The 72,089-nt window shown below is 39.2% G+C and overlaps 1 protein-coding gene across 4 annotated transcripts; it reads right to left on the bottom strand.

Moving 5' to 3' along the window:
• Positions 1–18,439: 18,439 nt before the first annotated feature.
• EPM2A (EPM2A glucan phosphatase, laforin) lies at positions 18,440–58,339 on the bottom strand. Of its 4 annotated transcripts, XM_039385703.1 has the most exons (5): positions 51,216–52,382; positions 46,126–46,242; positions 42,291–42,465; positions 21,800–22,041; positions 18,440–20,362 (listed from the first exon to the last, which is right to left on the bottom strand). In XM_039385703.1, exons 3-5 carry the CDS (start codon positions 42,350–42,352, stop codon positions 20,082–20,084), a joined length of 585 nt encoding a protein of 194 aa, XP_039241637.1. In that variant the 5' UTR covers positions 42,353–42,465; positions 46,126–46,242; positions 51,216–52,382; the 3' UTR covers positions 18,440–20,081. The 4 variants fall into 4 exon arrangements, with proteins under 4 accessions (XP_039241637.1, XP_027595380.1, XP_027595381.1 ...); XM_027739579.2 differs by lacking the exons at positions 46,126–46,242; positions 51,216–52,382 and adding an exon at positions 57,978–58,339; XM_027739580.2 differs by lacking the exons at positions 46,126–46,242; positions 51,216–52,382 and adding an exon at positions 57,607–58,064.
• Between the last annotated feature and the right edge of the window lie 13,750 nt (positions 58,340–72,089).

The following is a 72,089-nucleotide window of genomic DNA, read 5'->3' as shown; positions in this document are numbered from 1 at the left end:
CTCTTTCTAAATTGTCCCTTCTTCACTCAGTATCTCTTCCTAGGTGCCACCTGAATAACATCCTCCATCTTCTTTGGCAAGTTCCTCCATGAAATTAAAATAGCTCATAAATTAAATACTAAAATCAAACAGTGCTTAAAGGATTTTGAGGCCACATGGGACATGAAATTACTCCCCTCTCACTTGTGTGAGTGATGCTTAAGAAATCAGTAGCACTCCGCCAGAGTAAAATAGATACCATGGAAGAAGACATTTACATTAATCTCCCTTATCCCGCTCTTGCTCTTCATCAGCTTGTGACACAATCCCTGGCCCCAATTTGTCTGCATCTTTAGATGCTCTTGAGAGATCTTACTAGCTCTACTTCAAAAGAAATGCAGGAGAGTTGAATATTTTGGGTAGTTCTTGCTTGATTTATTAAATTGTTCAATTTTTTTCTTACATTGAATTTTTGTTGAAGGGTGCAAAAAGCATATGCTCTCATTCACTCCCTATTCCAAGCAGAGCACTGAGTTCATTCATAGTCCACTCACTTGAAGCAAAAAGCCAGGTTCTTTTTGTAGTTCTTTGTCTTGTTTCAAAGCCGATTGTTTGCTTCTGCCAACTTGTAATTGCACAGAAAGCTTGATGTCTGTGAATGTGAAAGGAGGTTTTCTATCATTATATCTAATGGCTGTTCTGCTCTGTTGGTGATTATTCATTTACCTCTGATGTTTGCGTCTCTTGGCAGTGTCTGTTGGAAGACTTGCAGCAGTTTGGTGTTATTTCCTATTTGTTGTTCACAGAATCATTTGTTTTCTCTTCCAGGAAAACATCAACATCTTAATGCAATTTATTATTCTGATTAATGAGAGAAGTAAACCCATACATTTGTCTAGTTTACACTCCTTTTATTCAATAAGCTACAGTTGTAGGTATTCAAGAGTATTTGAAAAGAAAGCACACCATGAAATTTTAATCCTCATGTGGAAAACAAAACATTTTAGCTGATTAGTCTCACTTTATCCTATCACCTGCTAGAGAAAACAGAGGTATTATGGAAAAGAATTTTGCAGTAATCAAGTGAGATTTTGTTTTCGTGTGCTCACTGTGACGCATGAGGAGCCAGCTGGCTTTTGTCTGCCATGAGCAATAGGTCTATTGTTGGGGAATATAAATCATGACACCCTCTTTGTGAATCCCAAGACCATGCCCAAAATACCATCATCCACTTCAGAGAGTAAAATCCACATTTCCTAATTAGCCCATTTTAAAAGTTCATTTAGTCAAATAGCCTTTTTCTATAAAGGCTGTAGAATTAAATTCCTACTTAGTAAGTGTGAAACAGGTCAGAATCAGTCCTGGTATTTACTGGGGCAGTGCCACAGACATCAGTGGAAAGATATGTATTTACAGAATATATGTTTAATCCAATCAGTACTGGTGCAAGGTATGAGAAAGGTATTTTAACTGGTGTCCTGAAATCCTATGAACTTGGATGATGGTCTGAAAGAGGCACCCACCCCCTCACCTTTGGTTTTAGCAGAGAGTTTTTCACTTAAAAGGAATATAATTTCTTTAGGCCTTAAAGACAAAGCTTTTTGCTTGAATTTTTAGCAGGAACAACTTAACTACCTCTCACTGAATAAGTAATGATTCAATACATCTTAATCAGAGTATATGTCCTTCAGAGACTGAAGGTCTTGTGAAATTTCACCTGCAGCCCACTTGTAACATCAGTTTGACAAAGTTCAGCACTTGTTTGATACCATAAAAAAATGCAGATCCATGTCATCATCGTCTCCCTTATGCTTCCTGTGAAGGACATGAAGTTACTAGCCAAAACATCTTTTCTGGTATAAATAGGTATCAAATGTGTAATTTCTCACAGCAGTTATACTCATTATTTACTATCTCCTTTCTTGCATGGTCTGATATGGTACAGGAATGAGAATGAGTTTATACTGTCTTCCTATACAATTTACATAGAGCTTGGCATCTTTGGCCCCATTTTCCCATGACAATGGAAATACCCATTCAAGGGCAAGATCTACTGCAAAGTTTTTTAGAAGAAAGTTGTTGAAAGATAATTCAGTTTTCAATGTTTTGTTTTGCTGGGAGTCTGGTGAGTGGCAGAAGATGTCAAGGTACCATGGATATGGTCACCATCACCTTCTGAATCCAAAGTGCTGCAAAACAAGCTGAGAGTCCAGCAGCCCAAAACCTAACAGACTAACAGATCTGCTTCTAGATGAAAATTCTCATCCTGTAAAATGTCCCCGAGGACTGATTCTGTGGGTATGAATAAGAGGCTCAAAAATTCATATTTGTCCATGCAAATGAGTAATCTGTAACTTGCCTTCCCTTATTTTACTGCTGCTAGTGGGCCTCATCTGGGTCTTGCTGATATTCGATGTAAGGTTCTGGTAACTTTGAGCAGATTTTCCTAAGAGGCTAGATAATTTCATGCAGTCATTAACCACCTCTTGCTGCTTGGCATGCTGAAATAATAAGGGTAATCGAATATCACGCTTCTGGGTATACATTAATTGCCTGCAGGGCTCTGGAAGGATGTTTCCTCCCTGTACACCACATAGCATAATTGGATAGGTAATAGGCATTATGGGAGCCTTCCACCTTACTCAAGAATATCAGTGCAGAAGGCAAAATGTCAAGTTAGATGAACAAATGATTTAATCCAGTATGGCAAGCCCTCTGCTCCTACAGTGCCTTGGTGAGCAACTGGTTGGATCGCAGATAGGCACCTGCCATTGTGTAATGAGGTCCTGAGTATCCTGGGTCATTATTTTTAACCTGAAATGCCAGCAAAAGCCCCAAAGTTCTCAAAATTCTCATTTCTATGGCAACCTCCATATAAAGTATTGCTCAGTTGTGAATTAAAATGTATTTATGCTTAAATGAGATCCAGGAGTGACTGTTCCTGGTTTTATAAGCACACCATCCCCTGAATCCCTTTAATCTTCCCTGTGTGCTGCTGAATGTCAGGTAATGGAGAGGCACAGTGTGAGCTCAATTAGTTTAAAATCTTATCAGTGTAATTGAGCAGGATGAGCTGTATTAGTTTGCCAAATAGGACTCAACACTTTGAAGTTATTTACTCATTTTTATATTCTTCCAAATGCAATTAATTGCATAACCATTAGAAAATATTATTAATTAATTAATGGGGTTCCAACATAATTGTATGTGATAGACATCCCCAAATGAGTCCTTCAAGATGACTGAAAGATAGGGAAGGGGATTGCCACCATGAATACCAAATCTCCTCGGCAGACTGACTCACCTATAAATCATGTTCAGGAATGATTAGGAAAATGGCCCATGCTAAAGATAACTCTAGAGCATGCACTGCCACACACATAGTCTCAGCATGGAGATGCAGCGTGTCATTAAATCAGAATAACCTTGGTGAAAACAGGACTTTCAAAAAGCTACCTACAAAGAATGACCTTAGTACTTTCATCAGCCTGAAACAGCATTTCACCAACTTCAACAAATTTCTGTCCTTCAAACTCTTTTTTATTAGCTAAACATTCTTCAGTATAATGTCAGCTAACTGGGGCCAAAAACTTTCCATGTAACAAGCCATTCCCTCTGGGGTTGTTTACCAAGAACCCCTGCCTGTGCTTGTCAACACACTGCTGCTCTGTTTTCTTCTCTTCACCACCCGAATAGCCTCCTTCCAGGAAAAGTAAGAACATGGAAGGCGTGCTCTGGGCTGCTGTGCTGGCTGTCCTGTTTTCTTGCAGGCAGCAACGTGGAAGCCACACAAAATTATATCGTTTACCATCCATTTTCTGAATTAAAGTCCGAGAGCACAGTTGTTATTCTGCCATTAGAAGTGCCATTGCTTATAGCAGCTGTAAACCCCTGAAAACCTGTGCTTATCTCAGGTCCTGAACTGCCTTACTAGCTAGAGCGGGCTGTTATGACCCTGACCAGTTTCCTGACATGTGCCCATTGCGCATTAGCAGGGTACTGCTGTTGTGATGAACATCATCTGGAGCAAGCATTCATTCGACATTCATGATTGGGCTGTCTAGAGAGCCTGTGTTTCAGCAGCATGAGTACGTGAACTGGACCCCATCAATAGCCATTGTTTTTTTGCAAGGACACTGAGCACACCTGCGACTCAGAAAGTGTATCCTAGCTAGGCAAATCCAGAAGAAATTAGAAATTTGAGAGGTTTGATCAAAATACAAGCTACAGAGTGTGACAGGTAGATCAGATACCTTTCACATGACATCTGTAATACAAATAGGTTTAAACCAGGTAAAGGATGAGATGAAGTGAAATTTATTTTCAGAAAATTATAGTAGTGGAATATTCATTTTAGTTACACTTCTAAGTGAAACTGCTGTTTCTGCTGCATTCTGTCCTTCACTATGGGACAGTGTTGTTATACACAATTAAACACATTTCCAATTTGTGCTCCTGAGACTGTGGCAGCTGTACCTCAACAGAGGGTGAAGACAGACCAGATGGATAGAAGGTGAAGTGCTGTCAGTCCTTTGAGATTAAACGTGCCACAGAAATGCAAACAGAACCTATAGTTTATAAGAGAAAATAATGTCCTGGCAGCCTGATGAAAGACTAACTCAGAAACCCTTCATCTTCCCAAAACTTAAGATTGGCTAAGATTGATATAGCTGCACTGTCAAGTGCTTCATTTTTTTTCCTTTTTTATCTTTTTTTTTTTTTTTTTTTAAATGAGAAACCAGACCAATCTAATCTGAATGAGGAAAGTCACCTTCACTGGTGCTCCATTTCATTTTCCTCAAGCAATAGAAATGAAAATGAAAATTCCATTTTAAAAACATGAAAAGAGGAATATTCTCATGAACGTAGAAAAAAAATCTTCAACAGCCTCACAAGAAAAACTCTTTAAAACTGTCACTCATATCCCTAAAAAATGAAGCCATACAAAGCAGGATGTTCAAAGCCATATGTGGGTGCTGCTTTTTTTTTTTCAGCAAAGACCAGTAGAAACTGCCATGACTTAAAAATTCAAGAAATGCATAGCAAGGGAACTCTTGAGAAGGGAAGGAGAAGGGGGAGAGAGAAATGAAGTCAAGTTAATTTTGAAGAACACTGTTCCTCTGGAACTCCCAGTTCTCCACGTTAGTCAGTAACAAAAGAAGGTGCTGATGTGTGGATCAACATTTAAATCTATAATACTTTTGGCAAAGCACTGCTATTAGCTTTATCCTTTACTTCTCACTTTTTACACTGCACCTATTTCACATGCACGTGTTCCTATTTCTTATAGGCCAGATGTTGCATATTCTAAGCAGTGCAAAGTCCTGAAACTTTTAACATGAACCAAAAAGCAGGATATCAGTATGCTTCCATGTGTTAATCTTTATGATCCTGAGCAAAACAATCACCTGGGGCAGTAGGAATCCCCTGATCCCAGTGGTAAAAAACTCTTCACCTCACCAGTTCTAGCCCAGCCAAAAGCAATGAATTGTGTGCGTATCTGCTCCCCTGTCAGATTTACAGATCTGCCCTTTGTGTGTGTGTTACAGTAAAGATTTTCACTCAACCAATTTGACTTTTTTCTATGAACTGACTATGAAATGAAACAGATAAAGGGCAGTATGCCAAGGAAAGACCAATTCAATTGTAGTAAATATTGACTGAAACAGAATATTTCAGATTATGAGGAGCTTGCTTGGATTTTTCCATAAGCACCTGAGACATACTCAGTATTTGCATTCCCAGCATTCCCACCTGCTTTACAGCCATGCCTCTAGATGCAGTAAGGAAGAGGAGCTTATTGCACTGTCTGCTCTCTAGACAGCTGAAAAAATTGCCGTTGCCCAAAACCATACAAGGAAATTTGTGTTTCTACAGGCTCAGGTTTTTCTCCAGTTACAGAGAAATAAAAGAAAGAATGGAAATAAATCCTGCATTGATGAGGTCAGTGACCTGAAATATCCAGGGAGAGATGATGAGCAAGGACAGAGGAAGCCTGCTCTCAACACCACTAATTGCCATGAGGACGCATTGCACTGGCACTTGTCTGCACTGTCAAGTGAGATCAAGACAAAGGTGTTTTTAGGTGGGGCTCTCAGGAACTTGCCCCTTCCATAACAAAATTTTTTCCCTGCAAAATGTTGTCAGAGCTCCCTGAGGTCTCTTGTCAAGATGTCCCTATTAGAGGGTTAATCACAGAAATTATGTGATTCATGTAGGGGACGTTTGCCATTCCTCCGTTTCACAGTAACTTACAGATATTATAATCTGAAATACTATGATAAGAGAACACATTTTTCCCTTGGGAGTATCTTGTGGGGAAGTAGAAGAGACTATAATTTAAGGAAATTTGCCATTTACAATATGGCTACTTGCAGGGTAAATGTCTGTTCTTCACCAAGTGCAAAAGCATTACGATACAGTATAGAAGTACAGGCACATGGCAAAGGCAAACTGTAATCTCCACAGAAGGTATTCTTAAAAAAAGGATCTTTTGTGGATTTCTGTATTTCCCCTATGTCATGTATGTTTTTCAGTCAGCAAGACACAGAACAACATAAAAACCCAAGAAACAGCAATTTCTGTTTGGGCCTGTATATGGACAGCAGATTTTGATGAGTATGTGGGTGACAGACTTTTTTATTAGGATCCCATAAACATCAGGATCTGTAAATCTAGAACCCTTTTCCCTCCATTTTCTTGGGGATGCTGGGAACATTTTGACAGACTTGGTAAACCACTCGCACACATCTGGGTATTCTCATAGTTTCTTCCCCTGGTATGTTTTGCCTCGCTTTCCAGGTCTCTCATTTACTTTTCAATCTGGTTTCTCGAGCTATCCCATTTTTATACTATTAAATAGCAGTTTTATTTTGCATTTCTCTTTGCCTGCCTGCCCAGACAGGCAATGGCTCAGCATGGCAGGCAGGTAGGAGGCCTTGGCTCTCCACTGCCCTCTGAAACATGATGGCAGGTGGCTGAGCAGGATCTCATCACAATATTCCAGATACATTTTGTGACGACTCTCAAAACCTTGCTCATATAAGGAGACTACTGTGGCTTTTTTTGCAGCATGAGTCTGTCTCCGGTTTTGTGCCTGACTGCAACAGCTGACATTTCTATAAACTCTGCCAAAGGCTAATCTCCACAAGCAGCGACAGGGGCTTCCTGTCGTGAGCCAGGGGCTCCCTACAATGGCTTTGCTCTCGTTCTCTCTCTTCTGCTCTCCTTGAGGGGAAGAGGTGCCCCAAGCAAGGAGTCTGGACTGTTAGTGCCCACATCACTGCTGCAATGAGCTCTCACCAGCTTGGGCCCAAAGTACTTAAAAATCGTCCGTAGCTCTGAGGTGAGAGGCCAGTCACTGCTGTGAGGCTGCCCTCAAATCTTCACCTCTCACACCCAGGAACTACCCAGCATGAGGCCACGGCCTGTCTGTGCACAATGGAGCTCTCCCAGACTACAATGAACTCCCATAGCATCCGAAAAATCATCCCTCAGCTTGACATCCACTTTCAGGTCATGATTTCATATGTCCTGTTTTTCATGAATATATTTCCTGAGGGACTTCAGCCTAGTTCAGAATTCCCCCACAGCAGGACAAGCTGTTTGAGGGTGGCTGGTGAAGAGTGTTGGAACGGCTGCAAAAGCACATGTCCTTTCTCTTTCCCTTTCCCCCCAGTAGCTACCATTGTTAGAAAACCACCAGTAAACAGTTTTCTGTGACTGCTCTTTAACTTAAAATATAGTTTTTCAGTTTAATTTTTTATTTCTCGACAATTTAGTTTGGTCATTGGGGAAAAAAGAAGAAAAAAAACAACAGGAAAATAACATTCTTTACATTATAAACCCATAGAGTTTCTCCATTCTGAATTACAGCTTTTGCTGGCAGTACTTGGGTATCTTATATGGGCTAAGAACAGGAAAAAAGGAAATATTTCTCATGTGATGAGGCAGCACCTAACCTTTCCTCTTCTGTTTTTTCCACTAGCAAATTTTCCCAAGTTGTTGAATAAAACAGAGATTGCACATCACACTTTTTTTTTTTGCCTCTCACAACAGATGACAGCCTCAAAAGGAGCTGAGATCCAAAATCCCCCTTAGGTTCTGGGGTGACAGTGGTGCCAGCATGGAGCACTTTCACACCTTGTATACATCAGTCACCAGGGACGGGATTTACAATGTTGCAGATTCCTTAGAGAGTTTAGGCTTCAGAGGACAAATATCACTTACCGGCTGTGGGTATCTTAAATGCTGATGTGAACTTATGCTAATACTTCTCTTATTTTTTCTGAAATACCAGACATTACTGTGATCTCTTTGGCATAATAACCTTCCTGTAAGAATGTCTGCTTTGGAAGTGAGCATAAAATATGCAAGTTCCTTTACCAAAAAGCTCTAGGTTAGGCTGCAGCATGGTGGGATCGTCACCCAATTTCCTCCCAGCCCCAGCATTATGCCAGAACTGTGCCAGTGTGCTGAACAGAATTCAAGTTTCATTGGGCCAGAGAGAAGGAAAGCACAATACAGATGTTCATGGTAGGAACTGGAGATCACGATACTCATGGTTGACAAGGAGCTTGGTGGTGTCCCTTCTGCTCTCCAGAATGTTTCTGCTTTGTTGAGGCTCTTTAACACAAATTTCCTTCACACGCTATATGGTTCAGTGTCCAGGGCCACATCCTGGGAGAAACAGTCTTGAAACATTTTGGGCAGAAGAGTGACCTAGAATCCTGGGGCCCCATTTTCTAGGCCAGTATTTTAAGCCCTGAAGAATTACAATGAGTATTACAAACTATCACCCCTGCCCCACTATCCTGAAAAACAAGGGTGAGTCAGCAACTTCATTACAAAGGAGAGATGTCTCCTCTAGGGATGATGCTATGCCCTATATCCCAGGCAGGTTGAGGTGTTTGTCTCAAGTAAGTTCTCTAGTAAGGGGGGCAGGCATCACATTTGCCTCTGATCTCTGATTTTCTATTAGGTATCTCCAGGTGACTCCTTAGTCGTTACGAAGGTGGTACGTGGGAGCTGGGACATCCAACAATATAGCCTCATCTGGTCCCTAAAAACCCTAAAACTTACGTAGTTCAATCAAGTTTTTAGCTGCTAATTAAAAAAGCTTATTAAGAAATTTCTTACTGTCTGCTTTGTAGCTGGGCTATTACAACTGCAGGCCACATACTCAGAAATAAAGCTCTGGGGAAAGGGATGGGGACTGGGACAAGGACCTTAGAAGGCATTAGTTATAAACATGACCCTTATTCCTTTAAGTTATCCTCCATTACTTATAGGTCTTTTATCTGTGCATATATGGAGCAGGATTTTTACAAATAAAATAAAATTCAGCAGAATTACATTAGTGCAAGCACCAGAGGAGACATGCAAGCAATGCTAATGTGGTGATTGCTTTCACTCGGTTGCTTAATCACCCAGAAGCAGCATTTGGTGCCTGCAGGATTTTTGCATCTCCAGGCCTCTGTGAGATGGCCAGATGAGTGTAGTTGATCATTCCCCTCTTTGTGCTGGTAGCCTCTGACCACGGGCAGTGAACAAATGGAAATCAAAGGTAAGCAAGAGTTAAAAGAATGAAAGCTATGTGGGAATGACATCCAGGCTTCATTTAATAACTTAATAAACCAGAAGGTTTTTGAGGCAGCAGAGGGATACAGGAAAAAAGTTTGTCTCAAGGAAAGCAGAGGTTTAGAAGTGACATTCTGAACCTCTACACCTAAATGAAGGCTTGGAAAAGGCTTTAAAACAGAACAAAATTTGTTTAGCTCCACAGCAATGCTGTTGAAGCCCTCATGCTCAGCAAAGCATTTGCAGGTGAGCTAGTGTTTAGCTTTGGGCTCAGGTTTTGTTTATTCCCAATGGAGTTCATCAAGTGCTTAATATTCTGTTATGTGTGTGCTTAATAGAGCATGTGTTCTCTAACAGAGAAGGCAGACAACAGATTAATTACACTCTGACTCTTTCAGTACAAAAACTTATGGATATGAAATGCACTGCAAAACAAACAAAATGATGTGGTTATTCCTCCAGCACACAGCAGACTTGTGGAGTTTCTTGCCAGAGGCTACTGTGAATGCTTGAAGCTTACGCCTACATGAGACAGATAGCACAAGCACTTGAATTAGATTACTGAACAGGGAAATTACACCAGCTCTGGAAATCCCTTCAGCTACAAACGGTCAGAGAGTGGGGACAGCACAGTACCCTTGATATTTGCCCTGGTTTCACTCTGCCCTTGGCTTTTGCTGTCATCCACCATCCAAGTGGGGCATTGGGCTGGGGGAACCTCAGTGTGACCTCACGCCACCGCTCTGTTAGTGAACCACTCTGTGCAGCTATGGCCTATGGGAAAACAACATTATTAGCCTCACTTTAGAAGGACTGATGAAAAAATCATGCTCAGCTGTAGAAGATTCCTGTCCATCTATTTGCTATGATTTCTGCACATCTCTTGGAGATGATTCAGAGCCATGCAGAATTGCCACATGGTTTTGTGCTTCTCCCCACTGAGTTAAAGAACTATGAAGAAACAGGTGAAAAGAAGAAGCTCTGGCACTGAATTAGGTAGAGTGTTGATTTTTTTTTGGCAAGTCTAGAATAAGTAGTTACTAAGATAGGGTATAGAAGCCCACAAAGAATAAAAATTCCACAAGTCAAAGAATTTTCCTCAAAATTTCTGTAGTATTTGACTCTGTTCTAAGTAGGAGGAGTAACAGAGACAGAAAGCAAGCAGAAAAGTACAAGAGTCAATGTGTACAGACTGGAGAGAAATCACGCTCATGCATAACACAACAGCAATATTGCTAAAAACTGCAGGCTCTCTCCAAGACACTGCAGAGCTCATTTGCGTTTCCAACCACTACGTATCTGACACATACACCTTCATTCTTTTAGTGTGCAGTCTTGAAAACTCTGATCTTTGATAGGTTTGCTCTTACTTCTATTTGTTTTCCAGGGAGGCATGTGGCACATGAACACAGATGCTCAGACAACTCTGCTGGTGTGCACAACACAGTTGTCAGATATTGTTTGTGTAAAGAAGTTCCAACACCTATTATCATCCAAATGCTTGAAAAACAAAGTGATTTCACTTTACCACCTTGCACATCTTCTTTGAGTCACAGAGTCACGTAACAAGAAAGTGTCCTTATTCTTTTCTAATGGCTCACAATTTGTGGCATTTGCTGGGGACTTTTCAGTTGCAGCAAAGCACCAACTTAGAACTTGTCTCATCAAAAATCATGGTGGAGAATGCAGCCAAGTACTTAGGCATCAAGTGTAAAGTTTTCAACTTGAAATCCCCAGGACTATTCTGGAACTTAAATTTCCAGAAACGGTGTGTGTTTTGTTAGATCCATTTCCGTCTAAAGGAAGTGTGCCCTGAGCAGAGCCTTTCAGAGCACAGGATCAGCCGATCATCTGCCCAAGTCCACTGCTAAAAAAAGGGAGGAAAGGTACACTGATGTGCATAAGCACATTTTCTGTTTGACTTTAACAAGTTTTTCAAAATCATTGTCTCTCCTGCCTTGTTAAATGAAAAGCAGGTAACAGCAGGATAAACCTTCTGGTAACTACTGCATTTCTCATCAATGCCCGTTTTACAGGTGTGGGGGTTTTAACAAAAATTTTAACGTGAAGAACCTTGGATCTTCACAGCAACACAAAAACGTAACAGTTTAAGAAACAGTTTCAAACCTAGCTATTTTTTATATTATCTGTGATATCCAAGAATATATTTTAGTCAGGAATATAAGGCAATAGTTGAGTAAAAAGAAGATAACTGCACATTTTAAGTTTAGTAATACCCCAATAAACCTGACTTAAAAGCACAGAAATTACCCTATATATATCATTTGCATCAATTTCTGATATGATTCTTTGGGGGGTTGTTTTTTTTTTCTTTTTAAATCAGAGTGCCACTGAAAGACACCTTGAAATTACAGCTGTTCAGGAAAGAAAAATAAAACCATGTTTATAGCTAAAATTAAGTTATTGATTTCAGCTCCATAAGCAGAAATACACAAATGGCAGAGCTCAGCATTTTCTAAAGTGTACTCAAGTCATGTTCCCAGCAATCAAGAGAGACCTAATCAAATTTTTTCCTCTCAAAAATAATGATCTTGGCGGATTTTGTTAAATAGCTTGCCAGGTCTTGCTGTTCCCAAGGGTGTTGTGTGCTCTTGGTGATTGCTGGGTGCTGAGATGTATTTGTGCCTCACTGCTGCATTTCCTCAGTCCCTGTGTCTGCTAACTGCTGAATGAGATGTTTCCAAGTGCACTGAAATAACAGCGATGATGTGACTGCGGCTGCTGTTCCACTGCCCCCAGGGAGCAGGCTTTGCTTGCACCTCATCCCTGAGCCTCTGCCCAGATTCGTGGCTATTTCCCACCCATTCTTGGTTCACACAGCTCTCCCTGCACTATCTTTCCTCCCTGTCCTCAGCCTGTGTCACCAGCCCTCACTTTCTCCTCTGCTTATTCTCAGGTAACATGAGAGTTCAGGAAGGCAGGGCACCTGGCCACTTGCTCTGCCTTATCTCAGTAGACCCCTCCTTTCCTCAGTTCACATATTTTCCTACTCCTGTTTCTACATCTTCTGATGGTCCAGTATATCTAGTTATTGCCTTACAAAACATTTTGCAGTCCTTTGCATGAAAATTGCTCCAAAGTAATATGTTTATTTTACCATTTAGGAAGAGTGGAAGACATAAAAAATTTTAGTTGCCTATAGTTGTGTATCTAAATAAAGCTTAAGTAAAAAACAAAAAAAACAAATGAACAAACAAAAACCAAAAACAATAAAAAAACCAAACCCAACCAAAACCCTAAAACCACCTCACAAATGAGATCTTCAGTGATGCTAAGAATACCCTATCATGACTGCTTTCATCATTCTTTTGAAGGGGGTGCTTGGATGGAAAGTGCCACGTAAGGCACCAAGAAAACGACACTAAGTCTGAGTAAAGATGACATGCATCCTTATTCCAAGTGAATAAGATGTCTCAGGTGGGAAGAAGGCATGTGTAGTGGGTTGGCTTTTGGATTTTTTTTTTTAGGCCTTCCTTAGCAACGGGGGTCAGAAACCTAAGGAAGTATTCCATATCATCCTTTAGCGTAACACAACATATAAATAAGGCACAGATAAGAGAGCTCTTCTCTCTTCCGGTGGCTGAAGACGACAGGTCTCTCCGCAGTTTTTGCTTGTATAGGCTGAGGCCTGTCTGCTTGGACCTGTTGTTATCTCCGGTCCCTCCGGGAGGTGTGGGGAGTTGGTTGGTGCTTTGCACAGTTCTGCTGTCTTTTTCAGGGAAGTATTTAATTTTTTTATTTTTTTTTTTTATTTATTCGCTAGCTCTCTATTAACAGTGTATATTTGGAGGATATTTGTTTTGGTTTTCTTTTTATCCCTGTTTCCCCCCTCCCTTTTCCCTTTTTCCCCTTGGGAGCTCTCTACTGTATGTACAATATATTCGAATTGTAAATATAATTGTAAATATATGTAAATATATATTTTTTATATAAAACCGTTTCTTTCAGGTTTCTTTCAATTTTTCTGTGGTTCGTTTTTTTCCTTGCTTGAAAGAGCGGGAGGGAGGAGGGGACAGCTTGGACTTGGCAAGAAAGCCAGGCCAAACTGATACAGCATAATCAGAGTCCTGGTTCTTATTGCTAGACTGTGTGTTGCCCGTGAGTGCCACTGAACTGCAATACTCACATGTGTGCCAGGAAAGTATGTTGGGGGCATGAACAAGTAACTCTCAGTGAAATTTAAGATCATCATTTAGACCATATTAACATGGAATTCCAAAGTACCTGAAACATTGTCTGATCGAGAGCTCTCAGGCACCCCACAGCCACTTTGAGTGGAAGCACTGGGAAAAGCAGTTGGAAAGCAGTTGTCCATTTAGTTACTGTTAGGGGACTGAGGTTAAGCATCCTTTGTGTCATGTTAGGAAAAAGAATAACTCAAGTATAGACATTAACTAATCCATTTCACCTGTAGAGTCTAGCTGGTGTCAGGGCCACTGCTACTGTGTTATGAATTCGCATTCTGGCACCCTGGTTGTAAGCACAGGTGTGGGGGGGTAAAAGACCTCTAACAGGCTTTCCTGTTTCACCAGGACTGATGTGAAGAGAAAGACTCCAACAAGACGTGTGCTTGTTTAGACTTCCATCTGGAGCTATAATTTAAGCATAATTTAAGTGGTACCCTTCCTATTAGCTCTTCTAAAGCATAGCCTTATCGATCCTCTTTCAGAACCACACATCTTTAAGCAAGGGATTTATGTGACTGCCAAACCACAGGGCACCAGCCACCACTTTTGTGCTCATGAAGCTTCAACAAATTAAGTACACTCCATGAGTAAGCCCAAGAGAGGGTTTCCAACTGGTCTGTGTTCTTGAGAGCTTTACCCTTCCACGTCTTTCTTTATGCAGCTAAATGTTGCAACTGCATTTTAAGTCTATATAATTTGGTGGTACCCTTTTAACTGCTAAGGGAACTTTAAATACCAGCTATACTTTTATCTAACACATTGATTATATTTTCAAATGAGTTGTGATATTTGCTATCCCAATACAAAATATTTTTGCCTTTGACATTAGCTAGGATCACGCTTTTTATGTTTTTGCCTTTCTCTGAATATAAACTTCATATTAATTTCTTAACTCTGTGTTTATGTATTTTATTGAATTTTTGAAGATTGGATTAGTTTTCTGCATCTGATTTGTTGCAGTGACTTTGGGCTGGCTGCCCAACTTAACCATGGCTGATACCCTTGGATGATGGCCTGATCGTTAATTATTTCCCTGCTGAAACTGCATTACAACAAAATAAATTTTGTTATAATGGCATTAAGTAAAGACCACAGAAACCTGCCCAGCATTATAAATTTCTTCTTGGCAGCTGTTTTATGCTTTTTCATCACGTCACCTAAATCAAGAATGAGATATTATTTAATATTTTATCAGCTCATGAATAAACAGGCCTTCTATTTTCCTTGATGTAAATTTAACAACATCAGCATTGAAGTAATTATCAAATCACACTCATTATGCTGCAATCTTTATAAATTCAATCTCCCAAAAAAGACAACATATTTAAGCACAAAAAGATTGAATCATACTGGGCTAAGTTAGTTACGAATCCTAGTTTTCTGGGTGTAACAGTTCTTACTTCATAAGACAATGTGTAAAAAGGCTTTAATACAATACTCATTACTCATCCTTACAAATGCAGCAATTTTTAGCCAAAACTGTTTGTAAACCAGTTGAGACTGGAATGAAAGACCTTGAGGTGAAAGGGGGTAGCAAGAGGAAAACATGTCTAATTAAGAATGAACACCTCGTAGGTTCACTGTTAGCACAACTGAAGTGCCAACAACATGTATTTCAGTTGCTTATATCACAACCATACAATTATGCTAATATATGATAATGTCACTGCCCTTAAAAATATTGCTTTCCTCTACTAATTTAGGAAGGAGATCAATTATGAAGTCATGTGGTTCGGTCTTCCTGTTGGTGATGTCACTTTGTTGTTAAGAAATAGAAAAAGGATTCATTCCTTTCTACTTCCACCATTCCAAAAGTCTGCTCCCTCACAGCAGCCCCTTTCCCTTAAAGCTATATTCATGTGGAAAATAAAACACAAATTTTTTCTAGCAGAATGTTTTTAAAGAAATAACTGCAGAGGTGATTTACCACTGAGAATGTAAACAGAGTTGGAGACAGTCAGCTATATCCTATCCTTTGGTACATTAATCCAATTCCATTTTAGCTAAGGGCAGCCTGATGTTCATTATCCTTCAAAAAGGTAGCTCTTGCTTGCCAAATATATGATTTCCAGTAGTTATCATCCTTCTAAATAGTTCTTCATTGTTTTCTGCTGCAGAGTGTATTTTCATAAGAATAATTCTTTTATAACTTCATCATTGGTTTGAAATGCAATTTAATGATGAAGAATAAAAGGAGCAACAGGGTAATACAGTAATGGCACATGTCTTCGGCTATTTAAAATCAATTTTTTTTTCTCAATTACAGACCAGTCAAGTCAGTGGATTTTATAAATTAGAGCTCAAAAAGGCCATCAAGATAGGTAATGGAGTAAATTTGACTTTTTGCATTCTTGTTTTAAGTAAGGATTTTATTACCCATCCTTGCACAACCTACAGCCTATCTTTTTCCTTTGCAATTACCCAAGCAGGCTTGACTGGCACTCTCAAATTTTAATTCCATTCCAGAGCAGAAACACTGTTTTGCACATCGTTTTGTGCAGCACACACAACTGAGTTGCCAGGTGTGAGACTTTCCAGCTACTTTGGAGTATAGCCTGGTATCAAACCTGCAGCCAAAGCTTCATTGTGCTCGATGCTGTACAGAGAGGGAAGACCATAAACTTACAACCAAAGCAAGTGCCAAAGGGACCAAAGTTCAAAGTGTGAAATAGGAAGGAGTGAGGGAGAAAGGAAGGTATTCAACAGTCACACCAGACAGACCAGTTCCCTTTCATCAGGCTGCATTACCTACCTAAAAATGTCATGGAAGATTGTCACTAGTACTTTTCTGATGTCAAAAGGAAAAATATTAAGAATATTATACCACTTAAATCCCAATCCATCCCTCAAGGGGCTGTGCTTGTTACAAAATCACTTGTAAGAGCTAGAATTGCTTAGCTCCTGCATGTACATAGCCCTGGCAAAGAACATATACTACTGTTTGGCCTAATAATGACATTGAGATACTCTAAGTACCTGGAGTTATAAATGTTCCTATTTCATTCAGCAAATTCTACTTTCTTCTTTAATTTAACAGAGGTAAAAATATGGCTTAATGGAGGCAAAAACAGAGCAAAGAATACTGATGCTCATAGCATCAGAGAACCATTTTCCCTGACTGATGCTCTTCAGTGATGAGTTATCAAAATATTTCTACCTGATTTCCATTATTGTTTGTGTATTAGTTTGACTTTGTGGGCCCACTCCAAAATATCCATTCCTGTCTATCTGTTTCTAATTCTTTCTTTAGGAGCTGTTCTTCTCTAAATTTTGTAACACTTTATTACTAAAGTAGCAAGGAAATATACAAGTATATAAACAACAGCCTGTCTTCATCCTTTCATCCAAACTACATCAAGAGGCTAATCTGTGGAAAGAGCTAATGATCCAATCAGCATAAGAATATATTACAAATTGGAATTCTAATAGATAATCTCTAGAAGCAGATTTATTCTGTACTTACACATTTGGAGAAATTGGATATTTTTATATGATTGCTTTTGCTGTTGCTTTAGTCTCTGGTAATGATTCCTTTAGCATTTAAGTTCCTAGTTGCATTCAATAGAAATGGGTTTGAATGAATGTTGCTTGACAGAGTAGCCTTCAATGAGAAAGGCAGGACTGTGGCAGTGAGGAAAAATAGGATGCTACAAATAGATACAAGGGACTGCAAGCCCCTGAGGTCCCCCTGGGATCTTTCTGCATTCTTTGTTAATGTGATGCTATCAAGTTGCTTTTACGCAGTTCACCAGCCAATGCGATGTGTATATGATGTGCTCCCAAGCAGTTCAGCATACAAGCAAACTGAAGTGACAATAAGCAATGAATCAACAACCCTTTGCTGAAATGACAATAAACAATGAATCAGCAGTCCCTTGCTAGGGTTTCCTTGAATCTGTGACTCCTGTATCATTTGAATTCCTGCCCTACAAATGAAGCACCAGTCTGCTTCCATTGTCGATAAAATCAGAACTAGGAAACAGCCAATAGAGAGTGGCTGTACTTACCTAGTCATATACTTACTTGCTTGTGCCATGTTATGTGCTGTTCAGTCGCAAGAGCCCTAAAAAGAAATATAGTTAGCTGTGAAACAAGAACCAAATCCACAAGTACTTGTCCCAACATCTATTACAAGTTGCATCTGGTGGAAGGGTCTGTCTGTCAGAGATGCTTGGAAACACACTTGAAGATTGGGGTTTCAACCATATCTCAACAGAAATGTAAAACTTAAGCAAGTTGTACTCTCTGCTTATGCCATTCTCCTCCTCTCAGTGCTTGATTTTGAGAGGCACATAGTAGCAAAACCTCACCATTTTTGCTTTAAACTTAGTCCAAATGAGGTAGCTCCTGGGCAGGCAGCCGTAGCTCCGCTATTTGCACATGAGCCCAACAGCCAGACAGCATCACTAACACACTTGCTCTGCTCTCTGCATGGGGCTAGGAGAAGAAACATCTTTTTTTGTCTTTGGAGATACCAGAGGTGCCATATCACCCACACACCTTTGCTGTGTTGTCTGTTTGAGATTTCCCACCAAAACTGACACAACACAGCAGACAAGACATTGCTGTGACCCTTAAAGAGGCCGGTCCCAGTTCTATACAGAAATATAAGTCATGAGCCTTTTTGCTACTTGTGAAATTGGGAGACAAAGACATATGACAAAACGGGCTGCTGGAATTGTCATTATGTCTTTATTGAATAGAGAACTTTCTCATCCATTTTCTAAACAGGTAGCATTATTTCAAAAACCCAGACACAAAGTCATGACCAAAACCAAACGTAGAATAACTTAAATAAACATTTTTGTCTTTTGAAGATGATTGAAGTATAGGATAAATAAAATGTATTATATTATTTTGGAGTTTCTCCATAAGCAGTTCATATCTAATAGTTTCTCCATTAAGTATTCAGAAAATCAATATATATCAGCTAAACTACTCTGGCACTGACTGCATCTTTAGAGGAACAAGGCTGGAAAAAATGAGATTTCACTGAAGAATAAACCTATAGAAATTAGGTTTCTCAATGTTTTTGCATCCTTAATCCTCTCCTCCTTAGGAAATACATTCTCTCCCTTCTCTCTTGAACTCAACCTATAGCAAATTGGTTTTACCTGAGCAGGGCTGGAAGCTGTTGGTGCCACTGCTTAGTTTAGCTAAGTGACCAGACAGCACTGGAAAACATTAGGGATCATCCACAAAACAAATATTAGCCTACTGAGGCTAAGCTCCTGAGAAACTCTTCTCAGAGTTGCTCTTTGCTCCTTTAGAGGAATGTATCCACTTTATTTACCCCAGAAGTAGCCCAGCATTAGCTTCAGTCAGCTAAACCTAACATCCATGAACATCCACACACTGCTTGCACAAGGAGAGGCTTTTGCTATAGTGAAGATTCAAATCCAGGTCAACAGTCCAGAGGCTGTGATGTCAATCATGCACAGAGGCTTATCACACAATTCCAATAGGTCCTGTCTTACCCCAGTGCTTAGACTGACTTGGCACCTAGGGAGCCCATTGTACAGCACTGCACGGACCAGAAAAGCAAAATGTAGCTTCAACTCAGAGAACTCACAGCCTAGGATAATATAATAAATAGTGGTCCTTCCCCACAACAGAGCAAGACTGAAGCAGGTGGAGCTGTTTCCTCTCTTTGTGTCACATTCCAGCACAATCCCAACGTCATAAAAGCATAGCTGTAGCTCATAATATTTAATATTAACTAGAAAGAGAAAGAGAGCAAATTTTAGTTCACTGCATTAGACATTAGCTTTTTGTTTAAGAAATTGAGTTGAAAAACCGATTTCCTTATGGTCTTTCTCATTAATACCACTTGTCTACAAAATTACTACAAAACACTGCAACAATCTACACTCTGCCTAAAATAGCTGAGCAGCTTTGACGATGATCTGCTCCACCCAAACCTGAAGATTAATTCAGTCAACCTTTATACTGTTTTTTTTTGAGGACGCCTTTGCTTTCTTGTCACTGAAATATTGTCAACTCTATTTCACCTCACATCTTGTTTAGTGTCTACCCTAAAATCTATAGGCAAGAGGCTAGAAGAAAATCTTAGTTTTGCTTTGTAGAGTTTCTAGGTCTCATACTTGCACCAAAAGGCTTGAAAACATGTATTGTATCAGTTTAAAGAAAGTAAATAAAAAATACTCCAAGGCACTTTTTAAACAAAATTCTCGTGACTTTTATGACAAGCTTATAATCTGAAGAGGTGAAGTTGGTGCCTGAGTCATGATTTCTAAGTCCTTGGGGTTCAAACGTAAGGGTTCCTCTTCACCTTCCTTTTTCTCTTCTGCTTTTCTACTCTTGTATTTGGTACGAGGAACGAAGATGCCCAAATTTCTGGTAGAAATCATCTTCAGCACGATTCAGAGCTTCCTCATCTATGTAGACAGCTGGTCTCCGGGAAGTCAAAAAGTACTGGACTTTCCGCAGGCTCCATCCCATCACGTACTTCAGCCAGCCACTGACAGCAGCTGTAGATCTGCCGACACCAGCATTGCAATGAACATAGACAGTGTGTCCATTCTCCAGTAGCCCGTGCAAGAGGCAGACAGCTTGTGGCAACATCTGTATTCTTCCTAAGGTTAAAAACAAGGCACATTCATTTGCACTGGAGAAAGCTAGGTTCATGGCTGAGATTTTGTCCGTAGAGCCCCATGAACTGTGAATAATAATGGCAAATCTGACGTATTTCAGGTTTTTTCTTTCTTTTCTCAAATGACCTTCTACGCTAACTTGTTTTTTTCTCGCAACATAGAATCAGATAACACAAAACTGTAAAATGCTCCAAGTCTTCTCTAAATACACATTCTGATTAACATTGGATGTGCATGGCATACTCGTTTTCACAGGAACTGAGGCAAGGCAGAAAATTACATAGACCAGGACATCTTACATAGCCTTAAAGTTAGCAAGCCAAAAATGAAATGTTTTTTAGTACCAGAGGTTTGTGAAGCTACCTACATACTGCTGCTTTCCAAAACATTGTAATGAAGGCCATCAAGTCAATAGTGAGGGAGGGAAAGCAGAGGACTTAATACTGTTATGATTTTTTTGCTGTACAACTTAATACTGTTATGATTTAATTGTACACCAAGCATACAGTTAAACAACACAGAACAGCCTTTCTCAGTCTCAAAGGGATGAATATACTATATTTCCAGACACCTTTCTCCCTGCTATCCCGGGAACTGAAGCCGCAAACAGCAGAGCCCAACTTTTCCTCATGGCACAGATGAGCATAGATGTTTAGCTCTTTCAAATCCCAATTTTAAGGTCCCCTGTCTTCCCTGATGTCCTATTACTGATATGAGAGTTCTCTGTTTGAGGCAGCGGTATTTCACCGTGTTGAAAGCAGTCTCTTCTGCTGGTAGGCTGCTCACTCGAAAGCACGCTCACTTTCTAACCTATTGGCTGGAAATAAGATTTTGAACTGAGTATTCCAACCAAGGACTTAAAAATACTAGTAATTTATGTTACAGCTCAGGTGCTATGAACATTCTAAGTTAATTAGAAATTCTTATAAAATGTCTCTATGGAGATAATTGATTAGGCTGGGATACTACAGTTAAAGTAAAAATATTTGCTGGGGAAGGGAACAGCAGAGCACAGCTGTCTGGCAGACAGCACTGTCTCTCCATTTTTAATCAGAAAGGGTGGCAAGCCATCCTGCTGTGCAAGCTTGCAGTCTTCCACCTACACAGTATATTTTCATTATATGGTCTGAATTCAAGCTGAAAGCAAAAAACAGTCAAGCAGTTATTGATGTCGGATGGCTTTAAACTCAAATACATAATAATGCCAGACACAAAGTATTTTAGATGGCCTCTCTGCTTACGAGAAAATATGAATAATTTGTTACAGACGGCACACAAAGAAGTTATAACTTGTGTGCTAAGTATATTTTTATGCAAAATTTACAAAGAATAAAAAAACAAACTGTCATGAAAATGGCAGCTTAGTAACTCAAAGGGTTTGTTGCTACTAATTTACTGCAAGAGTGACCTAAACATTACCTTCAGTGCTCATGTCTGCAGTTGGCAGCCAGACATAGGCAAGACCTTCCTCTTTATACAGTTTCATGAGGATTTCAGGGCTCATGGGTTCTGGGTAGCGGTTGCAGCCCCAGGAATTCTGAACAATATCCCATTCAGTCTGGAAGTTCATCACAGCCGTAACACCCAGCTCGTGCTTCAGCTTGATGGTCACATGCTCCAGCTGCCGAGGGCAACTTCCCAGCCAGATGTTTGGCAGAATCCTGGCATTGAGAAAATACTGCAGTGAGATTGATTAAAATATCTTAAAATGGAAACTGCCAAGTTCAGTGGTGTTCCAGTTCCAAACCTGCTTAACATCATCACACAAACACTGCTAAGCATAGCTTTTTCAGGTCATGCAGTAAGCAACTTCTCATTTCATTACAACTTTTTTTCATTGCTGTTGTTTTGCTAATGTTTGAAGCTGGGGATCAAGTTCCTAACCTACCACAAATGATCAAATGATTTGAGAAAAGAATTCAGAGCATAGTTAGTAGCACAGGTCTCCAAGGCATCCATCATTAAGCTTGCAGTAGAAGCTTAGTAACATCACAGATTAGAATTAGAAAACTCCGAAGATTCATGCAATTTGTACATACACACACACACAAAAAGAGACCTAAAGGTGTCACACGATCCAGATCTGAATTACTTTAGTAATAAATCAAACACATAAAACTCTTCCAACTTTGTAGGTACCACTATAAAAAGGAAAGTAGAAAAATAAAATCAATTTGAACTACCCTTCTGTAATGAAACTCAAAAATTAATCAGTAATTTTCTTCTAATTTTTCTCTGATCTTGTGGAGTCTAGTGGGAATCAAATGCAGAATTACAACATGTGTCTAGCTTCTCTCAAGGCCTGAAGAACCCCAAATTTTTCAAGAAAACTCAAGAGGTTTGTGTAGGATGGATAAACAACCATATTTCTGGTACTTATCTAAAACAAGCTTCAAGACTTCTGTGGTTTTCCCATTGTTAATTATCATAAAACTATTGTATGTCTCAACAGATTTTGACATTATAAACTGAATACTAAGAGCTTTTTAATCTGGTTAATAGGGTTTTAATTTGCACATGCAATTAAATTGATGGTGTCTACAAAAGATTATTTATATGCTCAAACTATTAGTGATCTCCTTTAATTTATTTTGCTTCCATAAACTTTGATTTTGAACATGCAACCCAAGAACTACACAAAATATCCCTGCACTTGAACATGTAACTTTGCAAACATTATTAACTGCAAATCTGCAACAAAAGCAAGATCCTCAAACATAAAATGTCTTTCATGCATTTCTTATGGTCCTTGTCAATTTTAATCTCAGAAACAAATAAGGAAAGTTTTATATTTATTCAGGAACCTATAAACCACCCTTAAATCAACAGGTAGCTATTTCCATTTCACTATCACAGCAATAAGTGCTTACTAGCATTTAATTAAGACCTGTAATTGACTGAAATTATTAAATACTGCTATATTAGTACTGAATATGGTCAAAAGAAAAAATTTAGATCCAGGAAGCACTAATTATTACTGTTTCCTGCATGTCAGCTGCATCCACAGTGAGTTGCATAATAGCCACACTAATGCAGTCTTTGGCCTTAGCCCCTGTTTCAGTGAGACAACACACTTGATCTCAGCATATGGTAACTGAGACCAATTTAAACAAATACATTGCATAGCAAATAACCATTTCAACCCTGTTTCAACAGTGAGACTGTTTGAAGAGATTTGACTTAGTTGTTTCACATACGTGTTCTGGTCTAGGTTGCTTTGAGGGTATTTCCCACTGCTAATAGAAAATGCATTTGTTCGTAAGAAACAATAAATTCAATAAATCTGAAATTTAAAAAATTAAGATTTACATTCTTCATCACTTTTCTCACAGTCCTGAACACTACCTTTATAAAGGAGAGAAGACTTGGAAAGAAAGAAATCTTAATACACAGTCTTTCTTAAGCTACAAATTAAATTCAGATCATCTAATAAGAAATATCAGTACTCAGGCAGCAGTGGACTCCACAGCAGCCTGAAAGAAAGGAAATAAATACACAGATTGTATACTCCCATTATGTTCAAGGCACAATTCCACATACCAGTACAAGAAGGGAGCTTCTCAAAATTGCCCAAAATCCAGCACAACCAGTTCAAGCATTTCCACTAATCAGAGAGGTGAGCAGAGGTCCACTGCAACAACTGCTGCGCTGACCCACTTTCCACATGCCAGCCCCACAGCAAACCCCATCCTAACCTGAATGAGTGATCCCTGTCAGGATTCTGCCGCAGGAATTCACCACAATGATTAGAGCATTTCAAGGTGGTGAATGTAAGTTAAAGTGCCCTAACAGATAGTGACAAATGGTTGGAGATGACCAATGCCCACAATACTCCATCAGTGAGCAAGAAAAATGGCAGTATCATTAACATCTCATGACAATATGAGGATATCATTTCATGAACAAGAACATTAGTATCCTTCCTTCAAAGGCTTTTCTGGAGGCTCATATATATGTAATTCAACTGATATTTTGGGAAACATCTAATATGCTAAATTACCTTGATAGGAGAGTAAAAGTGTGTTTTCTTGGATTTGATTGAATCAGGAGTGACTAAAGCATTTTTGAGATGAATAAAATTCTGGGTAGTACTCTTGCTTCCAGAAAAATCAAAGCTTTATATTTTTTTTCCCCCAATGATTATTTACTGGGTGAACATCACAGCTGTGCTATTTGCAAGACTCCTGGAATATACACTATTTGTTTATTTTGTTCTTGCAGCCTAACAGGTTAAGACTTCTCTATTGCACAACAGTAATTGCATTTACCGAAAAATCTGATGAATTTACCAAGTTTTTATCCCTGTCTTCCCTGTAATTAACTAAACTAGCAGCAGCCTTCAGAGACTGACCAAAAAAAATATTTAGGACAGTTAATTCTTGTGAATTATTGTTATGATCAGGTTCTAGAGTTTAGCCTTTGAGAGGACCAAGATGTAGCCTTGATCTTGGTTTTCAAGGTCCTTATTTACCCACCTACAAATAACTGTAAAGTCTTGGTCTTGCTGAACAAGGCTTAGGCCTGACCATGCAGAAAACAGTAATGAAAAGCTGTCCTATCAGTCCATTTATGTAAAAGTTCTCAGATAATCCTACTGCATGGTACCTATATTTCTATTTGGTTTTATCTGGTTTATACCTTACCCTTTGTCTGACATCAGAAGGAAGGAATAAAAGGGTCAGTGCACATGTGAGTACAGAGATTGATGGAGAGTTTAGCAGCTATATTATATATATATTTCCTAAAGGTGCAGCATGCAACTACAGCAACACATAACTTACAGTAAAATTTATTCTGCATTCCCAGAAGAGTAACATTTATCATTCAGTCAATTTACCCCCAGCATTTTGTGTTGCTTGTAGACATACAGAGTGGTTTTTTTGTACCAATGTAGTGTTATTACCCTGACACCACTACAAGCAAGCAGCCCAAAGGGAATGTAGGCCTGAAGTACAACTCAGAAATGTTTTTTGCAGCACTTGAACTACTAGAGACTCTTTCCAATTACAGCACATTCTTATTTCCTCCCCTGATGGTACTGGAGCAGGAACTCGTTCAGAATGAAAAATTATGACCTGTTTGTACCAAAAGCTTCATAGAAACTTTCAACTTTTAACTGAATTTAAACTAGTTTTTAAGAGCAAATATCTGTTCTCTGTCTCATTTAACACACACACAAAAAGAGATTCCAAAGTATTGCTTTGAGCATATTCAAAATGAGAATACAGGAAATCCTACCAGCTGTAGCTGAGATGCTCTTTCATCTTTTCTCTGCTCTCTGCCTTATGACAAGGCACATCACTTTAAATGGGGATACCACTGGATTATGATGATCCAGAACTATCATCCTGCCTGTTCTCCTTCTTCTGCCAATGGCAAACAACATATAGCAGCTTATTCTTAGGTCTGTGTGTGCCTTCCTTGAAATACCAAAGTAGACATCTCTTTTCTAGGCCTTTCTTGTTCTTTTCTGCTGAATTTGTGACAGTGAAAATGCTAAGAGCACTTGCTAGAAAACAGAGAGGTTCCTGTACTTTTGTCAGAGAAATCTAGAAACATCACTTAGATTGCTGTGTAATGCCCTGAAATTTATTCAGAGAGAAGGATTTTCAAATCACCAAATTCTGCTCTCCAGTGGAAGATCTGAACACTTTCAAATATTGTTTGATATGTAGAAAGCACACTGATTATTATCCTTGCCTTCAGAAATATTTTTCTAATGTCCAATACAAATAGTGCAGGCACAAGTCATAAAGACACCTTCTTTTCTCCATAATGGACACAAAGAATAGATTATTCCCTTCCACTCTGCAAAATCCTTTTACTTCTCTGCAAGTTACTAACACACTCTGACACAGCTTTGTATCCTTCAAACATACACATACACGCACACCCACTTGTTATATATTCAAAGCATCTGATCATTCTTGTTTGCCTTTGGCCTTTCTCTCTTTCTTTTCAGTCCTGAAAAGAGTACATTTCTGAGAAGACCCAAAGATTACTTACTTCTTATGCTTCAAAGGCTTTATCCCTCTTTATACCTCCCCGGCTGTCTTTCTACAGCATGTCATTGCTGACCTATATTCAACACGGAATTCGCTTTTCAAGTTAAGATCTCTCAAAACACATGAACCTACTCAAGGAGAGATCCAAAGTTTGCCCCAAACAGAATTATTTAAGATTTTATCAGTTACAACTGCCAGTGGTGTCAAATAAAGCTAAATGAATATGCAGATGAGATTCACAGTTGACGAATGCATCTTAATAATATGTCTTGAAATAAATAATCTCACGTACACATCGCTGTGTTTTAAGTTAACTGTAATCAAATAGAAAGGGAACCAGTATATGCTTGCACTGGTGCTAGGTGAAAATGTTGATTTATAAAGATTTCGAAGTGGTAATATGAGCCTATACAAAGTAGTGAACTGAAAAGAACAGAACATTTATAGTAACCTTCCAAAAATCAGTGATCCCATTCTGTGCACTCAAACTTTGAACTTTCTACTATTTTACTGCATAAAGATACAGAAAAATGAAAGCATTCAAAATACAGTACATTACAGATATTTTTTGTGAAAATACTTTCATATGAGGGCAGACTAAGAATTTAGCATTTTGAAGAGGGAATTAGACAACTGCTTAAAGATAAAACATGTGGGAGAGGCAAATCAACTTGTTTTAGCTACATAAAAGAGGCAAAGAATATAAAATTGCATGCAGTTTCACCTACAACTACCAAGAGATGAGAAAAATGGCAACATTGTTTTAATAATTTTTTTAGTTCTGCATTTTCCTCCAAAATACTGAAAACACAGGTAGATATCAAAACAGAGGAGTCCCTGGTTTGGTCTTGTACAAGAATTTCCTTGGTTTCCTTACATTCTCTTTAAATAAAGGACAAAGAGATCTCTCAGTAAAATGCTTCCTTATCAATGAAATAATTATGTAGAATAATAACGTAGGGGGGTTATGACACTGACATTTCACTGCACAGAGCACACGAGTAAATGGCTGTGGTCTTAATTCCTTCTCCTCTTGACTTACTGATAAAGTCTCCTTGCAGAAGACAAGCCAGTGGAGGTTTTGTGATGAGAGGCTTGGCTTCAGCAGGATTGACTGAGCACAGTCTGATGCACTCAACTGCCCAGCAAGCAGTCAAGCAGTACTGGCCAGAGTAGGAAAGCAAGGTTTTATGAGGCTATGGTCTAACTGATGGAACACCAAGATGATATAGACAGGCTTAATAAGGTCGCTCTTATCAAGAAAGATGGAATAAATGGCCATAATCTTAGCAGAAGTCATCTGAGAAAAGTGTTGATTAATGATAAAACTATATCTTACTGAAACAACACAGCTGTAGACCTTGTAAAAACTACATATATTCCTGAACAAAAAATTGCTTTTACCTAAACGCCAGATGTAGAAGGAGCACAAGTAATCGCTTATAAATTTGTTCTGCTTTACCACTGAGAGAGTGCAGTTTGTTGTGAAGTTAAGGATTCTACCTCAGGGCTTTAAATGAGGAGAATTAAAAAGACTATAATGTAGTTCCAAGGTGTTTTTTTCCTTATCCTTCTTATTTGGCACTCTGATGAAAAGCAATTAAGGTCTGGCAAATTTTCTTCTTAGGTGTAATTTGAACTACTTATCTAGCCTCTCACATGGGAGCAGTCTTGGAATCTAAAAAGAAACACCTGCTTTTATCACTTTAGAACAACACTTTGTCAGCTTAGCAATACGCAAAGTTTCTCAAGCCCTTGAATTCTGAGTGTTATACTTAACAGTATCTTATTTATTCCATGTTCACAAATTTGTGGCATAAAATTACCTCATTTGCTGATATGCCAAGCAAATAAGCCATTAAGATTTGACCTCAAGCTGACAATGTGCTAAAATGAAAGTAGGTAAGAATAATATTAAACCTGCAACTGAAACACAGGGTTACCCAGACATGTATGAGACACTGAGCAACCATGCTAATGCCTAAGCTCAGCACAGCTATCTTCATTCATAACCTTCTGGTGACTTCTGATTCTGGAGAGGCCTGTATGCTATGTATGCTTTATGGATTGTCCTAGCTTTTAATTCACCAGTGATACAGGATAAGAAGGATCCATGTGAGTAGAATTAAAGTCAGTCCCATATGAGAAGTTTAGTATAGATGGAACCACACAGTTTTCTCTTTATGGCCCATTTTCCCCTTCCACAGCCACCCTAAACGTTCCCTTAACAAGGAGCATAAGAGCTTTATTAGAAGGAAGTCACCTCTCATAAGGACAGCTGCAGAGATCAAGAGCATTTCTAACATCCTATACCCTGCCACAGCAGGTGTATTGGGTCTGGCTGAGATAATTTTCCCATAGCAGCCCTCACAGTGCCATGCTTTGCATTCGTAGCTAGAAAGGAGGAATGGGGGTGGGGAGGGGATGGGGAGGCATTTGTTAGTTAAAGTGGTTGCCTTCTGAGCAACTGCTACACATGCTGAAGCCCTGCTTCCCGGGAAGTGACCAAATATCGCTTGCTAATGGAAAGTAGAGAACAAACATAGGTTTTTTTCTCTTTGCTTGGGTGTGCACAAACTTTCACTTTTGTTTCAGTAAACTGCTTTATCTCAACCTACGAGTCGTTTTCTATCTTATTTTCTCTCCCTTGTCCAGCTGGGAATGGGAAGTGATAGAGCAGCTTGGTGGGCACCTGGTGTCCAGCCAAGGTCAACCCACCACAGCAGGGAAGCTATTTCATGAAAATACCTAAGCAACTGGGAAGTAAACCACATCCCCCACTGCAAAAAATTACAATAATATTTGGATAAATAAGCAGTATCACTACTGTACTCAGTAATCACAGACCACCATTGGGAGAAATGGGAAGAAGGAAGAGAAACACCTGGACAGCCCAGCAGAGAGTGCCAGAATAATCAGAGTTCTAGGAGACAAGTTTTAAGAGAAAAGACTTAAAGGTCCAAGGGTTAATATCAGAATGAACATAACAGAGATATTCCAGCCTCAACCACTCTGTGATTCTGGTAAAAGAACAGGAGTTGCCAAGCAAATATGAAATGGCTATAAAGGGGCAGGATACTAATTTGTTCTTCAAGCCTGCTGTGGAGAGAACAAGAAGAAATGAACTTAAATTGCACTAGGAAGACTTAAACTGAGATTAGTAATGCTTTTTAATGGTAGGAATAGTGAGGTAATTGAATGGAAGAGTAACAGGCCTGTCGAGTCTCATCACTGAGATGAGATCATATTTTAGATCAGGCTGGATAAACCTGGAATGATTTAAATGTAATTGAGATTGAGTTGGGGCAAGGAAATGGACTGGATGCTTTCTGAGGTCTCTCTGAGCCTATGATCTATGATACTATAATCATAAACTTTAATTTCCATTTCTGGAATCACTACTTATATTAATTTATCAAGCTCCATCTTGAAATAATTTAGGTTCCTTGTCCTTTCTGCCCTATTTGAAAGGTCATGCCAGAATTCAGACATCATTCCTTTGATGACAGAAACCTTGTTCTAATTTACACTCTAAATTCATTCAGAGGCAATTAATATCCATTTGATCTTAAGGTTCAATTTCAATAATTCTTCTTTCTCCTTTGTACTAATTCCTGAATGCCTTTTACAAATAGTAATAGATCCCCTTTCTCAGTCTTCATTAAATGTGCTGTCTGTCCCAGGCACCAAAGTAGTCAAAATATGGTAGCACAGAGTTCCTTTCAAGCCAATTTATTTATTTTGAAGGAGCACACTGTATGTAGCAGAAAGCAGGATTTGCCTTTGTAGGGAATGACTCTTCTTGTACTTTCATTGGTATAAACATTCTCTGAAAACAGTATGACAGTTACAAAAATACAGCTTGAGAAGAGAATCAGGTTCCAAGGCTTGTACTGAACAACCCGAAAAGGGCTCCTCAATTGGCTTGTGAGGATCAATGCTGAAATGCTCCAATTATAGAATCTTGTCTCATGCAACCATAGTTGCCAATAGTTACTTCCTACATATGTCTCTGTGAGACTGCCAACATTCCCATTTGTTTTGAATTAGAACAAATACCCGGAAACGCAAGAACAACAGGCTGCTAAACTCAGCCAGATCACAATGAGCCATGAATCTCTTGGCATTAGGAATGAGAATTTCTAACATTAATGCTTAGCAATGGGAATGATGCCACTGCTGGCACCTGTAAGTTAGCTAAAGCATCCTAACAAAATTGACTTACACTGCTACAGATGAACTTTAAGTTAGTGCCTGAGAAATTTCAGGAACCGTTGGTAAAAATATATTCTGACTTCTTTCAGAGTTTACTTTTTAGCAGCTGCTTAGAAATCTAGACTGTGAAAATAATAAAAGATAAAATCACTTTTCCAAATGCAGCATTTCAGATACAATGGAAATGCATTCCAATGCTTCAGAAACAAGAATATATTAATGAAAATTACATAATTTCAAAGCACAGTTTATTGCAAAGTGGCCTTGTGATCCACATGGCAGCATATGCACACATACAAAATAACGGAATCCCCTCAGAACTGCAACAATCAGAGGAAGATGCACATCCATCCCTTGTGGTACCATCCAAATACAGTCCTGATGAGCTCTGTGTCTGTGTTCATTCCAGTTATTTATCCAGAGTTTCTAAATTCACATCAGCTAATTTCTATGAATTTTAAAGAGGACAGACATATTCTAGAGTGTCTAGAATATGTAGGGGGGGAACTCTGTACCCCCACAGGCTGGGGGACAGTGTCTTAGGAATATGGAGAAAAACTGAATCCATACATCACCACAGTCAGATACATAAATATCTAAAATAATGTGTTTCCACAATAAAGTCAAATCAAAGGAACAACAGCTGTATACTGCTATCACAATAAAATTGTCAGAAAGCTTCATTTTAGCTAATGTACTTGGTTAATAGATTATAGACATAAGATTAATAACCCTGGTGGATGAGTTGCCAATATCAAAGGTTGAGGCTGGAATGGTAATGGAGCTATTGAGAGGCCTCAGAACAACCTGTGTATGCCTTTTTGATGCAAAACTGCATAGTGGAATCTCTTGAAGTCTGGGATGACAAAAGGGAAAAAAAGTCATGAGAGTTAAATTTATGAACAAGCAATGCTGCAGGTTTTATTGGAGCCCAAACACTGACAATTATTAGTTTTTTGAACTGCCTCTTTTTTTTTTTTTTTTTTCAGATTTCTTTCTTTTCCTAGCAATATCACTTCACCTGCCTGGAAACTGAAATTGCCAGCATTTGAACAAATATATTAAAGTAGTCTACTGTTACTAAAGTTTATTTAAATGCATTTACATTCTCAGCTGAAGCTTGACTTTGTAAATGTGTAAAATACACCAGATAGCCTTATTACCAAGACTGTAAATACATTTGAGTAGCTTTTTCCTAATTTTACCTTATCAGATTGAAGCAACTCAGTACTACACGGAAGCCAAGACATTCAGTCTTCTGCAGTGAAAGCAGTAGTTAACATTGTTTAGGAATGGTCTGCACACAGCCAACCTTCAAGCTGGCAGCCGGACTGCAGAAAGAAGGAACATTAAAGAAATTATTTTATTAGGGAAGCTGCATATCATTCTTATCAGATCTTCACTTTGGGAAAATGAAGGCCCTGGTTATAACTGTTTTAAAGAGTTTTTAAAAAGCAGTCCTAGAGAAGTTAGTTAAACAAAAAAAATTGAAAAAAAAATTTAAAAAAAGAAAAGAAAAGGCTCTACAAGCCCACAAACATCCACACACACATATTAGTGCCCAGCATCCAGCCCCAGAACTGAGTGACAGTCATGGAGAGTCTTGCTGCTGGCCCACAGCTGATGGATGGTCTTCCAGGAGCAGAGAGGAGGGGAAGGGAGAGAAGTGAGGAGATGGGAGAAAGAAAGGGAGAAAGTAAACAAGCCTCTATTTCATTACTGATTTTATATATATTCTACATTTTCTTGTCTCTGTATTAAAACTGAAATACATATTTCCCCTCTATCCTCTTCTGGTTGCTTAAAATCATATATTTTGTTACTAGGTTTTTCACATCAAAGAAAAAAGACATTTCATTTAAACTTACAAACCATGATGTCTACTGAACCAATAAAGAAGAAATCCATATTTCTTACAACTTGGCAATGTCTATGACATTTGACTCAATTTTTATCATAGTTCACAGGAGGACACACATTAAACTTCTGAATAACAGCAGGGATTATGTACCTGACTCCCTTAAATTAAATTTCTCAAAGTACAAGCATTAAAGGAGGGAACAAGAGATTTTACTTTTGGCCTCTTAATAAGTTCCCTGGGAAGACAAACACAGTTCATTTCTTTGTTGTGTTTTTTTTCTTGCAGAGAGAAAATTATAAATGGGAAAATAAAGCAGCAATTTGATAATCTCTGTTCACTCTTGGGAAATAAAATACTTATGTTTCTGAGACACACTTCAAAGGAACTAGAGCTACATTCAAGTTTCCTTGCTAATAAATATTTTTTTATCCTTTAAATAGAAATCTCCATATTTTTATATGGAGGTGCATTATTTGAATTATCTTGTAACTATCTAAAGCATTTAAGCTTGAAAACTTGCATTTGTATGTCAGCATTTATAAAAATTATTGAAGGTGGAGGTAGAATTTATAACAATAGCTTCAGCTTACTGCTGTTTTAAATGAAGTATCTTTAACACTTTCCCATTTCATTTGAAACAACTTTGTGGCTTTTTATGTCAGATTTTTTTGACTTACAGTTACCTCTTTCAGAAATACAGTATACACTGACCAAGCAAACGCAAAAGCAGCTGTTGGTAAGAAACTATCTGATGGTGTCACCTTTCACATTTGGGGACTGAAAACTCTCTCGTTCTGATGCTTTTTTCCTGTAAGAGTCAGCTTCAGTCTGGCTGGGCTAATCTGCCCTAGGAGCCATGCCTGCAAAAATCACAGGACAGGGAGGCAGAGTGGACTATGCTGCAAACGCACGATCCTGGTTCAACAGGTTCACCAGGTGTAAATGATGGAGTTGTCTTAGTGAAGTTTTTCTGACAACAACCACATATCTGAATTTGCTCCCTCCTGGTATTGCTATTAGCTCCTGGTAATAGCAATAAGAATGACTACACAATCTCTGCTTTTGAAAAAGAGCTTCTGCTATCTTTAGATAAACTGTATTAAGAAATGCCAGCAATTACAGGGCACCTAAAAATACATGTAAAAGCTAAGAGGAAATAAATATCTGCATGACAAGTGGAACATCATCTTCAGGGAGAGAGTGATGCTGCCCCTTCCACATCATCCCAGCTGTGAGTTAAATTGCCCAGGATTTCACAATCTCAGTCAATTTCAGTCACAGCCAGCAACACCAGCAAATTGCTTTCCAATGGCAACAGGACTTGACTACCTCACTCACAGCCTGAATGTTAAAGAGTGAAGAGGCAGGAAAAAGGGCTGAAAACCTCCAGAAGAAATACAGACAAGCGAGAGGGAGACACAGTAAAACACACAGAGAAATTAGAAGCAACAATAGTTTCTGCTCCCTAACGGTGATACTCCACATAAAATTCATACTAACTGGGCTATCAACATTTTTCTGTTATATCCCACAGAGAAAAACAGAAGTATGGTTACTCCTCCAGGTTTCTGGATGGAGGGTTTCCAATCTTCCTTCTGTTTTTATCGCCCAGAATGACAGAGAATTGTAAGTTTTTCTTAAGAAGTAAGGAAATAATTTTGTGCAGAGGCACACCTATGAAAAGATCCATTTTAAAGAGCAACAGTGGTTTTAAGTAAGTTATCCACTACCAGGCAGTTGATGAAATCTTCCCATCAACAGCCAGTCTCTGCCTGCTGCCATTTTATTAAAGAAACACTCATTCCTGAACAATCATCCCTCTAAATAAATAATTCTCAAATACCCATTGCGAAAGCCAGATATGAATCACAGAATGTTAAAAAAAAATACAGAAAAAAAGTCCAGAAAAAACTCACAAGACTAACCAGACACCATGCTAATATCCCCTTTAACTTGTTGGGTTTAGAAATTACTCGGTTAAATTGTGAGTTCCGTAGAGTTGAACCCTTATTTCAGGTTTTCTTCTAAAGTACCTTGCAAGCCTCATGCTTGTGGCATGTGAATAAAAGCAAGTTGCTTACACAAAGCAGCAGCCAATCTTTGCAGCTTTCTCTCCCTCTGCCGTCTCACAACATCGGGCCCAGCTCAGCCATGCACATCCTACCAGTTTTTTTAAATGATTTTCAAAAGTTTTTAACATTTGTCCAATTCACTGAGCTGTCCAGAACTACATGAAGCCATGTACTTTATGTATCATTCATACATAAAAATGATTTGTTTTCCAGAGGAATGGTACATCTAGCAATCGCTGCCTTGTGCTGATGGGGTATTACAAGTCCCTGGGCTCTCGCTGTGGTCCCATTCCTCCTCCTGCTGCCAAGCATGCTGGCAGCCCCACAGTGGCCCTGCACATACCCCATAAAGCCCAGTCCAGCCCTGCCACAGACAAAATGATATTAACTTCTGAAACAAAAGTACATAAAGAGCTTTGTTGTTGCAAAAGTTCTCTTTTGCCTCAGGGGCATTACTGCTCAGGGTTTCTAGCAATACTCTTAGGAAGTATACTCATACCACTTCCTTAGCCATCAGAGAAGCTACCTGGTTCCTCCTCATCTGAGCCACAGGGTAGTTTGAAGGGCCTTGACATTACTTCTCAATGTGGTTCAGAACGTGACTAGGAAGAAAGCAACTTTTTCAGATGTGTAACATCAAAAAGATTTCCTTTATCTTTCTTGGCAGGGATAAGGAATGGAAAGAACTTCGCAACTCTGATCTCCCTCATGAGGAGTGTAACAGAGTTAAGCAAAAGAAGGCAAACAAGATGTAATGAAGGTGCTGTGGAAGCCATTTCTTTCTAGTACATATGAGTACTAGGCATTATGAAGGGATCGAGTGCACCCTCAGCAAATTTGCAGATGACACAGAGCTGAGTGGTCCTGTTGACACACCTGAAGAATGGGATGCCATCCAGAGGGACCTGGACAAGCTCGAGAGTGGGCCCATGGGAACCTCATGAAGTTTAAAAAGACCAAGTGCAAGGTGCTGCCCTGGGTTGGGGCAACCCCCAGTATCCATACAGACTGCCAAGAAGGACTTGTGGGTGCTGGTGGATGAGACACTGGATATGAGCCAGCAATGAGCTCGCAACCCAGAAAGCCACTTGTATCCTGGGCTGCACCAAAAGCAGTGTGGCCAGCATGTTGGGGGAGGTGAGTCTGTCCCTCTACTCTGCTCTTGTGAGACCCCACCAGGAGTCCTGCATCCAGCTCTGGGGCCTCCAACATAAGAAGGATATAGACCTACTGAAACAGGTCCAGAGGAGGGCCACAAAGATAACCCGAGGCTCAAGCCCCTCTCCTATGAAGACAGGGAGAGAGAGTTGGGGTTTTTCAGCCTGAAGAAGTCTCCAGAGAGACCTAATTGCAGCCTTCCAGTACCTGAAGGGAGCCCACAAGAAAGATGGAGACTATTTACAAGGGCATATAGTGATAGGACAAGGAGTAAAGGCTTCAAACTGAAAGAGGGTAGGTTTAAATTAGATATTAGGAAGAAATTCCTGACTGTGAGGGTGGTGAGCTACTGAAACAGGTTGCCCAGAGAAGCTGTGGATGCCCCAACCCTGGCAGTGTTCAAGGCCCAAGTTGATAGAGCTCTGAAAAACCTGACCTAGTGGAAGGTGCCCCTGCCTATGGCAGGGGTGTTGGAACTAGATAATATTTAAGGTCCCTTCAAACCCAAACTAGTCTATGATTCTTTGATTACTTCAGAGGATTCACTGATTTCTGAACCATGAAAACATTCTGTGTTTCATTACAAATACATTGTTTTTCATCAAAAGTGAGATCCCCACATCAGTGTGATGTGCCATTACTGTGCTATTAAGAATTATTCTAATTGTTCTAATAACCTAAAGCAATAAATAAAATACCACACTAAATAATTTATAAATATATATATAAATATATATAAATATAAATAATTTATAAAATTTTATGCTATTTAGACTATATATATGAACTGTTCAAAATTATTAATTTATCAATAATGCTGACAACATACATTGCAGCTTTATAGAAAGAATGGTAAACACTCAGAAAAGATTAATACTAATGATGCCTGCCATTTGAAAAATTGCTGACATAAAAATATTAATAGTTCATAAGTTTGCTAGTCTTCAGACCTGTTTGCTGCCAAAGTCATTCCCTCCCACAATTTTATCATATTCACATAGGTAATGTACTGTTCATCAGACATTACTTCAACAGCGTCATCTGAAAGTCTAGACAATATTTTGTATCCCTCAGCCACTGCAGTAGATAACAATCCTGGCAGCCTGCTGGCTAATAGCCATTCATCAGGTTTAATAGGTTGGTCACTGTAGGTGAAAGTAACACTGGGAATTCACACACTGATGAAAGTCATACAAAAATCTTTAATCTAAAAGCTCTGAGATCTTTTTCTTCTGGCAAAATTTACATCACCCATTCTAAAGCCAGCTTTTGCTTGCTAATACAGCACTTGCAAGAAACACAATTAGAAATTATTAAGAAACATCCAGGATTTCCCATTTCAAGCTCCTTTTGACTGCTCAAGTGGTAGGTCACAGCAAGAGAACCGGAGCTGCACAGGCAACAGCTATTTACTAATACTCAGAAAAACAAAATGACTGAAAAGTGAGTTTCTGCAATCTAGTTCATCCACAGTATTTGACAGGCATCATGGCTTGTGACTGCACTGCTGGCATGCCCTAACTCTATTTCTGTTCACAGGATTGAGACTTGTATCTAAATTGCCAACAGCCTGGTTTAGGCTATCCCAAGGCAGGTGCCATCCTGACCATGCAAAATCGAATCAGTTTTCAAGTTTTTAGCCACTGTTATGGAGGGTACAGTGTGGGAATTTCATGAAAGGAGAAACTTCTTGTTTGCATGAGCAACAAATGTGGAAGAAAAATGCATTTGTTACCCAATACAGAGATCACCCAAATTAAATTAATGGAAACAAATAAGGACTTTAAAAACTGATCAAATTCTAGCCTCATAATTTGTCTTCTCATTCTTGCTCCTATTTCTTCACACTCCCTCTTAATTTTCAAGAACTTAAATAAAAAATTGCTTAAATGTCACTTCTTATACTAATTTGAAACCCATTTTCTTCAAAGCAGAGACTAGTGAAAGCCTTTCACAGCTGTAGTTGAGGGTGATGTAGAAAAAACTGAAGATATACAAGAAACAAAAAATAGAATTACCCTTTAAGCTGTTCTATAAAAGGTGTTTCCCATTGGTAAGTAAAAAATGGCTCTAATTTAGACTAGTTTCAGACTATATCTCAGTATAATAAAAAATATTCAAAGAGTAGTCAGATATCCTAGTTCATGGGATAAACATATCACAAAATGTGCCTCGGAATATTTTCATTATTTAGTGTATAATACGGCCAGATAACTTTACAGTTAGAGCCCCAAGTACTGAAATCAAAGGCTGAACTCCTATTGATGTTAAGTCTTTTTGATCAGGACTATTTTACCAGAATAAAATCGACAACTTTTGTTCCAGAGCTCATTATTTCTTAGTCTTTTCTCTAATATCATAAACATTCTTTAGGCACAGGGGACAACTAGCTCTCACCTTTTAATGTTAATTACGGTAATCTCTGTAGACATCATCACCTCTTCTCTTAATTCATAATGTAGGCATAAAATATCAGTGCAGCTTTCTGTTACAGTAGCATAGGTCACAGCACTCCAGGGTTTTTTGTGACAGCTTACTCTTTAAAGCCTTTTTTATAATTCAGTAATAAAAAAAATACTTCAAAATTACATTTAAAACAGAAGGATATTTTATTTTGTGAATGAATTAAAACCAGTAAGAAGAAAAATTAAAGAGTAAAAACAAATAAAAGAACTGTTGCTTGTATTTTTTTTCAGTTGCACAATTCAAAGGTAATTCTGATTTCATACTGAACCAAATATACTCAGCCAGATTCTTGTCTTCCACCCCAGTTAAAGATACTCTGTGCTCTATCAGCAGAATACTGCTCTAGTACCTTTAAAAGGTAAATAAGAAGCATCTGCATTTTGCCCTGGATCATTCTTCATTCACTCACCTATATACATTAACACTTAGCACAAATCAGGAACACACATTTTATGTGATGCTCCTGATCATTCCCACTTAACACTTAGCTCAGGTTATAACCTCCATTACTATTACTACAGCAGTGTTGAAGGAAACTTATCTTACCAACAAGGGGCAAAGCATTTGTAAAGACTACATCATAAATTAAGTTTCATTTGCAACCATCAAGAAACAAAAACAGTATTTCCAGGCATGAGAGTCAATTTTCTTCTATCTTTAGCTTTGTTTTGTCTTAGGGGAAAAAAATTAGGGACACAAACACTGATGATAGCAACACATTTGCCAGCTTCGTGGTTTCTTGGATTATATCCAGTTACAGGAACCAAATAACTCCATAAACATGAAATATTAGTATTTGGTAGCCTTAATATTTAAATGCAAAAAAACTATAAAAAATGTACCTCCAAAAATTGTTGTCAGGACCCATGGCTACTCATGCACTGACTCCCCTGTTACAGATTGTGTATTTTCCTCTAAAACGTTTAGCAGCCATATAATGCTTCAGTTACAGGTTAGCTATCATTGCTGTCCGAGGAATTCACTTATAGAATCCAGGTTAGCTGCATTTTACATGCAAAGCATGTAAAAATTATTTTTCTTCCTCAGATTTGAGAAATATGACTCACAAAAAGCACATACCTAAAATTAATCTGAAAATAGAAAACTGTAAGTATAAGGTTTTTACTATTGGAGATATTCATTTCCATAGCACCTAATTCTGCCATCAAGCATCGTCTCCAACATATTATTGAAGTATTTTGTAATTTTAGTTGTCACTCCCTCTCTTGCTCTTATGCAATGCCTTTCTTCTGAGAATTGCTTTTATATTAATAATAAGGTATATAACATCTACAAATTAGGAATTTCCGCCTTTCACAGATGGAACTGAAACAGAGATAATATGCCCCAGATTTACAAGTTTTCTGAAGTTATCTTCTCCCAGAAAAGATTACAATAACTCTAATTTACTTTGGAAAACTACTGTGTCCTAAGTGAACTCTCCTGCAATTTGAAGGCACCTTATTGCAGTAATATCTAACACAAAAGAAAAACTGAATGCTATTTTTTTTCTGAATCCAGTTTTGGTTATATGTGTCATTAAATGTCCAAAATAAGTGAATACTAACAGCATGGAGGTGTCAGTCGTGCCTCTTAAGCTGTAGGAAAACTCCATTTCACACTTACAAAAAATTAATTCATCTCTTACTATGCTTAAAAGCCACACCATATGCTCTCCTACCTGACCAAAACAAAGTGAGTTCTCTAAATATAAGTTTAAACATAAATTCACTGACTTATGAGCGATATATCTGTATCAAATAAGAAAAATCTGATTCCTCAAAGCACTGTCGACAGCCTCAGCATGATTCAAAATTATTTCTGGCACCAGTCAGCACACTTCTCATCCTGTTGCAGCCCCTTTAAAGTAGAAGCTCATGTTTTATGAAGCAGCGAGGTGGCAGCAAAACTCAGAGCAACTGTTCCTAATTGTTGTGATTAAGCAGAGGAGAAGTAAAATCAGTCCCAGGGCTCAGGTGAGAGGCCCCTTTGACAGAGAAAACCTTTTCTCTCCAGGTAATTCACACATAGTAATCCTATTAAGTGGAGCAAGGTAGAGGTGGGGCTCACATCAAAAGTTTTCTTTGATAAATCACTTCTTTCCAGCCTCTACCATTCTGTAAAGATCCTACAACTGGTGACAGGACTCAGAATTTTTGGTCATAAAGCTCCTCGCAGTACTGCAGCCTCCACTACAGTGAAGCCTCTAAGCTTTTAATTTTTACAGGCACAGGGACTGGTTTTTTGCTTCTGTTTGGGTTTTTGGTTGCTTGGGGCCAGGGTGGGGGGTGGGGGGGAGAGGTGGTATGTCGATGATTTTTTTTTCTTTTTTTTTAATTACATTAATCTTCATAGTACTCCTCTGAATCAATAAATCTATTACAAAATAAAGGCATTTTCATCAACTCACTTCAGCTGCTATGCCAAAAATCCCCAAATCTAAATTACCCAGTATTTTTTGACTGCTCTATTATAAGAGCAGAATTGTGAATCTGCCCCCAATTATTAATAATTAAAAAAGACATTTAAGGCTGCATATCTTCAAAATATTAAAAGTATTTATGCAACAAGACTGTTACAGGGTATGCTTACTTCACATAGCTCAAAGAAATTAGATAAGAATTGCTAAGATGCACATACAAAGTTGCTTTTCAGTGAAGGTATGTGCGTATGAGAGGGGAATGGAGGAGGAGCTCCTCACCTGGAAAAGACTAAACAGCTCAGAAAATTTTCTTCAAATATTCCTTAGCAGAATTTGCAGCTTTTTACCTAATTTTTGAAATACACAGTCATTCAGATAAAGCAGCAACAAATGGATCACTGCTGCCTCTGGAAGGAAAGATAAGTTAGCCTTTGGGACTTAGATATTCACTTTCTGACAGTTGTTCTTTCTCAAAAAATTTCTCTGCCAAACAAAGATTATTTGGGATTGACAAGTCTGCGCTTTGGAATAAACAAGATTTTTCTCTGATAGGATGTTGGAAACAGATGCTCAAGATCCAGATAACACTTTAGTCTGTCAGGTGAGGGGGTCTCATGGAAAAGGTAACAAGTCACACAAATACCTACATATGCGTGACAGTGTTTGTGAATCCATGATATTCCATAAGATACAAGAGAAGTAAGTCTTTCCCTCACACACTGCGATTCTAATGAGAAAAAGACAATCCTACTTCCTACCCTATGAGATTGTGGAGACAAAGAGCTCAAAGAGATGACAAGATGGTGAGGTTGGTGTAGCTGAAACAGTGGCCTGGAGAAATTCACACAAAGTAATGCTAAGACCTAATGAACGTATGAGGTGGTTTGATTTCTTAAAAAAATACATATCCCTTTGCGATCACAAACTGCTCTGTAAGCAACACCAGCTGTATGCAACATAACAAGGCAGCCAGCATTTATAGAACCATTATCAATCCACAAACTTGCTGCCATATCCATTGAGTGGAGATGGGGAAAGAGGTTAAAAGGCTCCAAAATTCCTCAATACTCAATCACCAGTGCTAAGGCTGCTGCTCCAAATACAGCTTGTGCTTCATCTGCGGCCCTAAAGGGTGAATGCCCTCTTTGAGCTTTACGTCTCCTAATTCAAGCCAGGATGCTTCACCACAGAGACAGTGGACTCAGGGGAACACTATGGAAGTACAAACATTTTAAGACGTGTCTTAATTTTAGTATTTTGTTAAATACATGCCAAGAAGCAGAAGTCATCTTCAGTGGCTGTCACTAACTGCAGTTGCTGCCACAACTAAATTCCTGGTGCTGGAATTTATTCTTTTTGTTTCCCAGATGTTCTTCACTAAAATAATCCCAAACAAAACACATAACATACATGCAATTTTACATGTGTATATAGACAAGCATTTGAAAATTGCTATCCATAAATTACCACAAAATGTTTTCAGATATGACACAACACACCTGTACAGGGTGCAGGTATCCTTGAACTCAGGATCTCTACTTTTTATTAACAAAAGTGACATTTCATTGCAAAGACGTGCTGAATCTTTCTCAAATTTTACTGTTACTTACATACAAACAAATATTCATTACTTCAATGCAGTTTTCTGACATGCCAGTTCAGATTTTCTGTTTGAATATTTGACACCAGCCAAACTGCACTTTTCTTTTACCTGGAGTAATGGATAGCTTGATGTCCTGCAATATTAAAATAGAAGTCAGTTGTATGTTTCATCTCATCAGTATGTCCAGAGACTTCAATCCAGTGCGCTATTGGGAGGCAGTAAACTCCATCTACTATATTGCTCTGGTTGTAAACACAACTTCGATCATGATGGGGCCCATTACCTAAAATAGAAGAAAGGACAATTGCAGACTGTGTATCTGGATAATCTTCCAAAAGATTTGCTGGGAGGTTTGAACTGAGCATTTAAGGCCAGGAGTCACGTTTGCCGCCTCTTCAAACTGCATTTCTCATAACATATTATTAACACCCGAAATAGTAGTAACAGAAGCACTGCCACAAAGCAAATGTTCAGCATTAAAACAAGTTTTTTGCAAATTATTAAAACAAAAAAACCCTTTAAAGCTGCATAAGACTCCCAAACACTTCAAATTTCAGGAATAATTAATTTAATTTAAGTTCCTCATTTGATGTTTGCTAATATGTGACCCCAGCATTTAATGTTCTTACTGTGTGACCTCCCTCTGGGGGGTCCATCTTGCTGTGGCCCAAGGTCTAGCTCCGACATGCCACAGCAGTCTCACCTTGCCTTAGGCTGACTTCTACGGAGCAGCAAAGATATGGGAAAGACCCCAGGGAAAATTCAGAGGATGGCTGTGCAAGGTCAGAAAGGTGAAACCAGAAACAGAAGTAGGACTGGTGACATGGGACTTGTTACCAGCTTAAGGATTCTAGAGGAAAAACATCAACGCGGATAGGCATCAAATCCCAAAGAAGGTGGCAGACAGCAACCTAGTAATGAAGATTTGTTTCAGGGAGCAGAGAAGGGTGGCCCCTCTACCTCATTCACATCTGCCTGGCCAGCAAAGACTTTTCAGACGTCCTGTCACAGACCAGATACATATGGGTGCTTAGTCCAGGAGCTCATTAAACTCTACCTGTCTTTTATGTTTGCTGACTGACAAACAATCTGTTGTCTTCAGATGCAAATCTCACTTTCAGAGTCTGTTCATACACACTAAAAGTTGCCTAAAGTGACCCTTAGAGAGATGGTCACATCTGCAATGGTGAATGATCACAATTACCTAAAACAGCCTTGTTTAAAATAAGAATTTTTTCTTATAGTTTTCCACTAATATTCATTGCTAATATTCTCTTACAGAAATAGTGTGAGCTTTAGTCAGAAAACCAATTTTTAACACCACGCCAGAGTAAGCAACTTGAATTGAACTGGGTTGTGTCATCAATCAAAAGCTTATCTAGCCTCCAAAAATATAGTATATGTATATTCTTCTGCCCCGTTCTTACATACTTCCTGTAATACTAATTGCACGTAGGAATAATTATTGTGCAGATCAGAAGTGACCTAGTCTATGGCTTGCTTAAGCCTGTTACACATATACATTACTAATGATGTGAAAACATTTCTGAGTAAAATTATGCCCACAGGAATATCTTCAATTTCACATTGCACGTAAATGCATGACCAGTTTCCAAACATCACATTTAGGGAAATTTGCTAGAGCAAGAGCATTTGGGGAGATGTATTAATGCATTGATTAGAGAGTAAGACTAACATTTAATACTAAAGCTCAAACCATCTTCTTTTTTTCCAGATGATATGCACCACGTTTTATCATAATTGTGAAACATTATTATTTACCAAAAAGAAAAATAAAATACTAGGCAGAAAGCTGAACCATTTTGCATCACATAGCTTTTGATAAATAAGTGAGGAAGATCAGTACCTAGCTACAGAAGCTACAAATATTACCACTATATTTTTATCTCACATTTCTAATTATTTGCATATTCTTACCACTTTTAAACAATACGTGAAGACAGCAGTATATATGAACAAATACCACAGTGTAACAAAAATCTATGGATGTTTATGACATTTAACTGACTTCGTGTATTCAGGAAAATACAACCACAAGTACCACATCTTGCCTTCCCCATTTTACTTTCTGACAACTGTCTGCAGAGATGCACATCACCGTGGCCCTTCCCTGCATCACAAAGCTGTGTCTGATCCTGACCCCCACCTGCCCACAGGCCCATGTCCTGTCCCAGCCTCAGCCCTGTCCTGAGGGAGGTGCCCGATGCTCAGGGCTGGGGTTGCCCTGGTGTCCCTGGCTGCCAATCCCAGTCCCCTGGGAGCCGCCAGACCTCACTGCACCCGAAGTTTTGACTCTGGCTGACCCACTTTTGATCTCTGGCTTTTATGCTACTCCCAGCTCTGTTTTTCCTTGTACATGAGTGCCCTTGTACCCACTCTGGCTCCCTCACATACTTCCCCTTCCATTGCTCACTGCTGTTGCTCCTCTTGCACCAGGGTTTCTGCACGAATTTTTGCAAGCACAATCTATGGTCTCTCCCTCCTGCTTAATTATTCCTTTCCTCAAGGTGCTAGTCAGTCCTACCAGACAACAAACCCTCACTCTTGTCTTCACGATCTCAATTGTACCACCACGTGCTTTTTACTGCAGTCTGCCAGTTTTGCTGTCCATCCTCCTTCTCCTCCTTCTCCAGCTTTAATTCTTGTTTCTTTTTTTGCCTTTCTTCTCTATGATCTGCTTTCTTAAACAGTCATAACGTCCTTGCTTTGTAACCTTAACACCTTCACCATTATTAATTCCCTTACAAAGCCTACAGGCACCTATGGAAGTAAGGACAAAAGTAAATTGCCATGAGACATTTGTTTTATTTGTTCCCTCAAACAGGTTTTGTCAAACCTCATTCTGAAAAGCTTTCTTCTGTAATCATCATTTATCACTGCACCACTCAATCTCACCTTCCCACTGTGGTCTACAGTCAAACAGATATCTCAAAAGGTATGTTTCTATTTTGCCTTTAATAATCAGGTAAACAGTAACAATTGCATTTAGAGCATATTTCATGAGAATTGCCTAGCTCTTTACTACTCCTTACAATATATACTGATCTATGAATTAACAACCTTCTTACTGAAATGTCTGTGCAACAGAACGTATATGAACACATATTCAACATGTATTCACATGTGATATTATTTCAGACAGAAAGGAGAGAGTGCTACCATCTTCAAGAAAGACTAATTTAGGGAACAGTATGATCACAGCGGACTGCATTCAGGAAGCTGAAATCACTATACTTCTTAAAAGAGTTATGAAAATAGGCAATAAGCACAAAAGATGAGGATCTCACTACCCAGGTAACCCACATGACTACACAAGTGCTTCTCACCACAGTTTGCTTCACAAGATGCATTTAACAAATAAGTTTCAAAAAAAAAAACAATTGTTGTATTAGTTCACATTGTGCTTCTGCTAGCACAATTTGTCACAGGAAGACCACGATATTTTGGATGCCATAAAACAACAATGCAGGGAAACAGTTCCAGAAGTAGAGCCAGGTGACAAGTTTTGAAGATTATTGTTGAACTCATCAATAATTTAGAGCTGCTATAAAAGACTGAAGATTGAATTCTCTCAATTTTTATCTTCCAGAGTCATTTAATACAAAAATAAAAGTCAGCCAATTAAATCAGCTCTTGTTCAAGGTAATTGATCATAAGCTGTGTTTTAAACAGAAAACAATAAGCATCACTTAAATGTTCTGTTTTATATTTACAGAATGTATACAGCTAGGAAAATGGGCACAGACGGGGCGATAAGCAGGATATCCAGGTTAGCTGGATAACCCTCAGTTCTTCCGTTTCCACTCCTGCCTTCTTAAATATCTTCTCATGAGTTTTCTCTGCCTGAAGCAAGGTGCCATCACCTCATGGTGTGAGGTATGTCCACGAAAAACATTCTTTAATCTCATCTTAGCCCCCTTACCTCTGCTGATGGAGCAGACTCCTTACATCCCCTCTGTGGTACTCTGTCACATAAATGTTTCCATCAGACTCAGGCTCAGAAGAGCCAGCCCAAGACTTCTCGCAGGCACTAGAAGAGCTCATGCCAAGAACAAAATAGCTTTCAGAGGCAGGATAAATATTTGACACACTAAGACATTTATTCTCCCCTCCCCCAACCCAGTAGGCCAAGCAAAGTCTATTCTGAATGTGAATTCCTGGAACATGGGGACTTTCCCAAGCCTAGGACAACAAGTTGGGCAGAGGGTGTTAGCTCCAGGCAGCAACAAACAGCACCACAGATCAAAGACCATCACTTCTTCTCTTGCTCTCTACTCCAGGGCTGCTGGTGTGGTTGGTTTGCTTGGGAGGAAACTGTGTGTGTGATGAAGGTAGTAGGACTAAGGTCAGCACAATCTGACTCTTCTCAGTGCATCAGAAAGGTGTTGCCGCCCTTTCTAATTTCTTACCTTCTGCTCAGGCACCAGAGAGAAAAGACAGTGGCCAGTGCAGACAGAAGTGCCTGTATGCAATCTGAACATGCCTGGTTGTGTCTGGAGCTGGTCATAGACACACCAACTTCTTAATCCACTTAAGGTTAAAGTTTGTCCTACCCCACAGGTCCCATTATCTGCTTTATCTGAAATTTTCTCTGGATTTTCTAAGTGACTTCTCTAAGAAGCCAGACACAGCAGCCCTTTCTGACAGAAACTTCACTAAGCTTCATTGCTCATTTCTCAAATACACAAAGTTTTTCATAAAGTTACCAAAACTGAAGGCCTAGTGCTGAAGTTTAGTTTCTGTACCTGAAGATGGGAAAGGCCCCACCTACAAGCTGCAAAGGCTATCCTGAGTGTGCTGGGCAACCACATCTGTCAGAAGGCCCCTACATCAGTGGCTGGCACAGCACAAACAGAGAAGGCCCAGGGTACAATTTGCTACAATCCAACATGCTCCCTGGACCCCAAATGCACGTCACATCTTTACCAGCACCTTTTTGGTGCATAGGTAAATACATCTGTCCCCCTAACTAGTTTCCCCAAGCTTACCCAAACTTTGTACAAAGACTTGAACATACTTTGAATAAATCTACCATGATTCCACCAGTCTCCACAGTGGGAGTTCATCATGATTCCCATTTAAACACTCTGGTCAGGCACAGCACCTGTGTGTCTCCTCACCAGTGTTTGCAAGACAAGAACTCTAGTCTCAGAACACACATGTTGCTCACAGCACATAACACCAGACCACTGAGTAGGCTTCCAGGTACTTTTAATAGGAAATAAACAATCATTTGGGTGATTTATTTTTTTTATAGTTAAGAAAACATTGGGCAGCCTAAAAGATTTGGGGGAATTTTAACAGCATTTCAACTTTTCTGTTCCTAGAGCCAAGAGTAAAGCAAAGAAAATCAAACGTTTTCCATTCACCTGCTCGTCTTTGCAAAAAAGAGAGCACAAAGGGCCTTTGAGTGAAGGCCCTACCTAACAGCAAATACATGTTCTTAAAGCTAAACCCATTTCTATATCAGTATTTTTATTTATCTTGTTTTAATTCATATTGTTCTAAGCAGCAAAACATAGGTTTAATTATTTATTGTTGGGAGGCAAATAAACAATCATTTGAAAACACATAAAATTCAACCATAAAAAAAGGGTAAGTCAAATATATGAACAGTAGTGATCCTCCTCCTGTTAATTGATCATGTTGGCTTTCCTAATTAAAGAACAAAAGAATTTTGGAAGAGTTTATTAAAAGATACATGTTCTAGTTTAACTGATAGGATAGCACTTTTTTTCCTTCAAAAAGGTCATTTTTTTTTTTATTTAAAATCCATCTTCGTGATTCTTCACAGTGAAAATGCTTATCTGAAAGAGAAACATAACAAGTTTCTAGGCATTAAATTATAAAGTTTTGCATTGCTTTTGCAACCCACTTGTTGCTCTCTACTGCAAATGCTTGTGCAGCAGAATCCACTGATGGCAGGGAACTGCTGGAGAGCAAAGCAACCAAGTAGCCCCACCTGGAGCACAAGCCTCACAGAGGGCTCTTTCAAAATCTGCATGACTGCAGGTATGGCTCCTTGTTTAATGCATATGAAGGATGATCCAAGTGGCATAAGAAGTGGCTGTACAAACAAATAAACAAAAGAATAAAACCAGAGATGTCCATATAACTGATAAATGGCACTAGCAAAAGACAAAGACCAGAACAAAACAAAGGAAAACTTTGGTTTTGAGCCTGCTTGACCAGAGATATTGGAGCAGGTGACCCATTGTGGTCCCTTCCAACCTCAGTAATTCTGTGAAAAACAGATGAAGATATAGTAATACAAGACATCTACAGATACAGGACTGGAAGAAGGTAAGCAGAGACTAGAAGAGGATGTTCTGAAATTTGATCTAATGATGAACAATAACAGAATGCAAAGGAAAACCTGCCGTTACTATTCTATTAGAGCTCTACTGCAGAGATGAAAAAAGTATAATCTAACAGTCTGCCAACAGCACAGACTCTTCTTGACACAGAAGAGAACTCCACACAGATTGCACAAAATAGTCAGTGTAGAGAAATTACCAGCTTGATCTTAAAAGATACGAAGCAAAATCTGGGTCAATGAAATTTCTCATCACCACTAAGAGTGGTGAACAAAAACCCACATGAATGAATGAATATAATAAGATTGCCTCTCCAACTGTCTCTGCAGAGCTCTTTGCAGCAAAGGCACTGCTCAGCCACTCTCTTCCAGCTACCAGCTTTTTGCACACCTCGCTGGAAGTACGGTCTTTTTTCTGTTCTCTGCAGTGTAAGAGAAGGTACGTAGGAACTCCAAGGCACAACGGCAGACATAAAGGTGCTGTATATCTCATCCCTACCTTAGCCAGACCCTAAAACACAGGCATAAGACTTCCAAACCTCTAAACTCCAGCAAGGTGTGTTTCTCAGTTCATTGCTACCTTTGAAAAAACTACAGGGCTACTTAGATACACACATTAGCTTCAATGGCAACTAACCAATTCAAACACAAACACCTAGGCAATTTTCAGATCACCTACTCACACGTCAGTAAGAGCAAAGACTAACTCCTACTATCTTTGTCATAAATTTTGCATGAACCAGCACAGTTTACATGCCAATTCAAAATTTTACCTATGCCTAAATATTTTAAGTAATTCCATTTGCTATATTAAATGAGGTCCTTTAACAAGGTAAACAAGTATCTTAAGTTCATGCCTAGAAATTCCCCTGGAAGAGTTTAATATTATAAGCACTATCAACACTCTGGGGACAGAGAAACAGAGAAGTATAGAGGAATGAAAGATTCCTTTTTAAAAAGAGGAATAAAGCAACAGAAAGTAAAGGAAACATACAAAAAAAATCTCCAAAATAAAGCATTTAAAAGATTAAGGTTTTGCTAGGTTCCTTACCTTTCATACCAACACTACAATGAAGAAAAGCCTCAAGCTCTATTTTGGACACAATTCTCAGTTATCTGAATGTGTTACTGCATGGTGTCGTTATCACACATCACTGTAACTGAACTTACTTCAGTACACTCACAATATTCAAATTTACTTACCCTTTATACCAGATTCTGTCACGAAAGTCTCCCTGCTGCCTGTCTGAACAAAATTCAATCTCTGATGTTTTGAAATAGGATCTGTCTCAGTCCCGCCAAGGCTGAATTGCTATTGATTGAACTGAGTGAGGTCAAGTATTTTGCCAGTTTGAGTCTGCCACAGGCTCTGGAGTCCCACCTTCCTCAAGTCTCAGCCAAGCCCCTGAGCAGTTGCCCTGACAAACAGCACCAATTTGGTATGGCATGTACCAAACCCTACTTGTATGCTTAATAAATACTTCCTCTGATTACAAGGCTACTTTTTCTGCTGCCAATAAACTTCCCTTTAGTAAACAGGAGATGAATTTATTGTATATTTATACTTATATATATTGTACACTTAAATACCTAGTGTTTATATAAGACAAAATTGTTAGTTTGCCACACCTCATTCGGGAACTCCTTCACGATTGGTTTGATTTCCAGAAGTGTTTCCTTGCATTTGCCAGGCCAAACAGACACCCCAAAACCAGAAAACCATTTGTATCATACCCTGTACGTTTATTTTTTACCAAACTTAAATCAACTTTCAGTTTCTCATTTGGTAGAGCTGATATATATAACCAGAGAAATAAGTTTTAATTCTCTTAAAATCCAGGCTGAATTTGAAATTTTTTAGTCTATTAGTATACCCCTAAGAGAATTCTTTTTATAATTTTTAATTATGCCACTATTAGAACTAAACGGTTTACAAGAAAGCTCTTTTCAGTACTTCATGCTGTTAATCAACAAGGCTTTCTTCTTTTTCAAATTAGATAAGAAAATAAGAATTTTCAAAGGCAACTTTCAAAAACATATGCTTTATTTCTCTCTCTAGGTCTGCTTAGGCACAGGTGTTTGTCAGTGGAAGCTTCTACCATACTAAGAGTTTTTAACCCAATGCCCAGTCTAATGATGTAGATTAAGTCAGAGAAAAGAAACTAATAGGAAATCCACATCACGTAAAGAAGAGGCTCTTCTCTGACAGACAGTGGAAATAAGACTAAAGGAAATACAGATGATAGAATAAAGACTGAAAGCAACAAAATGTATAACGTAATAGAGTCTTTCTAACTGCTTTGAAAAATCTCTATGGCATTGTATTTTCTATTACTGATTGCTACTTTCTACCATACCAGAAGAGATAACTGAAGTACAGGTAGGAAACAAGCTACATCAAAATAGTAACCATGTCAATATCTTAACCAAAGTATTATCCCAGTTATTATCACTTTTCAGTGCTTCTTGCCATTGACCATAAATTCTTGACCTCTATTACATGCTGCTGTCACTTGGTGATGGGGAAAATGGTAAATAAAGTATTTGCATAAACAATGCATTTATTGTAACTTTGCCATTATAACCACAAACGCTTTAATAAGGCTTTAACAGCAGTCAGAACTGGACCCTGATTATCTCCGTGGGTACGAAGAGACACATACCTGCCAAATCCAGAGGAACGTAAGTATACATACCTATTTTTATTCTTCTGATTTTGCAGTTTCACAGGCAACTCTGTTGTTGTATTGATCTCTGGTAGTCTACTCAGTATAAGCCGGTTAATGCCGACACACAGACAGAAAGTAATGAGAAACTCACTACCATTTAATTGCAGTCATGCATGCTAAGTATACATCTAGAGGGGGCTGAAGAACAAAACATCAGGAGCTATTGCACTTGGTAAGCAGAAGTTTCTTTCCACTCCTTACAGAGGTAGTCGGTAGTAGATTTCGAAGTTATCCACTTTTACTCATTAAGTTTCCTCACATCTGAAAGGTGTTAAGGCATCTAGCATTGTCCAGAAAGCAACAACCTCGCAGGAACAAAACGCTTATGATGCGCAATCATTCAGCTATCAACATCCAGTTGTGCTTTGTGTCCCTTCATAGTCACCACCTACTTCAGAACAAGACTGCAACGGGGGAAACAAGTAAAATCCCAGATAATTTTCAAAAGTGGAACAGAAATTACACTAAATACTGATGAAATGTGCAAGTAGCTGCCAGGCACTGGCTATACACAGGGAAAATGGCACCACCCAGTGGGAACAACACTACATGAAATATCTGCATTAAAAGGTACGAAGAAATGTTATTCTTAAGAGTTTAGGGGTTTTTTGTTTGGTTGATTTTTTATTTTTTTTATAATAGAACTGCTCCCTATTTTGGGGATCTGTAGATTAGCTTGGGGGGAAAAAAGATGTATCTCAGTTACAGAAAAATAACGTTATATCCAACTGTACTTTTAAGAATGCCCTCCAGGAATATTTACTTTGCTTTATCCTGCTATGGCTTAACCCCAAATATTTTTTGTTCTGTTACAATCTCCAGTGCAAAGGGCAACTAGATATTATCTTCCCATACACTCTTAAAAGAATCTCCTTCTTTAAATTAAGAAATTATACTTCGTTTGTTCCACAGAGTTGAGGCCAAGAAGTGAGATTCCTTTAAGTTTCAACAAACTACCATTTTAAAAATTAAATCTTTATCTGCTCACCTATCACTGATACTTTGAACCAATCAAGGGCTCAACCCTTGAAAGCTATAATCAGAATTTACTTCTAATACTTTCACTCATTACAATATTATCAGAACATTTATTACTGTTTTATTATATTTATTGTATTACATTATAATATTATTTTATTATTACATTTATTCTGTGACATAAGTCACAGAATCACAGAATATGCCAAGTTGGAAAGGACCCACAAGAATCAAGTCCAACTCCTGGCTCTGCACAGGACCATCCCCAAGAGTCACACCATGTGCCTGAGAGTATTGTCCAAATGCTTTTTGATTTCTGGAAGGCTTGGTGCTGTGACCACTTCCCTGGGGAGCCTGTTCCAGTGCCCAGCCACCCTCTACGTGGTTTTATTCCTCTAATATCTAACCTGAACCTCCCCTGACACAACTTCAGGCCATTCCCTTAGGTCCTGTCACTGGTCACCACAGAGAAGAGATAAGTGCCTGCCCCTCCTCTTCCCCTCACGAGGAAGTTGTAGACTGCAATGAGGTCTCCCCTCAGTCTCCTCCAGGCTGAACAGACCAAATGACCTCAGCCACTCCTCATATGACTTCCCCTCAAGGCCCTTCATCATCTTTGTTGCCCTCCTTTGGACACTCTCTAATAGCTGAATATCCTTCTTATATTGTGGTGATCAAAACTGCCACAGTATTCAAGCTGAGGCCACACCAGTGCAGAGCAGAGCGGGACAATCCCCTCCCTTGACCGGCTGGCGATGCTTTGCCTTATGTCCCTCAGGACACAGTTGGCCTTCCTGGCTGCCAGGGTACTGCTGACATTCAACTTGCCATAGACCAGGACCCCCAGGTCCCTTTCTGTGGCACTGCTTTCCAGCATCTCATTCCCCCGTTTGTATGAACATCCAGGGTTGTCCCATCCCAGGTGCAGAATTGGGCACTTTCCCTTGTTGAACTTCATATGGTTGGTGATTGCCCAGCCCTCTAGTTTGTCAAGGTCTCTCTTAAGGCCCCCCCTGCCTTCGAGGGAGTCAGCAGCTCCTCCCAGTTTTGTATTATTATTTGCTTAGTATCCCTTCTAGTCCTGTTTCCAAGTAATTTATGAAGATGTTGAAGAGCACAGGGCCTAAGATGGAGCCCTGTGGAACTCCACTACTGACAGGTCACCAGTCTGATGTTACCCCATTCACTATTACCCTCTGTGCTCAACCTGTGAGCCAACTGCTCAATCACCACATTATGTCCAGCTGTGTGCTGGACATTTTGTTCAGAAGGACCCTGTGACAGACAGTACTGAAAGCTTTACTGAAATTCAAAAAGATTACATCAACTGGCTTCCCTTAATCAACTAAATGGTTTACCTTGTCATAGAAGGAAATCAGGTTTGGTAAGCAGGACTTTCCTCTCATGAAGCTGTGCTGGCTGTGACCAATGACTGTGTTGTCTTTTGGGTGTTTTTCAGTACTTCCCAGAATAATCTTCTCCATAACTTTACCAGGCACTGAAGTGAGACTGACAGGTTTGGAGTTCCAGGGTCCTCCTTCTTGCCCTTCTTGAAAATCATGACAACATTCGCTGGCTTCCAGTTATCTGGATTCCCAAGACTGCTCAAAAATCATTTAGAGGTTTTGTGATAACATCAGCCAGCTCTTTGAGGATTCTGGGATGAATCCCATCAGGCCCCATAGATTTGCAGGGATCCAGCTGGAGCAGCAGATCCCACACACTTTCAGGATCAATTGTTCTCGCTGTCATGGTCCTCCAGCTCAGGCACTGAGACCCCCTTGGTCCTTCATCTGTGTTGAAGACAGAGGCAAAGAAAGCACTAAACACCTCTGCCTTGTCTCTGTCCCTGTTTGTGAGGTGACCATCCTCATCCTGTAACAGGCCAATGATATTTCTATACTGCCTATTGTCATTAATGTATTTGAAAAAACTTTTTTATTGCCCCCCACCTTTCTGACCAGCTTCATCTCCAGCTGAGCTTTGGCTGCATGAATTTTCTTCCTACAGTGGCAAGCAGCATCTCTGAATTCTTCCCATATTACTTCACCTTGCTTTCACTGGCTGTATGCCTTCCTTTTTTGCCTTATATCCAAGAGAAGGTCCCTGTTTAGCCGATGTACCGGTCTTTCTGAACTATCGCAAGTGTACGTTGTCCAACATACGGCTTAAACTGCAACAAACAAGCTCACAGGAGCATGAACTGGAAATGTTGGAAAGCCAACATAGCAAGCCACAGGCTGAGTAATATAACTCTTTATAAATCAAACTGTATTGCATTATTTAGTTTGGACCTCCAAGAAGCCACTAAGAACAGTAACAGCACCTACGTGTGAACAAGACATCTCTTTTCTCTCCTCCCCTCTCTCCAAAACTAGAAAAGGAGGTTTTTTTGGAATGAATAAGGCCCTGCTCACCTGAACAAATTCCTAAAATGTAGGCTGATTGTGTTCTTGAGCTTTAACAAGCAAGATTGTATCTGTCAAACTTCAAGCAAGCACCAACTACTTCAAACTAACTAGTTGAGTGAAAATCATAGAACGCTCAGGGTCCCATCCAAGCCGGCCTTGAGCACTTCCAGGAACGGGGCATCCACAGCTTCCCTGGACAGCAATGGATCAACATTTTACAATACAAGCTCATGTTTTTTATGTATATTTTTACCATTCTCAAAACATAAGGTGTCAATACACTGTATTCCATAATCTCAAAATACAGTTTGGGGCATACCCTTAGTAACTACTCTGTCCTTTTATGGAGTATGTTTCTTGATTAGTACCTACAGTTTACTTAGATGAGAGTAAAGGGGATAAAGGCACAGATAAATGTTCAATGATTTACTCAAAAAAAATTTTCAAGTGAAAGTTTCAACTTGTATTTATTTAGTTTCGACAGTAGGCACAAAATGCTTTTACTTTCCAAGCTGAGAGACCTTAAATCCAGTTTTGAAGAATCAACATCGGAAAAAAAGTCCACAGACAGACACAGGTGCAGCTGGGGAGAACAAAGTATATATTATTATTTTTTTCTAAACCTATTGCCAGATTCTAAAGCTCAACATAACCAACCTGTTTTCCACAGATACCACAGCACAGTTAAAAATCCTCCTGAATACCAGGTCTCAGCTTTCAAGACAATTAAGCAAGTACCAACCCTGAAGAAACCTCAGACAGCTCATGTGATTTGAGCCAGAAATGCTCAATGGCTTCAAGTACAGGTCCTGGTTGCAGATCAGCAACATTACCCTGGGACAGCAGAGGTAAGCATCTGATCCTTCAGGAGCAAAAATGAGTTTCCTCTTCCACCTCCTCCTCCTAGAGAGCAGAAATAGTTCCCTCCCAACACAAGCAGCAACCCAGAGATTCTCACATAGACCAAGCCTTGCCTGAAAGCTTCCTACCAGACCACCTGGCAGAACCCAGAAGCCACAAAACACTGGCCTGTGACTTTGACTCTTCCAGCCCACAGAAACAAATACCCTCACTTTATCTTTCAGTTTCCCCAGTGCATTGGAATGGCTGTAATTTATACACAAAACATGTGATACAACATGTACTGTAGTATTATGAAAACAGTATGTGTTACCAGAGGAATTCTCACAGGTATGTAGTAATAAAAAACTGGGAGTAAATACAGCACATTATTTCAACATCCAATATATGTAAACATCTGAGACATCCATAACTTGACTGGAGTTTCTGTGGTTACAGATGAATGCCATAACTCATAAACTTAGAGTAAGTATCATTCTGCACTTCCTCTATCTCCCATAAGCATTCTTCAAAACTGCAGACGCTCTGTAAATGATAAATGTCTCCCAAAGCACATTTTAATTCTAAACACATGCTAAAGAGAGACAAGGCACAGCACTTGCTTATTACAAAAAAAAAATATTCTTTTCTTAAAAATGAGAGTTGTCTTTTCAAATTGTGATCTTTACAAGAATAAGCAGGTGACAGCCAAAACTTTTATTGATACAGTTAAAAAAACCCCAACACATTAAAACAAATTAAGTAAAAAAAAAATTGCAAGATTGCTTAATTATCAGACAGAAAATCATCCTTAGGCTCCCTTCACGTAATAAATGAAGAACAATAATTTCAAGGTTTAAGCAAATTTAGTTCTTTCCTGTAAATATTAACTTAGGAAAAAAGCTGTTGATATGAACGCCTAATTAAAAAACTCTTCTGCATTTGGATGATATGCCCATTTGCTTTCCATCATTCCAGCCAAGCAGTGAGCTAACTGCTGAGCATTTACAATAACAAGACCAAAATGCCACACAGGTTAAACCTAAAACTGGAAATCTGACAAAACAGAGTATGTTTATTACTCTGACTACAGAAGTAGTATTCCTGAACATGCCTCCAGGAACAGACAATATCTTGAGCTATCACTACTTCCAAACTAAACAGTAACCATCAACCTTACGTTGCTGATTCTCTATAGTCTTGAACACTCTTATTATTATTTCTCTTTATATACCAATATCATTGGCATACTATGTACAACTTTGCACTTTCAAAAGAGACACAATTCTGCTTCCTTGGATAGATGTAAAGATTTTTATTCCATAAATTCACTTTTCCTGCAATTCTGCAAAAGAAAAACATGGTTAAAACAGGTGAAATACACTATTTGTTTTAGCTGCTAAATAAAACAATTACTATTGCATGATGTATATAGTATTTCATGACGTAACCTTGTGTGAATGTAGCATTAACATGCAGCCTTTTATTAGCATAAAGAAGAAAAAACAAATGCAACAGTGATGACAACATGCATGTTTTAGTCTACATGACAGAATGGCAGTTTAGAAGTGTGGTATGTATTCTTAAAATGGTTGAAGAGCAACTGCTCTACAATGTGTTATTTTGGTATACGGATTATAAAACTATGAGTTAAAAAAAAACCCTCACAAATCACCTAGTCATCTGTCTTCCTTTCACAGGGTCAGATCCATTCCTCAGTAACAAAAGGTATATTTAGAGCTTTATTTGACTCAGCAGACAACTGTATGAGCGTTCTCAGAACAGCACATGTAAACTGACCAGTTATTCAACATTTGACAACACAGCACAGGAGAAAACCATGGTGAAAATACTACTGAAACTAAAAAAGGAAAAGCTGTGATAGAACTTCTTGTTGTTTTGGGGGTTTTTTTTAGAAATTCCAATGGTAAAATTTGTCAGCCTGAAAATGCCACCATGACATTTCAGCCTAGCAAAATAAAGTAACAGCCCACACCTTACTGCCTAAGTAGAGAATTCTGAGTTCTTTACTTCCGGGAAAAATAAAAACAAAACAAAGCATCATGACAATGGATGCGTAAACTAAGGGGGTAAAAAAAAAGAAACTGTTTTGAAGGGCTTTTACCAACCTAGAAGAGCTGCTTCCTTCTGCATTCACTCTCCTCCATCACATGGTTAAAAAATGTTTTTGTTAGCGAGAACTCATGTCACGTCACGAAAGCCTGGGCAGTTCTACCTGCAAGCACAGTTCGGGGCACCCCTGCACAAGAGCAGCGGCAGGATCAAACTCGAGCTGCGGCCAGTCTCACAGGGACACTCTCCCGGACCCGGGAGGAGGAAGGCGGAGCTGCGGGAGCCGAGGGCAGGCAATGCCCTCCTTCAAGGAGAAGCGCCGGCTCCGCTGCTCCCCCCTCCGGGCCGAGCCGGCAGGCGGGCACGTCCTCGCGGCCTGGGCAGTGCTGGGGGTGCGGGGGGCGGTGCAGCGGGGCCCCTCCGTTACCTTCCCAGAGGAGGCGGCCGCCCTCCCGCCGCAGGAACTTGTACCAGAAAGGGCTGGCGGCGTCCTCGTCCGGCAGCTCCACCTCCGCCAGCCACAGCGTGGGCTCCTGCGCGGGCAGCGGGGCGCTCGGCCGCGCAGGCCTCATGGGCACGGCGCGCTGCGGGTCCCACTGGCCCAGCTCCGGCCGCGACCCGACCACCAGCAGCTCCGCGCCGCCCTCCATCACCCGGGCGGGCAGCACCACCCCGAAGCGGAACAGCATGGCCGGGAACTGGGCCGGAGCCGCCACCACAGGAGGAGCCGCCGCTGTGGGTTCGCAGCGGGCCCGCCCTTCCGTCGGGGACCCGACACCGCCCCTGCCCCCGCCCCCGTCCCGGTCACCGCTCCTGTGGCAGTGCTTTGGCTCGGTGGCGTCCGGGCAGTAACTCGTTGAGTAAGGGCTTTTTCTGGTGCGGTTGTTTTTGTCCTAGCGCACGTAGCCGAAGGAACTCCCCTCCGAAAGTACCGCCTGAGAGGCAAAAGAACACCGACCCCCGGTCGCCTCCTAAAGCAGGGACTGGGATGGAGAATTCTCTCTGCAGCTCAGTAGTGGCTTTGCAGGTTGCAAAAGGCTACGCGTTATGCTTGCTGACTTTAACGAGGATTATTGCTTCATTAAAGGAAGCCAGAGCAATTACTCCCAAGAGCCCAGGCTTAATTTAGCGCAGAAAACACATCATTAAAAACTGCCGTATGTGCAGCGCTACAAACAAGGACTAGCCGCAAATAACCCTTCCGTGTTCATGTTTGTGTCTTTTCCCACTGACAGGCAGACAGTGGTGGTGAGAGCAGAAATGTGAAATGCTGGGGGAAGTTAGAAAGCTTTCTAAAAAATTCCATAGCTCCCAACTGCACCCGTTCTGTTTACAGCCAGAAAGGGAAAATTTGGCAGCTCCTACATGTAGCAATATCCAGGACTTACAAAGAATGACTGAGGAAGAGGATGCAATCCAACCATTTATAGGGCGGTCTTTGAATACACCCATTTCAGAAACAGGAGGGGTAACTTTATTTAGGTCAAGTTCTGGGAACAGGATGAAGGCCTTTCAATGAGTCAAAAGAAATCCTGCCCTAGAAGATGGCTGTTTCCTGTGTTCAGGGGTGACTACATGCCAAAGTGTATGTGTTGCCAAATTTATTTTTAAGAGTGCTGTAGCTAATTTTCACTGATCCTCATTGAACTTGGGTAAGTGATATGCCACCATTTTTCCAGATGTAACCGAAGCTACTGAAATTCTTACCTCCATGCATTTCTTCTAGCACCAGGCTTCACTGTAGCGCTGCTGCCTTTGTGGAACAGCACCTTACATTTTAATCTTTGCTTTTGCTCAACCTTACAGTCAAGTTACCCATAACCTATCTCATAATTGTCTTTCAAATATCTACCTCTTTACCATATGCCTTCATTTTAGCATCATGGCCAAAACACAGTGTAACGACTTTGGGGTTTTATCCTAAAGCTCAAGCTTGAAAGGAGTCCTAAAACAATCCCAGCATATTGTGTCTATGTAAAATCATATGCTTCTGTTCATTCCAGTCACAGTCTCAGCTAAGAAACTGCGGGATCCAATAGTACATCTGACTGACAGTTTAGTTCCTGGCTGTTGTCTAAGCCTCAATGTAAAGAGAAATCAGCATCTTGTACCTTTAGACAAACCTGAGTTTGTACTGAGTACTCATTTTACACCTGTAAGCCATGTGGAACAATAAAAAAATTGTTCTTTAGACTCTGCTGTGTCAAATACTATCTTTAAAAATAATTCACTTAATTTCTTCTCCAGGATCTGCCTTAATGCGTTTCGTGCCAGTCGATATTGGGTGTTAGATGAAGGCTAAAGATGACAGGAAGCAACCAGCTTGACTGCCTGCTTTTTCCTTAAAAAAAACCCTAGTTCAGATTAGGGTTAGGTTGAGAGATCAAACAGTGAAGGCTGAAAAACTGGATCTATTGATGGATCCTGCAAGACTGAGATAAAAACTAGAAATGTAGATTGGCTTGGGACTTAAGTGTCACCTTAAGCCTCCTAAGGAATTAACAATAAACTAGTTTCCTTTGCCAAAATGACCCCTTATTGTAGTACTGCCTGGCCAGTGCTCTTCCCCTGCAGTCCTCAACACTATTCTGAAACCTAAAAGCCTTCCCCGTAATCCAGTCATCTTTTACAACCACAAATTAAACATGACCATTTTCTTTTTTTTCCCTTAAATATTAAGTCCTCATTCCAACTTGGCAAGCCTTACAGTTCCCATCAAAAAGCTTTGGCATAAAGGGGCCAAACCCCTAATAATCAAGTTGCTTTTAACTGTCCCAGAAACTACTGTTAATTGTTCATTCCTATGGGAACAAACTACCATCTCAGTGGTCTGTCTGAATTGTAATTAAATAAATGTCGTGCCTTTGTGTCCTTCACATCTGTTTAGGATCTAGCAGTACACTTAGCCTATGGTATCTACTTACTGAGTGAAAGCCTTGATTGACCTCAAATCGAACATTAAACTAGCAACACAGTGAGGCTTAGTGCCAAGTTTATTTTAAAGCTTTCAATTTATTGTCACTGCTAGTATCCCAGGTCTTTGTCAAAGCTGACTGTGTTTCTAACTGGCAAAATGGGAAGAATTGTATGGAAAAAAAGACCAGCTTATTTTTCCACAGCATTAGTATCCAAGAAGGGGCTCTAGAGATCGCAATCTCTGCAAAAATAAATTGCTTTGTGGGATTTCTGCTAAATAGGTCCGGCCTTATGTAATTTCCAGCAAATTAGCCTTTATGTTTGGTTTATTATCCAAAATTTGTGCAGGTGGTAGAGGTTTCACAGGAGGACTCACCAAGGCTGTGTATCAACTTAAAATCAACCAACAGTTATGCCTTCAGTTTCTGCCTAATTGCTGTAGGTAAAAGTATTCTAAGGAAAAGTTTGAATGTCCAGAGATTGGAGCTCTGATTATATTTATGGACATGTAAAACACATTTAAAGGCATTTTCACTTGCTGTGCACTAAACTTTTGCAGAATCACAAATCTAACTTTCTACATAGGGCCCTACTGAAGTTCTAATGCTGAGATTGTGTGTTCGTACCAATCCTATTGCTGTGGATGATTTACCAGTCAGGAAAAATATGTTTATGGTTTTCTTATGCTACAGAAGTCCCTCTAATTTCTTATACTGTCTCTTCCTGACATAAAATAGTCTTGGTATTTTTGTGAATGCAAGAGTTTTGAACCATTGTTACTGTCAGGAAACTTGGGCAAAGTATTGCTGGCTGAAATTTTAGTAAAGACAGTAGTTAAGAAGTTTGACGGTTCAAAATTCAGCTTTCCAAGTGGAAAGTCACATTTTTCCTCACAATTTTCTTATTTGATAAGTGTCAACTAGGTGTAGAGACAGCACACAATTACCTGAACAATGTGAACACTACTAAAATGACAGATGAACTTAATACTTCCATGTTGGGGTAGCCTGGGTCTGCAGTATACGTGTCCTTTACTGATTACAGACTTTTATCCCATGGGCTGGTTTGCAGTTTGGCACAGCTTTATCTGTTGTTGCTGTACAGTGATCTCAAATGATAATATTTCCAAGTAGGGAAATGTGTAGTGAAGAGAGAGAGTCTGAATAACAAAAACAAAACACAAACAAGGGATCTGCTTGGAGAAGGGAGGAGGTGTCCCTGATTGCAAGTTGTGGGAGATGTTTAGATTAGCTGTGCTCCTTCCTAGACTTGCCTTTCTTCCCTTTTTAGGTCATTTTCTTTCTTGTAAAGATACAGAGAAAATGTTATTGAAATTTCCAAATGTTTCTGCTAATTATAGAAAAGGGAAAGGCAGTACATGGTACACAGTCTTGCTTGTAAAAGGGCAAACATTTATATTACATGGTAAGCTGATTTAGATGTATTAGCGATTTGGGTAAAAGGCACATTGCTGAAAAATTTAGACAGCCTATGTTTCCTCAAAGAGATTGAACTAAATATATATATATATATATATATATATATATATATATATATATAAAGAAAACTAGTCTAATGCAAATAATTTAAGACCACTGTTTTAAGTGAAAGTTGATTGTGTTGATTAATCTAAACTATGGAGCAAGACCTTCTAATTGAATTCTAACTGTCCTTCTCATGATAATTCTGATAGAACTATAAACTAATGCTTTCACTGTTTGTTCTTATTTCACAGTACAGCAGCTAAGAAATACCTTTATAGTCTGAAGACTGAAAGAAGACTAAGCAATTTAAGAACCTGATAAGCACTGCTATTCATAATTTTTAGTTTTAAGTGCTGTGTCAGAGCAACACAATGCAGTGATAACTGCATTAACTGTTTTAGCTGCTTATTGCTAGGAGCAGCCTTTTATGCAGACTAAGCTACAGAAGTTCTGGCATGACTGACCATTTTAAGAATTGTGTTGTACACTTATGCTGTAGGTAGGACACAACATGAGACAATTTCCACTTTGGCATGTGGGTTTGTGTGGCATATTAAAAAAAATTGTTATTCTTAGAAGTAACTAGGCAGCATAAATATGCAATAACATTACAGTAAACATTACAGAAACACATGCAGGAATAACTGTTCTGGTAAGTTTCTTTTTTCAACATCCAATAAAGCCATCTCTGCATCCTCCTCAGCCTCAAATGTCTTAGGAGCTGGAGAAAGTCCCAACATATTTCAGCACAGGGCTCTTTCAGGATATCAGCCTCCTCAATGCCCACATATCGCAACTTGCCCACAATAGCAACACATATCGCAGACTTGTCCAGCATATGGCTCCTTTCCTGCTTCAGAATGAGCCACACAGTTCTTGGAGGGATGCTCCAGACCAGCCTCACATATCTGTGGTGCATCTGCACTGGGGTAATATGTCCCAAGCAAGCCTGGAGTTCTGGTAGCCCTAGCAAGAACAGGGCTCTTCTGCCTGGCACAAAAGGACAAGAGAGGCCAAGTGTTTACTCAGTGCGCCTTGAGCTTCTTCAGTGAAAAACAGTATGTAACAGTAAAGCATTACAATGCCAATTCATTATAAGGTACTTTTTTTGAAACTAGCCATTTGTCAACAATGTTATATCAAGTTTCTTATTAAAATTCCTACATGAGGGTGAAAAAGCGTGTTTCAGCCCTTTTGAAACAAGACAGCACCGAACACTTGACTGTATGAAATAGCAAAACTTTACTCCATTAATTAGGAAAGCGCAATCTGATCCAAATTTATGTGCAATATGACAGATTAGTTTTTAGGTAGAAAAATGTGCCTTTTCATGGAGACTTACATAATCCTTCCACTTCAAAAGCAGATGCTCACAGACCCTAGTAACTGTGCTCCAGTCTAATGTACCCTCTGTAAATTGCAGAGTTTCAGTGTTCTTAGAACCTCCTACAAACTACTGACTGATAAAAAGTTCCTGTATGTTGTACTTCTGTGACCATTTTAATAAAAAATTGCTGTTTATTTGTCATTATGCAGACTTTTTTATTGCAACTGTTTTATGTATGACCAACAGCATTTCAGAAAGACACGCAGCACTAGATGGCAAAACATCTGGCACAGTCTTTAAGATTATAGTATCATTTAAGTATTTAAAGTTTATGCATAATTTGCTATCTTCAGAATATAAATTACTAAATTACAAATCATGAATTCAGGAAAAAACAAAAATCCAGTTGCTGTTGTGTAAAAGGTGAGAGAAGCAACTATGAGAAAGTTCAATAAGAAAAGTTTCTTCTCAATATGTACTTAAGCAACACATTTCTAACTCCAAAGCTGACTGGAACTTAATATGCAGCCAAAAAAAAAAAAAAATTGAAGTCTTGCAGAAAAGTCTAACTAGATTTTATGTAATACAGACCTGCATACCAGGTCCAAAGCCCTCTACTCAGCGCAGATGGTCAAATGCTTCTGACAGATAAAATCTCCATTCTGAATCGATGTTTCAGATTCTTTTCAGTACTAGCCGTGTAGTTCAAGACTCTGCAATTCAGTACATTACACAATAACCAGTGAAGAATGAATTGGATATTGCCCCTACTATGGGAGAAACTCTTAAGGCCATACAGCATGTGAAAACTGGCAAGGCAGCTGGGGTTGATGGAATTCCATCTGAAGTCTGGAAGCATGGGGGCCAAGCACTCCATGCTAAATTTCACGAGTTTGAGGTGCGCTGTTGGGAACCAGGCGAACTACCATCAGACCTTCATGATGCAGTCATCATCACCTCGTGAAGAAGGGAGATAAATCAGACTGCTCAAACTACTGGGGTATTACTCTGCTCTCCATTGCTGGCAAGATCCTGACAAGAATACTTTTGAACAGACTAATACCCACTATAGCAGAAGAACTACTTCCTGAAAGCCAGTGTGGTTTCAGAGCCAACAGGAGTACCACAGACATGGTATTTGTTCTCAGACAACTTCAAGAGAAGCGTAGGGAACAGAACAAAGGTATCTATGTAACCTTTGTTGACCTCACCAAGGCTTTCGATACTGTGAGCAGAAAAGGTCTGTGGTAGATTTTGAAATGTTTAGGATGTCCCCCCAAGTTCCTTAAAATGATCATCTTCATGAGGATCAGCACGGCCAAGTCAGATACAGTGATGCACTTTCTGAGCCCTTTCTAATATCCAGTGGTGTGAAACAAGGCTGAGTTCTTGCACCAATCCTATTCACAATCTTTTTCAGCATGATGCTCCAAAGGGCCATGGCAGACCTCGATGAAGAAGATGGTATCTACATTCGATATGATACTGATGGAAGCCTATTCAACCTGAGGCGACTGAAGGCCCACACTAAGACCTTAAATCATCTTGTCCGGGAGCTGCTTTATGCTGATAACGACGCCCTCATCGCCCACACAGAAGCAGCTCTGCAGCATTTAACATCCTGCTTTGCTGAGGCTGCTGAGCTTTTTGGGCTGGAAGTCAGCTTGAAGAAGACAGAAGTTTTCTATCAACCTGCACCTCAGGAAGTCTTCCATCATCCCCATATCACCATTGGCAAATCAGAGCTCAAATCAGTCCAGAAGTTTCATTACCTTGGTAGGATCATCTCCTCGGACAGTAAGATTGACAGAGAGATAGACAACAGATTAGCAAAGGCATATAGAACTTTCGGAAGACTCCATAAAAGAGTCTGGTGAAATAAACACCTGAAGAAAAGTATAAAGATCAGTGTTTACAGAGCCATAGTGCTGTCTACTCTTTTATATATAGTCGTCTACCGCCACTACCTGCGACTCCTAGAACGCTTCCATCAACGCTGTCTCCGTACAATCCTAAACATCCATTGGTCAGATTATGTAACTAATATGTCTGTTCTAGAACAAGCAGCAATCACAGGTATTGAGGCCATGTTGCTGAGAACACAGCTGCGTTGGGCAGGGCACGTCTCCAGGATGGAGGACTACCACCTCCCTAAGATCGTGCTCTATGGTGAACTTGCCACTGGCTGCCGCAAGAGAGGAGCCCCAAAGAGGGGATACAAGGACTCCCTGAAACAATATCTCAGCCTTGGCCACATTGATGTTCATCGCTGGTCTATTCTGGCCTCCAATCAGGAGGTCTGGAGACACACCATCTAATAATGCTGCTGCTTCCTTTGAGAATGCACACAGGATCACCATCAAAGAGAAAAGACAACGCAGAAAGAATTGTGTCTTGCCGATACCATCCAAGGAGTCTTTCTGCTGTGCCTTTTGCAACCGGACTTGTCTATCTCGCATTGGCCTCTTTAGCCACCAGCGCACTTGTAGCAAATGTGGGTAGAGCCTTTCCCAAATCTTCATTTGTGAAGCCTAGCCATGACTTAAATGGCTTCGGAACAAAAGCTGTTTGGAACAGTAAAGGGAACCTTTACTGTTTTTCAAAAAATTAAGCAAACATATACTGAGGGACATTATCCTTCAAGCCATGGCCCATATATCAAAAAAGGGAACAAAAAAGGATGAAATATAAGAGATGATTATTCATTTAAGTATACAATTTTCAGTGGTCATTGTATGTTCCTTATAATACAAGAAATCCAACTTATTAGTGACTGACCCTACCAATAAATTTCTTTTTTCCAGCCTTTATCTTAGACTGAATCTGGATCAAAAAATAAATCCAAAAGTTATCTTTAGAGCAGCAACTTATCTTTAAGGTCTAGGAGAAATGGCAGCAGAAATAAAAAAAATAAATTCAGAAACCACACTGCTTCTTACCTGACAGTCCCACCACATACAAAAAATAAGAAGTTATATCGTCAACCAAATCTAATAAAGATGAGATTTAATGCTCAAGTGTATAATAATGTACAGAATATCTACTCCATTATCTTCTTTCCTGTATGAATCCCTTGCTGTATCAGTGTATCAATCCAATACATCGCTGCTGCTTATCTTCTTGGTTTCATGTATTTACCAAGTTTTCAATTGTACATTTCTTGTTTTTCTTTTAAAGAAACTTTATTTCAGCTGATTTGGCAAGCTTCACTAAATTCACTTACCTGGCACACAAATAATCCTTGCTGAGGAACAAATACTATTTTCATCCAGCTATAAAGAAACCCTTGGAAATACGAATTGCAGTCTAGAATGAGAGTGTAAACAGCCTGCAACTTAGCAACCTTCCACAGGCCATGGCAACAGCTTGCAGCCAAAAACCAGAAGATGTGTATGACATACTTTGGAGACTAGATCATAGACAGGGGACTCCTGCTACTTAATTTGGTGTGTGTATGTTACTGTGTACCATAGTGACCTGTTTCCACTTGAGCTCAAGTTCTCACACAAATGCCTCCCCATTAGCACAGCCAGTCCTTCAAGGTAATCCCAACACAGAAGCCAGACCTAGCTCCTCAAGAGCTGTACCTGACCCCTAAGTCAGCAGCTGACCACTTGTTCTTTATTTCACCTGTTTTGAAGGAATAATGGATTTTGAAGATCAGCCTGAAAATAGGTCAGTTGCATTAATGAAAAGTATTACAACAGCCTTTGAAGTACAGGAGAAACTTCAGATAGTCTCCTTGTAGAGTTACACTTGCATTACACATACACTGTCTTGAACAGCTGTGAGCACACTTCAATTTTCAAATGACATTGTCTTTCTCACTGCTTACTTTTCCTTCCTTACTGCATGAAAATATAATTATACAAGCTGTCTGACACTTCTTACATCTGCTCCCCCCAAAGTGGAGAGAGGTTTAAACATACTGAAAAATAGCACCTAGCTCTAACTATCCTACTTACAGATACCTTCTTGGTTTACTTGTACACAGTAAGTCATCTGCACACTTCCATAGGCACAATATTCTCAAGTTAAGATCATTATGGAAGGCTTAGTGCCAGATAAAATGTTGTTGCCAAATGCCTTTCCTATCCTGAGATAAATTTAAATAGAAATTTTCATATATTCATATATTTTAACAGGCATTAATTTGGCCAAAAATGAGCATTTCTTTGGTATGTCACTCATGACCTCAGATTCCATGTAAATGGAATTATTTTCTTAAATTACCAGAATTAGTTTTTGCTTGATAGAAAATTCATTGTCTGTGAAACTTGTAGAATAAATCCTGATCTGATCTCTCACTTTTCAGGTTTTCCTGCCCATAAAACAATGAAGTGGAGTTTTTAAAAATATGTTTATATAGGAATTGCTGGAACTAGTTCCACACAAACTTCAGAAACTTGCTCTTTTGAGTTCCTGTCTGCCAACCAACCATTCTTTGTAACATCTAGTAGTTTTTTAATTAACATATGTTGTAGAATATCATGTTCCAAGTTCTCAAGAGCTTAATCTTAAGAACAGGTTTTTACACTGCAAATGAGTATTTTATGAGTATTTTTAATTTAATAATTAATTATTAAAAAATACAGCAATCCCAGTGATTAAAATATTTATAAGGAGGAAAAGGCAAAGGGAATAGAGCTATTAGATTGGCATAACGGCCAGTCTGCACTGATAGGAGCAGCACAGTGAGGCATTTGATGTGCCGTTATTATATTTCCTTTGGAAGCATCCACATTTTACATTATTTAAACTGAAAGTAACAATTAAGCTCTGCATTTTTAATTTGACTGTAAGAATGAATATGCAATAAAAGTAACTTTTTTTACCTTAGTGATCAATGGTACTAATATTGTAAATATTAACTACCCTGACTGCATTAAATGACACACAAAATAAACTACCTTTCAGCATTTCTCAAAGACTGTGGTGTGATAACTCAATCTCTTGCTTCCATAATCAGAACCTCCAAGAGTATCACTCCCGGCCTAGTGAATATGATGGGTGTTACTGCACAGTTCCTCCTCAGCAAGAACAAGAGTGTATTATGTGAGGTACTGACTGCATGTTCCACTTATCCACCACAGCCCACTTATCTTACCTTTGCTTTCTGAATCACCTCATTTTCAGCTGTACACACATTTCTTTCAAACTACATGGATTCTGTCAATATAAAATAATAAGCTAAAATAATTGACATGATTTTCTTCAACTCTATTTCTAAGGAGTGATTATGCACAGGAAAGGCATATTTAGTATTTGCACGTAGATCTGCATGCTCCTTTAGTAACTGCTACATCTACCATCCTGCTGTGGGTTGGACTTAAACAGTCTGGCACATTATCAACATCAATACCTTTAAAAAAATCAAGCCTGTTGCCACATGTGTCCAGTGGAATAATCCATGCTACAGCATGCTCAAAGCCAAGCACTGCAGGCGAGATGGCAATCACAGCCCTATCTGCATCTGTATACAACCACCTGCAGCAGAACAACATCGATATTAATTCAGAAAGATCCTATGCTGAACAAGCATGAGACATATCTTTTTAGACTTAACACTGAAAAAGCTGAGCCCATCGTCACTTGCCTCCAAAAGTAATTGAGCCAAGGTGGCATATTATGTTGTAACAACTAAATCAGATGCACCTCCTAATTTTTAAGGACAGCACAAAACAGTATTCATATCATTCTGGTCTCCATGTTTTTGCAGGGAAAGTTAAACCAACCTGTCTTACTCAAATGAGGTTCTCTGACACTGTTAAACACTAAACCTCAGAAGGCAGGTTTTTCTTCATATTTAAAAAGCATGAAATAAAAAACACTGACTGTTAGTGTCTTCACTTACTACTAGAAAGATTCAAAGTGACTCTAGCAAAACCATTCTCATTTGGAAGTTTAAAGCTAAGACTTTATTAGAGATAACAGATAGATCAGTATCTATTGGTTCTATCAGCACATAAAGGATTATGTCCCTCTGGAAATATATCTTTCATTTTCTGTGCTTTTAAGAAATCTATTTTAAGCCATGGGTATTTAACATAGGTGCAAGTTTTAACTTAAGACTTTATGAAAATAAAACTAATTGCTGTTTGTAAAGCTATGCAAAATGGTCTTTTACATATGTAATTTAGGCTAGTATGACTGCAAATTAAAAGATTCAGTGGGGGCAGCCAGTGGGATATTATTTTTCAAACAATGCCAAGAAAACACCAGAAATTAAGAAAAAGGGGAATAGTGCAAAGAAGCTGTTCACTGTCTGAACTATGCAGATACCAAGAGAGACTAATCCTTTTTCTGCTGCTCCCCTCAATCATGCTTTTTGCAAAGCTCTATGTATTTCATTAAATCAACTTAAAATATAAAGGGGCTAATTAAACTTCAACTACTGATTTGGATATTGTATAATAAATTGCAATTCTTCTCTGCTATTCAGAAATGCTTGCAAATATAACAGCTTCTTCTTTAGACACATGCCATCCACTAGAGAACTAAAAAAGGAAAACTACTGAATTGTTATTTGGCAACTGACTACAGTGATGGATGAATGGCACATTATCACCTAGAAGGGCTTATTTCAGCCTTCAGAGTTAGTACTTTGGTTTAGAACTGAGACATATTTTTTTTAAGCAGCAAACCATATGACCTGGATTAGAACAGCCTGAAAATTGCATGAAAGTCAAATGAGTGCACTCATTTCCCCCAAAACACCTCTTTATGTAAATTTAGTAATAGTGTTATCATATGCCAGAATATGAATATGTACAACACATCTATGCCATGAATATGTATAACACATAAGCTAACAAACTTCAGACTGTTCTACTGAGACCAAACATACTCAAAAATCTGTGAAAAGTTGTTATTTACAGAACAAATGCAGCTGGTATCACTTTTCACAGGAGTGCTTCTAAGTAAGGTAAACAAGTTACTGGTAGTCTTTCCTAAGAAAACAAGTTCTGTTAAGGTTTGTGTCCATACCATTTTGTATGAGTTCATCAGAACATCTCCTTGAAGCTTAAGAGCAACTTTAAAGGCTTCTAATATTGGTGTCAAACAGTGCTTTGAAAAAAATAATTACTTCTATTGTTAATCCCACTTACACCAATATTAAAAAAACTCAGCAGACTAGCATTTAATACAACAGAGGGAAACACAAGTGACAATAAATCTGATGGAAGAGTGCATGTGGCAATGGTGGGATCACTGACAGTACAGTGTGATTTTGACTCCTAGCATATCTCATGGCAATTCCGCAAATTATTTGTGGAGTTATAATAAAAGACCGGATAAATTCTCTCCATCTGCTCCAGCTGCAAAGTGTAACACATTTGCTAACACTACATGATGTCTCAGCTGATTAATGGGTAACTCATTATAAATTATGTGGTTGCATGGGTCTAGGGGCAGGTAACTCCTTTAGCATGGCAGAGTCCCCAGATAATGATCCTCATGTTAGTTTCAGCTTGAGCACAATTCCAAAATTTTACCTCCAGGGATGCAAGTAGTCCTCTAACCTGGTCAAACTTTAGAAGAAAAACATGCTCATATGATCTTGACACAACCATCAGGTACTTGCACAAGTTCTGAAGTAGCACAGTATGCATCAGTTGGCCACTTGTTAACTTTTCCCTGAGCTCTGTTAGGTCACCACAGCTGCCAGGTGTGTTGTTCTTACTAAGTACCATTCATTTTGTGTGTTGTTCTTACTAAGTACCATTGTTAACATTAAGTTGTTTGATTTCTGTCAATCAAGAGTGGCTTAAAGTTCAAATAAAATATTCCAAAGGCAGACTGTGCTCTAAGTTTCTGTAGAGTAGTGGTTCCCAAATCCACTTTTGCTGAGAGCATACCTGTGGTCAGAGCAAAATTATAGATCAGTTACAATTTATCTTGACTAATTGTCAAAGCACAAATTATTCCATATTCTCCACCTGTTTTGATGATCTCTTACTTACATTTTGTTTCACCTATGGATGTTTGGCCAACCTTATTTAACATACCTCTGTACAAGGTAACTAATTCATACAGGTTCCTGTGTGTTATTCTTGGGACTATTTAATGTAGCAGAATAATTTAACATCATTAATTTTATGAGAGAAAGGTGAAAGCAAGAGAGAACTCAGAAGCAGATCTCACTGTAATTATCATGTGAGAAACAGTGCCTCATTATTGAATGTTCCTTCTCTGCTTGATTTGGAGACAAGACAAACTGGATCTTCCACATATGAAATGCCCTAACCATTCAGCTGTTGCTCTGAACGAAAACTGGTGTCTTGCTTCCTTTCTTGACATAAACTATATCAAGCTTTTGTTTCGTTCAAAGCAGAGGGAAATTTTTTTCCTGCAAAACAGAATTACAGCTTTACAATTGAATGATATTGCTGAGTGACATTAAATCACACAACCCACTTTACTCCATCTTTAACACTACAACCCTGATGGCAAATCCAATTAAGGCTTCAACACCTACTCTGGATCAAAACCTCAAGTCAAAACTTTTCAACCACTTAACTAAGAGAAAACAAGAAAGTTGGCTATTAGGAAATGGCATTTTTTGAGTCGTGCTGTTGATGCTAATTCTTATCATGAGTACATTTAATAATGTAAAACCAAGTACTTCTTAATCTGAGCTGGGACTCTCATGACATACTCAAGCCCTTCCCTCTCACATCTAACAGGGATGGTGCCCATCTTACTTGCTGAGTCACAGGACTCCCTCATCTCATATATGGTGCAGATCAACACAGTAAGCCTTGTACCTCAGCCTCACAAGCCCTTCCACATTCCTTCCAGCTTTCAAGCC

Source organism: Pipra filicauda, unplaced genomic scaffold (assembly GCF_003945595.2).
Source record: "Pipra filicauda isolate LSUMZ 115617 unplaced genomic scaffold, ASM394559v2 scaffold42_size3861933_pilon, whole genome shotgun sequence".
NCBI classification, from domain to species: Eukaryota; Metazoa; Chordata; class Aves; order Passeriformes; family Pipridae; genus Pipra; species Pipra filicauda.
The sequence above is the reverse complement of the archived record's forward strand: the minus strand, read 5'-3'. Positions and strand labels throughout refer to the sequence as shown.

What these genes read in the sequence shown, in the direction of transcription:
- EPM2A (XM_027739579.2), bottom strand. Translation starts at nt 58,239, where the DNA reads ATGCTGTTCCGCTTCGGGGTGGTGCTGCCCGCCCGGGTGATGGAGGGC. An exon ending in CAAGCTATCCATTACTCCAG is followed by an intron (nt 22,042 to 42,290) that starts GTAAAAGAAAAG and finishes TCTCAATGCCAG; the next exon opens with GATTCTGCCAAACATCTGGC. An exon ending in TGCAGACATGAGCACTGAAG is followed by an intron (nt 20,363 to 21,799) that starts GTAATGTTTAGG and finishes TTTTAACCTTAG; the next exon opens with GAAGAATACAGATGTTGCCA.